Source organism: Furipterus horrens, unplaced genomic scaffold, assembly GCF_987537825.1.
Source record: "Furipterus horrens unplaced genomic scaffold, mFurHor1.1.pri manual_scaffold_6, whole genome shotgun sequence".
NCBI classification, from domain to species: Eukaryota; Metazoa; Chordata; class Mammalia; order Chiroptera; family Furipteridae; genus Furipterus; species Furipterus horrens.
In genome coordinates, this window is record NW_028327176.1 from 138,465,681 (window position 1) to 138,537,769 (window position 72,089).

Genomic DNA, 72,089 nt, shown 5'->3' on the forward strand with positions numbered 1-72,089 from the left:
CACCTATACTTACCTGGCTCCAGTGCCTGTCTCCAGTTTCTTCCTACTGTTGACATAAGAAACACCCAAACCTGTAGAGAATTTTCACGAGTTTATTTGAGCCAAACTGACAACAGTTGCTGGGAAGCAAAATCTCAGTGGGTTGAGAAAATGCTCCAGAGGATGAGAGCTTTGCAGCTGTTTTCATACATTAGAATCAAAGGAAAATATGCATAAGGGGTTACATGAACTCTTTTGGTAGTAGATTAGTGGGGCGGGGAAAACAAAGGGGAAAAAATTCTAAGATTGGGTAAAAAAGCAAAACAGATAGAGACATACTTCTTTGACATTGGTGGGTTACAGTATAGTTAATAATGAACATTTACAGCACGTAGAGATGGTATGTGGGCAACAAGACAGCAATGAGGGATTCTGTGGTCTCATGCCCTGGTGCTGGTGGTTGTGACTTCAAGTGATAGGGAAAGAAAATCACTATGATATTCCAAAGGCATGTTATCCTAGAGGCATAAGAACAATGGATAGAACTTACTTAATAAAGTGCTACCTTTACTAAGGAAGCTATAGGCCTGGGATGTGACTACCCATTATGACCTGCCCGGTTAGGAATCTGTGATCAGACCATCCCATGTCGTTACTCTTGGTCACTGGGCTTGTCAGACCTGCCATGTGGACCCCCTGAGCTTGTCAGGTTTATTGAATAGCCCCTTTTTTTGTTCACACTACAATTACCACCCTTTCCCACCCCAAGTTCAGATGGTACTAGTTCCTAAGTAACTTTAAGAAAAACATAAGGGGTGCCTTGGGATGTCTTAATAGCTAATATGCAGCAAGTTAAACTAAAAGTCTCCAATCATGTCTGACTCAGAGATGTCTTTCATGAGGAATTTAGTTAAAATTATACCTGCTAACCAAATGTTCTCAAATTACTGCTAGATTATCCTTAGTTTTATTAAATTATAAAATAGTTCAAATACATTTTTTAAAAAATGCATGGTAAATACCATCCATTTAAATTTAGTCATATTTACTTGAGACTTAGGTTTCTTTCTTGTTTCCTTGAATCGTTTTTAGTACTTCTTCTAAAACTGTCTGTGCCTAATGGGTTCTTGCTATTTCATTTGTATTGTTGCTTTTGTTGTTTGACTTTAAATTCTCTATTTTTGACATTTATAGTCCCTCTCTCTCTCTCTCTCTCTCTGTCTCTCTGTCTCTCTCTCTCTCTGTCTCTCTCTCTCTCTCTCTCTCTCTCTCTCTCTCTCTCTCTCTCTCCCTCCCCCTCTGCTACATATTAAAACCAAACAGTTTGCATTTTATCTAGCATTTCTATGTATTGATGAAGGGGGGTTATCTATTATATTGGTTAGTTCACCCAGTTATGTTCCCCAAAAGTTTTCTTTTGAAAGTTAAAGTAAGGTTGATGAAGAATTAGTGCTTTTACTTTCCTCCTAGTCCTGGCATCTCAAATTACGTTGACAGAAGAACACTTGACAAAATAGAATGTATTATGCACTAGCAACTCAGCCCTTAATTCTGGCTGCAAATTCACATGTAGAATTTTTAAAGAGGTTAAAAACACCTCTCTAAAAACCCAGATAGAAAAGTAGAAACATTCATTTATTTGCAGGGCTTCCTTCTAGAAAAGTATTTTCTGTAGCTCCACACAGAGATCCAGGACCAATGTATGGAAGGGAGAGAGAAACTCACTTTAGCTTAGTTTGAGGAAAATTTGCAGCAATTTGTCCTGGCTTTGTGAGTGTCAGTTGCCAGTTCTTGGCTGTTTCAGAGCCAAGTATTGCAATCACTTGTTCAGAGTGTTGAAGAGATTGTTCTACTAAAAGAATCGATGTCCAGCTAAACTTTACTACCCTCTGCACTGTAAAAGCCTACGAGTTGCCATAACTCCAACCACACCCCAGTAGATGTAATCAAAGGGGGAGTTAATGAGCCTAAAGCAGGTATTTGCAGTTGGTAAGCATTTTCAGACCTACAGGTTAATATTGATAGAGGGTAACATTAAACTGCCCATAGTAGGAGGGAAAATAAATCTCAGGTCTGAAGACAAAGATGCCACAGCAAAAGCTAGGAGGACAAGAATTTTCTGGGGAGCTTAAGCGTATTTACGAGGGAATCAAAATTGAAAGAGAAATTTTGGAGAAGCCAAAATATTCTATTCCTTGGTGAACCCAATTAAAATGTCCTCATCTTATCTTTTGAATGGAAAAATAACATTGATATTCACTTGTAAAATAGCTTGTAAGTGAATATTTTCTCTTTCTTTGGATATTTTTTCTATACTCTTACTGAACAAGACGTACAAAATATAACAATGTTGCAGAATAAAGATATTTCATATCTTGCAACAAATTCTAAACCTACAAAAGCAGTTAAAATGTATGTATAAAACTATTATTAATACATTTTTGGGAGCATATTATATTCTTCTAATGAATCATAAAATAGTATTGAGGGATAGTAATTAACAGAATATATATTTTTCTGCTGTGAAATCATCGATGGGAATTTGAGTTCTGTTTTTATTCTTGCATTTTTGTATTTTAAAAGATGTTTAAACACCATACTCACTTTATTTTGAAAGAAGCAAGAGCAGGAAAATGTAACTGCCATGTTATCACCCTCCCACTACCACACACACACACACACACACACACACACACAGAGTATTTTGTCCCTTATTGAAAAATAAAGAATTCATTTCTGGCCAGTAGATACATTCAATAAATCAAACATACCTGAAGATTTGCTTGATGAAATGTATGGAGCTAGGTGGTATAAAAATACACAGGTGGATGAAGAAAAGCATGCCTTACAAGAACACAAGCTCTTTTGAAAATATAGACTATACATCTATAATTGAAGTAACTCAAACAGCAGTAAGTGGATAATATAAACCACACACAGTGTATATCTGTATCTGTCTTTAGTAGATGGCAAATGTCTACAAGGCAAATTTCTGATGAATTGATGTATTTGGAGAGTAGGCACCACCTAAATATTGTGAATAAATGAATAATCAAGTAAAATAAATTGTCATAAAACTAACATATTGAGCAATATTAGTAAACCAAAACCAACCAAAACCAACCAGAATGAGATCTGGTAAATAAAAACCCCAGGCTAAATCAACGTATTGAGTTTTAACTCCGTAAATATATTTGATGGATTATGTTTCTCTCAAACCCAAAGAGAATCTATATACACATATATATGTGTATATACACATTATATACACAGCACATCCACTGTCTTACTTCTCACACACTATTTTTAAACCAACCTGAGCATCGTGTAATTCATGTAATATTTACTCAGTTTCTACTGTTCATTGCTTCATTTATTCAACACATTTACTGAACACTATATTGGAGTCCCATGGCTACTGAAACAAATTACCATAAACTTGTTAGCTTAAAAAACATATATTTTTTGAGGCTTTGAAGCTTAGAGGTCTGAAATCGGTTTTACTTGGTTGAAATCCAATTGTTGGTACAGTCACTCACCTGTGGAAGGCTTAGGGGAGAATCGGTTTCCTTGCCTTTTCCAGCTTCTAAAGCTGCATTGCTTGTATTCCTTTACTTGTGGCCCCTTCCCCAATCTTCAGCCAGCAGTACAGTATTTTGCTTCAGTGGTCACATTACCTTCTAATCTGTCAAATCTCCCTTTGTCTGCCTCTTATAAATAAGGATTCTTCTGATGATAGTCAGGGCTCATCCAGAGAATCCTCCTCTGCAAGTCCTCAATCACCTTTGCCATATAAAGTAGAATTTACAGGTTCAGGGGACTAAGACCCAGGTATCTTTGGGGGCCATTATTCATCTTTCTACAAACAGTACTATAGTACCATCTTACTACGTGCTAGAAGTAGGAAACAGGAAATCAGACCTTTCTGTTTTTGCACTCATAGAGCTTGACATTATTGGGAATAGAAAAGATGTACAAGGCATAGACCAGCTTTTAATTGGAATCTCTAACAGAGATATGTTTTAGCAGAGAATAAAGCATTATTTTCTTTCTTTTTTCTTTTAACAAGAAAAATTTCTAGCTACTTCTTGGACTAAGCAAGCACAGAAAAATCACCTCGCAGCAGATACTGTTGAGAAGAATTAACTTTGTTTTTTCTTATATAAATACAGAATAAGTTGGCTCATCTATCTTAGGGAGAAAAAGTCTTTCTTTTTTCTTTTAGTAACTTTGAAAGCTGCTCGTTTCTTTTATGTCAGAAGTGGGTGGTGTTATAGCAGAAGAAAGGTTAGGTCAATTTGGTTGAGGAATCTAAGGTATCCAGCAAAGGAAGAAACCCAAACCATAATGCTTTAGGAAATGACCTTGCAACATCTGGACTTTAAGTGGTATAGTATCTGAGGCTTGGCTGGTTAGGTTATGAAACTAATGTTTGATCACAACATAAAACTTCCTTCCTCCAAAACACTGAGAGGCTCTGTATCACCCTGTGTAGAAGTTTCCCCACTCAGGAAGTGCATCTCCTTGCTTGCCCAGATTTCAACTAAAGGCATGCATCTGTCTCACCTGCCCCCATGTCTGTGAGTGTGACAGTTCCCCTCTGGAGAGAATGCCCAGTAATTGATGCACTCATGTCTAGCAGCACCAGTCCATGAGAGGCAAAATTCTGCCAACTCTCTATGGAAAGGTAATGACACTGGCACTCTCCCCATCTCCATCACGCAGGAGTGCCATGACCTGGGCAAGTGTTTGAATCAGAGAATGAAAAGAGTTTTTGTCAAAGAAAACGGGCCTGTTTAGTTGGTGTTGTAGTCTGTTCATGGTTGCTATAACAAAGTACCATAGACCAGATGGCTTGTAAACTACAAACCTTTATTTCTCACAGTTCTGGAGTCTGGAAGTTCAAGATTAGGGTGCCAACATGGTCAAGTGAGGGCCCCCTCTGAGTCTTGAATTTCCCACATGGAAGAAAGGAGTAAGGGATCTCTCTGGAACCTCTTTTAGAAGGGTGCTAATCCCATTCATGAAATTATCACCTCCCAAAGTCCCTATCTTCTAACACCATCATCTTGGGAGTTTCTTTCAACATATGGACTTTGGAGGGACACAAACATTAGACCTTAACAGTTGGGAATCACCTACACTGAATTTAATATTTAATCCTGGGGTGTGAGTAAATCCTAGAAGAGCCTCTGCCCATGGCATTCTAGACCCTGTGGCCACTACAAAACCAGAAATTGACACAGTTCTGAGTTTGAGACATTATCTGCCATGGCCAACTTCTTCTTTGAACTGAGTCATAGTTCATGAACTTTTGTAGGATGAAATTAAACTGGACTCTTTGTTGTCAAGATGCTAGTAGGTGCTCATGATCTCAAGCTAATTATTGCCACCAATTTTTTATTTTAAAAACTAATAGACATAGAAATTCTAAAGTAATATTTCCAATATTATATAATCCTAAAAGAATGAAAGTAAGACAGTGTGTATGTCCTGAGGGCAGTATTGTCTACACAGACCTCAGTAGGACTCTGATGGCAGCTACAGAACAGGTGTGTTCTTGGGCAGAGAATGAATACATATACTATGGCCAGGTTTTCAAATGCCAGCACATGGAGTACCACCACTGCAGCCAGACAATATCTCAGATTTCCCATAAGAGAGCTAATCTGTCTAAATTTCAGACTCCAGACATGGTGGAGGGGCAGATGTACAATGACACTTGGTGTCAGACCAGGGGGGTCAGTTGTATGCTATGTTTGGAGGAAATAAGGTAACGTCACTTATTTCTTCTCCCGATCACTCTTAAAGATGAGCAGGCACACAGAGCATATCGATGGGGCATTATAGGACTACCTTGGATGCTATGCTTTTTATTGAAACTACATTGGTCCTTGTACCTATCAATGTCAAGTACAGTTTAACCAAAAGAATACTTACCACCTCTAGTGCTAAGACCAGGAGTATACTTGGATGTCCCCTCCCCCTGAATGGTATTAAGGAACTTGATGGCTTATAACTTGCACTGGGAGAAGACATCCACTGAGCATTTGTTTTACCCTTCTGAACACCTAAATACCTATGTTAGACCTATATTAACCACCATTTATATTGGAAACTGGAAGACTGATGTGTAGTAATACTGTTAAGATGCTGTCATTTCCACAGCAAAGCCTTTATGCTCTTTTATTACTTTTCTAAAAACAGGAACATCCTGCAGGAAAACTAAGCTTCAGCCATATAAGCAACATGTCTTTCAAGATCTTGGATTGGACCCAAGTATCTTGGTAAGGTCTATCTTCTCTTTCTCTACCATATTTTCTGTTGAGGTAAGTCCTATTCATTGCTTATCTAATATCGATTCTTTACTTCTTAGTAACAGAGCTCTGATTTAATTGGGGGCCAGGGAGTCGTGAGCCCAGGTGAAAAGGCATATTCCTAAGAGTCCCTTGCAGCTGGATATGGCTAAATGACTCAATTGCATTCAATCACATGAAATAATAAATTGTTGGATGGCACTTCCTAGAAAACTTCTTTAACAAGTAGCTGGAGGAGCCATCCTTGCCCTTTCCGACATTTCCTGTCACCTTCTACTTGCTGACTAGGATTCAGACAAGATGTCTAGAGCATAGCAGCCATCCTTACATATTGGACAGATAGGAGGAAGAAAGCCAGCATATTGTGCCAGGATGGAAGCCAGCAATAAGGATGGTGGAGTAAATAAATAAATGAAATGGAATGAAATGAAATGAAAAATAAAATAAAAAGAGGAGTCTGGATCTATTATAGCTGTGGAGTTATCATATAATCCCCAGAATCCTTTTCCACAAGAGAGGAACAAAGTTTTGTCTTATTTACACAACTCTTGAGTATTCTGTTTTATGTAATTAAAGCTAATCCAAATTGGCGTATCTCCTTGCACACTATATATTTTGTATATGTCTGAGGCTCATTAAAATGGAGACAGGGAAAAGAATGGCTGTAGGTATAAAATTTTGCCTAGGCCTGGGAAATAAGGAAAAGGATCTTTATTGCTAATGCCAAAAGAGAAATGAGTTCTGTTGTTACAGTAGCAAGACAAGATAAATTCCAAGGATCTTATGGGGTGGAGACTATTACAATAATAAATGGTAATTAGGAGAAACCAAAGGTTACTACTAGGTTAATGCATTAGGGTAGAATTTGATAAGCAAGAGAGAAGTCTTTAAACTTTCAAAATACGTAATTATATATAAATTAATTTTCAAAAGCAAACAAGTCAATTAAAAAATGAGTCAAAATGGAGAACAGGCATTTCACAGAAACACAAATGACCACTAAATATACGAAAAGATGCACAACCCCATTAGCAAGGAAGGAAATGCAAGTTAAAAGAGGTGATTTACAGGCAAAAGTTTTGAATGTAACCATTGCAGGTGTTATAATGATGTACCAGCTTAGACCATATGAAATGAATTTATGTATAGATGAATCTCAAAACCTCAATGTGTAGTGAAAAAAGAAGAGTATGATTCATTATATAAAATACAACACCAGAATAACTATATTTTTATGGCATCATACATATATAACTATTTTGGAAACAGAAGAAAGAAAAGCAAGGGCATGAGTAATACAAAATTCAGCCTATGTTATTTCTGAGGGGTAGGAGAGGCCTTCCTATAAGGCTTCCAAAATACTGGTATTTTTCTGCATCTTCAGCTCTATAGTACTACCTGGATATTCTTTTTATTATTATTCTTTAAAATGTGCAATTATGGGATGCACTTATATTTGTATATTTCAAGTTAAAATTTGTTAAAAATTCAGTGAGGCTTTAAGGAGAACAAATTCTAGACTGAGTCAGGATTTCCTTGTTACAGGTACTATGTAACCAAACAAAATAGAGAATTCTCTTGGCTTCTGAGGTTGATGTAAGATGGAACCTTCAGCTGTAACCTCTATTTCAAACGTTCTTGTTCTTCACACTTGCCTCACTGTTTTCAGTTATTTCTACAAGCATTTCAGTACAAAGGTGATTTTAACAATACTTTGCAAATTAAAAATGTCATCTTTGTCTACTTTGGTTTTCCAAATAACGTTTCCATTAAAAAAAATAATAATAAGGCAACACGGTTCCTTGATTTAAAAAGTTGGAAAGCAACCAGTGTACTCTAGTTAAATGAAAAATTTGAACGCCTGTTATCAAAATCAGCTGTCCGTTCTCAGTGAGAGCTTCTCAGTGGAACCTTAGCTGACCAGTTTTCAAGAGAGGGACGGGTCATCATCTATCATTGGAGAAAGAGGATAGGACTCCAGCCAGACTGTATTCCCCCCCTTTCCCCCACTGGTTAAGGACACAGAGGGAAGCTCTCGTTTTTCATCCAGTTCCCCCGCCCCCAACCTCACAAACAACAGGGGCTTTTGCCAAAGGAACCAAGCCCCGCCCACTGATAAGCCCCGCCCCTCGGGCCAGAAAGCTCTGCGAGAGTCCTTCTGAAGGAGGGGCTGACTGGGCTTGTATCCCGGAGTCCGAGAGTACTCTCCCTCCCCTCGCAACCTCAACAGCATTGGCAGAGGAGTCCCTGCTGGTGGCCGGATTCCCACAGCCTGGTGAGTGACCTGGGGGTGTCGGGGCCCCGCAGACAGGGCTGCCGCGGGCGCGGGGCCTACTGCCAGCGCCTGCGCGCTAGTCCGCCAGCCAATCTGCTCGCCGCTCCCCGCCCACGGCCTTTGACCCTGAGCCCGGTGGCCGGCCGTCGGAGCGGCAGGCTGCGATCCTCGGGACCCTGGGGCACCCGGTTCCGTCACTCTTACCCCTTATTTTTGTCCGGGTTAGTTTTAGTGCCTTCTACCTTGCTTTAGTCCAACCCCGCCGGTTTCGTCTCCGCCACTTTGGAATGGAACCTCCTCCACTCGCCTTGGTTTTTCCCTCCTCTCCCCAGCAAATTGGGAATTCCGGCAGTGACTGAAGCCTTTCAACACCTGCCTTTATCCTTAGATCTGCAGCCTGGCCTTGAGCCTTTGGGGAGAGTGGAGGTGTCTAGGCCTGCCCGGCTCGGGGTGCAGCGGGGAGGTCGCAGTCGCCTTCTCCCGGTGCCTTTAGGCGTCAGGAGCGGAGAGCAAGGATGGCGAGGCTCCGCAGAGATGGTTTTTCCATTCTCCTGTTAACACGTTCCGCACTGTCCTCGTAGACTTACCTTTTGGTAAGTCTCAATGTGCAACTGTGGACTAGTGTCTTTTTCCATTTTCCAAAGGAGCAAATTGAAATCCAGGTAGTTCTGATTGTTTTGGTTTCATTATTGCAAGACCCTATAGATAGCTGTTAAAGGGAAAATGTAGAAGTGCATTTTAAAAAAAGGGAGAATAATGTTATATGAACTTAAAAAAAGACAAATGGGACCGAAAGGGATTATGTTAACGTATTTAGACAACAGTCTGAAAGAAGAGTACAAAATAAAATTTAAAAATTGGTAATAGTAAGTCACATTGCAAATCATTTTCATGATTGTATATTACTCCATTCATATTAAGCTATATGTAAACCCTGAAAAAAGGGTGGCGTGCAGTGAATCTTGGGATTCTCAGGCTCCCCGCATAAAACATTAGTCACGTGATGCACAGTGAGTGTATGATCAGAAAATGAGCTGTCTTGAGATTAAATTTGGGCCACAACTTATGAGTAGGTAACAGATAATCACTGTTTACTAGTCCATAATGTTTAGATAAAAATATAACCAAGTGTCAGCAGTTTTCATCTATGTCACAAATATTACAGTTGTTACATTCCATAGACTTGATTTATGTAATATATTGTAGAAAGGTAGAATGGAATGAGGGCAAAAGCTTGAGTTCTAGAGCCAGAATTGTTCTGCTCTTTGCTATTTGCTTAACCTCGGGCAGGCTATTTACTGTTTGCTAGCTAAGATATTTGGATCAAGTTATCAATTATTCTTCACCTTAGTCCCATCATCTGTAAAATGTCATTAAAAATAATTTCTCCTTCATAGGTTGTTGTGAATATTAAAATGAAAGGATGAGAATTTTTGTTAACTGAACGGCACAAGTGTTGACTTAAAACAGACCTGGGCAGGAAGCCTTGCTACAGAAACTGATTTTGAAAGTTCCAGATGTGTCTTCTAGTATTAGTTTATCTCCAACGGTTTCTTAGAAAATAAAATTAGAAGAAAACAATACTAAAAAAAGGTGGGGGGGAGCAATAGATGTCTGTATAAATTATTAATGGATAATTAAGAAGTGATATCTTTTTGGCTTTTCTCAGTAACAGAATAACAGCAAATATTTCTTATTTTATTGAATAATTTCTTTATTGTATATTTTTATTTACCATTTAGTCCCCTTATACCACCCCGCACTGCCTTGCAATCACCACACTGTTGCCCATGCCCATCAGTCCTTATTTCCTTTTTGCTCAGTCGCTAATACTTTTTGAAATAATAGTTGATATGTTGCTTTTGGATCTCTTGGACCTCACTAGACCTCCAAGTCAAAAACTAGCATTTCAAAGATTAAAAGCACAAAACACAAATAGAAACCATAAAATTTCGAAGGAACCTATTATGCAATGTAAACTGCCCTCTGAAAATAACAGATTTTCAATAGCTAGTACCTGGAATAGGTTTCTGCTTTGAGAGCCTATACCTCTACAGATAACTGGCAATTTTTTTTTCTCTCAAGTGACTTCTGAAACATCTTTCTTTGGTTGAAGCCAAATAAGTATTGGGTTGGCCAAAACGTTCATTTAGTTCTGTAAGATGGCTCTAGTAGTGCTTAGTTGTCTTTAACTTCATTCAAAACAATTTTGTTAGGTTGTATTGTGACAGCTGTTGTATCAATGTGCATTTTTAAAAAAAACATCAAAATTGGTGAATTTTTGTGCAGCCATTTTAATATTGAAGATAGAAGAAAATATACATTTTTGACATATTATGTTTATTACTTCAAGAAAGGTAAAAATACAACTGAAACACAAAAAAAGATTTGTGCAGTGTATGGAGAAGGTGCTGTGACTGATCGAACGTGTCAAAAGTGGTTTGCTAAGTTTCTTGGTACTATTGACATTTTGGCCAAATAAGTCTTTGCTGTGGGGCTGTCTTACACATTGGAGGATGTTTAGCAGCACCCCTGGCCTCTACTCACTAGAAGCCAATAGTGAGAGATAGCTGACATACTCAGAATATCCAAATCAATGAAGTTATTGGTGGAAATGAAAAATGTGTCTTTTATTTTATGAAAAAACTAAATGGACTTTTTGGCCAACCCAATAGTTCCTCTCCTCCTTTCATGTGAAATCATTACACCCATTAGGTATTTCAAGGGTCTTTGTGGTTTTGCTATGTTAGACATAATAATTTTTATTAAAATGGATTTTTAAAAATTATTGGATCTATATATCTATTATTCTTCCCATATAATAAGTTCATTATATACTATAAACATCTTAAGTATATGTATAGTCAGTAGAATCTGTCTATACACATATTACCCAAATATATACCAATGTCAAAACCAAAGGGCCAGAAATTAAATGGTTTAAGCTGAACACTTAATGATCACTGACTATGTATAAGATATGTTGGGCTCTACTTGACTGTAAGGATAAGAACTTCATATCTGGACCTAAAGGTGTGATGTAATAGGGCGTATAATACATGTAAATGAATAGCATGGTGCAATATAAAAGAAAGGAATGCCAATTTAAAAAGCAGGTAATGCTTTAACAATAAGAATATATGAGAAAGTGAGTGATTTTCACTCTGGAACCATTAAAGGTATCAAGAAACAGCAGCAACATTTCAGTTTCTTCTTGAAGGATGAGTAGTAGTATTTTAAAAGTTAGCCATATAGAGAATAGGCATTTAGAGAGAATAAACTATGTTTTGGATATTATTTGTCAGACACCCATCTTTGATAGTATTCATCATGATTATAAATGTTTGCTTATATTTATTTAGTGCTGACACTAAGCCAGAATGATTCTAAAAGTTTATAACATTAATTTATTTTATCATCTCAAAAATCCTAAGAGTGAGATAATAACTTGTACAGATGAGAAAAAAGCAGGGAAAGATCAGGACACTTGTACAAGTGAAATAGCTAAAAAAGGGTACAGCTAGAATTTGAACTCAGGCATTTGACCTGCAGAGCCCATACTTTTAATCACAATGATCTGCTTGCTACCTTATGATTTAGAGAACTTACTGTTGCTTGAGACATGGAGGTTGGGATAGAAACATTGGATCATCTATAATGATGTGATAGTTGTTTTTTTTTTTTTTTTTTTTAGCTGAGTACATTAAATAATGTTAATAAAAAGGAGGGACCAGTTTTAGAAATTACATTGACAGGCAAGAAGGAAGAAAAAGGAGTCAACTTCAATAAGTGGATTTTGTGTCTGTGTGTGTGTTTTATGTTCACCTGTAGATCTGAGAAGTGTATTTATCAAATATAAAAAGTTTCAGAATATGTTTTCTATATTTCTTTAATTTTTATTTATTTTTAAATCCAGTCAGTAATTACCAATTGATTATAACATTACCCTTTTACACTTTCCTTCCCGTACACTGTGAGTCCTCCCTTATGTTTTCAATAGCTTTTGTGACTTTAAGCAAAACAATTTATAGCAAAAAAATTTTACCATAAACTAATTGATACAAGAACTAAATTCCTACATCTCATCAGCATTTTAACAAAACGACATTTAGCAAAACAGAGTTATTGGAGGACCTGCTATCTTTAGCAACAGAAACTGATCACAGTCAAATCCCATGCAGAGTAATTATAAGCAAAAAAGTTAATATACTTTGTAAACACTGAAAGAACGCTGGAGACAGGCTCACCAAATATTTGACAACTGTAACCTAATATTTAAGTTGAGATAAATAATGAGGTATGAATGAATAAGTAAATTACAAATATGAAAACTCAGAAATGAGGTAATATTAATCAGAAAATAATTATAATTGACAGAAAGATTGCTTCTTAAATTATTTTTATTAGATTTGTGCCCAGAAAAAGGGAGGAGTCAGGTCGACCAGGTCAAAGCCTTTGTTGAAGGATGTTCAAGCAGGTGGGCTGAGTCCGAACAGACTGCAGCCCCAAGGGAAGGAATAGAGGGATTTTTAAGGGCATGGAGCAGAGCGCCAGGGGGATGGGTCACCTTGCTGGTCCACTCCAGAGTCCAGGATGTAGGTGTTTGTGAAAGAACAATGTTCCCTGATTAGGGATGGCTGTCAGGAGACTTATGGTCCTTGTTTCTGGGAAATGAGCAAAGGGGAGGGGAAGGGGCAATGGGAGTGTAACTAAGTCCTCAGAAGGATGCCTTCGGCTATGCCTTAATCATCTCTGTTAATAAGGAACCTTGTGATCAGGTTCATGGCACATGATACAGACCCTCTTTGTTTCAGCATAGGAGGTGGCTCAGGTCCTTCAGGTCCCAGTACATTCTAAAAATTTTATAAATGAAAACTAGAACAACACAAAAGTTAACTCATTATGAAAAGTATGTGAAGAGAAACTTAAAAATCAAAATGAAGAGGTGAAAAAAGAAAATGCAGTTGTTAAAACTCAGCAAAAATTTAAAAAAAATAGTAGGACTTTTCATAGAAGAAAGGCAAAGCATTGAGACAGAACAAATTTACATTGAGAACAATTTGCTGACAATAGAAAAGTAGATGTCAATAGGTTATCTGATTTCTTAAGGGAGTTCCTTTTTGAATGTTTCTGTTTTCACTATGAGTTATAAGACATGGCTATTTGAAGATAGTAAGTTGATGATGTAGCAGGTTTGATTAAAAATGAGAAGAAATGAAATAATTCTTTTTAGAAAAGTGAACATACTATGGTATAGTAATAGGATTGTTAAGTAGTCTGGAATGTTGGTTTGAAACTTATGGTTATGAATTAAAAATGAAGAGTCAACATGGTTATGTGTTTTTCTCCAGTGTCATTCACTGGTTCTAGATCAAGATGATGACAGGCATTTATTTGAGGTTTTCCCATGTGACTGTTAAGAAAGGAGAAAAGTAAAGGAAGTCAAGGGTTTTGGTAAGTGAGTAATTATAGTGCTGGACTATGGGGTATAAATTACATCAAAACATGAAGACAAAGCATGAAGAAAAGGAGAAATAAGAAAAAAGTGGTAGTTACTGGGTTGGACATCTCAATCAGGTCGTGGGAATGGTAAACACAAAAGTCAAGAGGTTTCCCTTAAGAAAGGAAAAGGGATAGGGTTGGTTATTGGCAGAAGCACGAAAGGTGGAGAGGGGCTTTTAAAAGCTGGTAATTTTATTTTCAAATGTTTATATTGAATTTTATCCCTGAAAGAAATAATGCTTGCTCCTCTTAGTATTTCTTGCATGTATACATAATAGGAGCATCAGTTTGTAGAAAGTTGTGTATGACAGAAACACTTGCTTTGTAGATTAAATTTTACTTGTCTGTTCTATCATGGTTAATTTATTTTAACTTATTGCTTTAGAATAACAACATTGACTGTATTTATAAAATATGATTTTCTACTATATTCTGAACACTTTAAATTTAGAAAATTTTAGTACTATACATAGAATGTTTTTTTTTATATTCAGCATATGCAAAATCTCTCCAAATAATGAAAAATATATTTGTTTTGTTAAATAAAATTTCTAAAATGTTTATCTGACAAAATGTAATTGTAGTATTTCCAGATGAATACTGCCATTTAGTCTAGGCATGTATAGGTTCTGTTGTAGATGTCAATATTTGATACAATTAATATAACTAATGTAAAATGTTTTCAGTATAATGAACTTTATGGACTTGAGTTTTCATTTCTGAATACATTGGAAAATATCAATGCCACTTACTAATTAATGTTTTTCAATAAATTACAGCTGAACACTTATCATTTTGGAGTTTAAAGTATGTCATCATGGCAAAGTTTCGAAGAAGGACTTGCATCATTTTGTCACTTTTTATTCTATTTATTTTTTCTGTGATGATGGGTTTAAAAATGCTGAGACCAAATAAAGCTGCTTTTGGAGCTCCTTTTGGACTTGACCTTCTTCCAGAAGTTCGTCAACAAACTCTTCACTTGGGGAAAAATTTTGATTCCCAAATGAGTGACAAAATCAACAATGAAGCAAATATCAAGGATTTAAAAAGAGTTGAAATCACTGTGAAACCTTCCAAAGTCTCTGAACCTTACCTGGAAGAACTACCACCTCTGAATTATTATTTACATGTATTTTATTACAGTTGGTATGGGAATCCACAATTTGATGGTAAATACATACATTGGAACCATTCAGTTCTGAAGCATTGGGACCCTAGAATAAACAAGAATTATTCACAAGGAAAACGCAACCCCCCAGATGACATTGGCTCCAGCTTTTACCCTGAGTTGGGAACTTACAGCTCTCGGGACCCTTCTGTCATCGAAAGTCACATGAAGCAAATATACTCAGCTTCAATTGGTAATTACTTTATTTTATGTGTGTGTGTTTGGTGGGAGGTGTGCATGTAAAAATGTATAATTTTAGTAGAACATGGAATTCGAGTCTTCACATTAATTATAAATGTAAACTTACAAACTCCAAATGAAATAGTATATATGTTATTAAAGACATAGGAAACCACCTATTGACATTACTTTAAAGTATGTTTCATTTTCAAATTTTGTAGGCTTTTTGGATATATATTTTTATTGATTTCTAATTTACTATTTTAGAATCTTACTAAATTTTGATTTACATAAGAGACAATGAATTCTCCCACTTTAAGTATATAGCTGAATGATGTTTTTCAAATATATATACCTGCTTAAATACCACCAGTCATGAAGTAAAATACTCTATAGCCCAAAGTTTTGTCATGCTTCCCTTATTCAGCCCCACCCTTTACCACAGGAAACTGAATGTGATTTCTAATTTCTATCACTGTAGAGAAGTTGTGAATGTTCTGTTCTGCATAAAAATTGAATTATTCATCATGTATGTGTGTGTCTGGTCTTTCGCTGAGCCTGCTATTTTGAAATTTACTCATGTTAATATTAATAGTTCAGTCATTGTTGCTGAATAGTATTCTGTTGTAATGATTATAGCAATTTGTTTCTGTGTTCATCTTGATGGACATTTGGGCTGTTTTAAAATTTTAGGCATATAAAAAATAATTTGCTCCCATTTTTCTTTTTCTTTTTTAACTAGTCTGACAATCTCTTCTTTTTAATTTCTGTTTATTTAATTTATATTTAGGTATGGTTGATTTTAAGTGTGTTTCATTTTGCTATTTGTTTTCGATGTATCCCATCTGTTCAGTTCCTTTTCCCCTTCTCTCTGCCTTCTCTTATATTGAATATATTTATTTCATTTAATATTCTCTTCTGGCTTATTACATATATTCCTTCATTTTATTTATCTTATGATTGCTCTAAAGTTTACAATATGCATATTTAATTTAATCAGTGAGAAATTATATTTTTTATTCTTGTTCCCCCTTCAACTTTTCTTCTCCTCTAACTTATGGCACTTCAGTTATACCTATTCAGAGTCATGTTATCCCACCGGTAAATATAGGAACAATCTTTTTGGGTGCCTGAAAATTCTTCAGGTCATTAAAATATCTTTTATAAAAACCTCCCTGTTTTTGTTCCATTTGTCTTGTTAGTGTCCCTACCACAAGGACTATTAAGAAGAAATTGGGTGTTGTCACATTTTTCTAGTTCTTCAAAAGGCACAAACTCACTATCAAGCAGATATAGAGATATGTAAGGCTCTTTCATGAACAAAACAGCACAATTTTGTGAATATACATTAACTCTGCAAAAGGGCTTGTTTTTCTTCAGTGTGATTGTTTTTTTCAAATATTTAAAACAAATCTAAGTTTCTACTATATACTTACAGCTCTAGTTTCTATTTTCTATGACGTAAAATATGACAAAATTGGATTGATAAACAGCATTTAGCACTGCATGCGTATGTTATCTATATTTATAATTTACTTTTGGAAGACTTTTCAAATGACTTTTTTTCTATTTTCTACAAATAATTTGTATTACATTTAATTTTTTTTATTTCAGGGCTGACTTGTTTGTGGCCATGAAAGTTATTCTTGATTGAGAGAAGAAATTGATATTCATGTTAGTTTTAGTTTTCTTTTTTTAAAATTGTTTTTAAGTATATTTCATTGATTATACTGTTAAAATTCTCTCATTATTTTTCCCTTTGCTCCCCTCCACTTAGTAACCCCCTTCCCTCCAACAGTCCCACCCTCTTTATTTCATGGCTGTAGGTCATGCATGTAAGTTCTTTGGCTTCACTCTTTCCTATACTATTCTTAATATCCCCCTGTCTATTTTGTACCTACCAATTATGCTTCTTAATCCCTGTACCATTTCCTCATTTCTCCCCTTTCCCCTCCCAAATGATAACCCTCCAAATGATCCACATACCTATGATTCTGTTCCTATTCTGGTTGTTTGCTTTATTTTTGTTTTTATTTTTTAGATTCTGTTATTGATAGTTGTGAGTTTGTTGTCATTTTAATGTTCATAGTTTTGCTCTTCTTTTTTTCTTGAATAAGTCCCTTTAACATTTCATATAATATGGCTTGGTGATGATGAACTTCTTTAGCTTTCCCTTGTCTGGGAAGCACTTTATCTGCCCTTCCATTCTCAATGATAGCTTTGCTGGATAGAGTAATCTTGGTTATAGGTCCTTGCTTTTCATCACTTTGAATACTTCTTGCCAAGTCTCTTCTTGCCTGCAGAATTTCTTTTGAGAAGTCAGCTGATAGTTATAGGAACCTCTTTGTAGGTAACTCTCTTCTCTCTTTCTGCTTTGAAGATTCTGTCTTTATCTAGAACCTTTGGCATTTTAATTATGATGTGTCTTGGTGTGGTCCTCTTTGGGTCAAGCTTGTTTGGGACTCTCTCTGCTTCCTGGACTTATATGTTTATTTCCTTTGCCAAATTCGGGAAGTTTTCCTTCATTTTTTCACATCAGTTTTCAATTTTTTGCTCTTCTTCTTCTCCTATGATTCAGATTTGGTACATTTAAAGTTGTCCCAGAGGTTCCTAAGTCTCCTCATTTTTTTCAATTCTTGTTTCTTCATTCTGTACTAGTTGACTGTTTATTTCTTCCTTATGTTCCAAATCTTTGATTTGAATCCCAGCTTTCTTCCCTTCACCATTGGTTTTGTGTGGCTTTTCCTTTGTTTCACTTAGCATAGCCTTCACTTCTTTCCTTTTGCATTTGCCATACTCAAGCATGTCTGCCAAGTCTATGAGCATTGTTATCACCTGTGTTTGAATATCACCTGTGTTTGAACTCTGTATCTGTTAGGTTGGCTATCTCCTCGTCACTTAGTTCTCCCAGTGGAACCTTTTCTGCTCCATCTTTTCGACCATACTTCTCTGTCTCCTCAACTTGACAGGTTCCTGTGTTTGCCTCTGTGTCTTAGGTAGAGCTGTAGCACCTGTTACATTGTAAGGGGCCAAGCCTAAGGTATTTGTCAGTGGAGGGCGACCTGTCTCACCACATTGTGGTGCTGTATGTGGAGGAGGGATCTGAGAGGGAACAATGCTGCTTGCTCAACCCTCACTCTTTTTCCAGGTACTTCTCCCACTTCCCATATGCGACTGGTGCCTCTAGCTGTTGCCCTAGTTGTGGTTCCCAGAGTGGGTGAGTTTGTGTACTTTTGAGGATGGGGATGGGGGGCCTCTAAACAAATGGACTCTGCTGAGAGAACAGCAGTTTCCTCCTCCACTCCAACCCCTACTGGTTTGTACATCAGAAGCAGTGAGGCTTTATTTTCCCTGAAACTGCAACCGTGAGCTGCACGGTCTGGTCTGGGACTGGGATCGCTTCCCAGGTTTCTCTTCCAACTTTTATAATGTGTGACTGTGCTTTCCACCTGCTGGCCACAGCCACAGCCTTGCTGCTGTTGCTGCTGCCACACCGAGTCCTCTCCACCCTGGCTCTGCCCCTCCTACCTCTCTGGATGAGTATTACTTCTTTATATCTCTGTTTGTTGGACTTACATACAGTCCAGTTTTCTGGTAGTTCTGGTTGTTTTTAGTTTTGAAGAAGTTGTATTTCTTCTTATGGTTGTGGAGGTAGGCGAATTGTGTCTACCTATGCCTCCATCTTGGCCAGAAGTCTAGTTTTAGTTGTCTTAATGTGAACTAAACTGTTTACAATGAGGGGTTGTTCCCCTTAGATCAGATGTATAACTGTGTGTGTGTATAATTATATATATATATATATATATATATATATATATATATATAATATACAAGAAATATATAAATGGTATACTGCATGTTATACTTTAATTATGATTAAGAAGGTAGTTCCAGTTCATATTTAGTTTTATGCCTATCTAACATTAATGAAGATCTTTCCCCCATAAATTATTTACTGCTACATAATATATATGGACATGAATTATTTCAAAACATTGTCAGCAATACAATTATTTTAATATTAAATGTTAACAATTTCAATATTGATGCAAATATTTCTTTGGTAGGTTTTCTGCTAGAGAAAATGTTTAAAAACACATGATAATATAGAAAAGTGACATTACAGTGCATCAGTAAATAAATTATTTTCTTATTAAGTATTGAATTATACTAATTGTTTTTATTGAGATATAATTGCATTTAACATTGTGTAAGTTTGAGGTATATAGCATATTGATCTGATATAGTTCAAAATGATTGCCCTTGTTGCATTAGTTAACACCTCTTATCACATCACATAATTATTATTTATTCTACTGGTGGGAACAATTAAGATCTAGTCTTAGCAAATTTGATGTTTATAATAGTTTTGTTTATTGTCACTCTGTATTAGATATCCAGGTTGTCTTATTTATATACTAGTTGCAAGTGTTTACCTTAAACAATATAGCTCCCATTTCCCTACTTCCCATCTGCTAGTACACCATTCCACTCTGTTTCGTTTGTTTTTTTTATTTTAGATTCCACGTGTAAGCCATATCTTCCTGTATATGTCCATCTCTGACTTATCTCATTTAGCATAATGTCCTTAAGATTCATTCATGTTTCTGCAAATGGCAGGATTTTTTTTTTCTCCTGGATGAATAATATTACATTTTTGTATTTATATACCAACATTTTTATCCATTTACTCATTGATGGACACTTAGATTGTTTTTATATATTGGCTATTGTAAATAATGCATAGGAGTCATATATCTTTTTTGATTACCTATTTTCATTTACTTTGTATATATACCCAGAAGTGGGATTGCTGGGTCATATGATAGTTTGTTTTTAATTTTTGGAGAAACCTGTATACTGTTTTCCATAGTGGTTAAACCAGTTTACATTCCCTCAAAGAATGCACAAGGGTTTCTTTTTCTCCACATTCTTGCCAACAATTGTTGTCACCTGTGATCTTGACTATAGCTATTGTTAATGGGTATAAAATGGTATCAATTATGGTTTTGATTTGCATATTCTGTGATGACTAGTGACTTTGAGCACCTTTCCGTGTACCTGTTGGCCATTTGCATGTCTGGAAAAATGCCTCTTTAGTTCCTCTGCTCCCCCTTTAAAGAAAATTTTCATATTAACCCCTTATTCATTATATGGTTTGCAAATAATTTCTCCCATTTTGTAGATAGGTGCTTTTTTATTTGTTAATTTTTGCTTTTGCAGTGTAGAAGCTTTTAACTTTTATGCAGTCACACTTGTTGGATTTTTCTTCTATTATTTGTGCTTTGGGTGTTATAGCCAAAAAATCATTGCCAAGACCAATTGCAGGGATTTTTCTTTCTATGTTTTCTTCAGGAGCTTTATGCTTTCAGGTTTTATGTTTAAGTTTTTGATCCATTTTGAGGTGATTTTTTTTTTTTTTTTTTGGCATGTGTTTATCTAGTTGAAGAGACTATTCTTTCTCCGTTGGATGATGCCAGTCAACTGTATATGTGTGGGTTTAATTCTGGGCGCTCTATTCTGTTCCATTGGTGTATGCCTATTTTTATGCCAATACCATACTGTTTTAATTACTACAGCCTTATAATACTGTTTGAATTTTAAAAGTATGATGCTTCCAGTTTTATTTTTATTTTTTCCTTGGCATAGCTTTGGATATTAGAGGTCTTTTGCAGTTTCATACAATTTTGAAGATGGATTTCTTTTTTATTACTGTGAAAAATGCCATTGGATTTTGATAAAGGTTGCTCTAAATTTATAGATGGCTTTGATATAGACATTTTAACAATATTAACTCTTTCAATCCATGACATCAGATATCCTTCCATTTGTTTGTGTCTTCTTTCCTTTCAGCAGCTTCATAGTTTTCATTGTATGGAACTTTTGCTTTCTTGATTAAATTTATTCCTAGGTATTTTATTGTTTTAATCCTGTTGTGAGTGGTATAATGTTTTGTGTTTTATTTTTTTGTATAAAAAGGCATTTTTATATAAAAATAATTTCTGTGTATTGACTTTATATGCCACAACTTTATTGTATTCATTGATTAGATCCAACTGTTTTTTGAGTCTTTGGGATTTTCAATATATATGGTTATATCATCTGCAAATAGTGACAATTTACTTCTTCCGCTCCTATTCGGATGTTTTTTCTTTGACTTGCTTTGTTGTCATAGGTAGGACTTTCAGAGCAAGCACACTTGTCTTATTTCTGATTTTAGAGGAAAAGCTTTCAGTTTTTCTCCATTGAGTGTGATGTTAGCTGTGGGTTTGTCATTTATTGCCTTTTTTATGTTGGGGTCGTATTCTTACTATACCCAACCTATTGAAGGATTTTTATTCTGAAAGAATTTTGTATTTTTTCAAATGCTTTTTCTGCATCTTTTGAAGATGATGCAATTTTTATCTTTCATTTATTAATGTGGTTTATATAAACATTTACTAAACTGTATGTGTTCAGTCATCCTTGAATTTCAGGGATAAATCCCACTTAGTCATGGTGTTGACCTTTTTAGTAAGTTCTGGAACTGAATTTGCTAATATTTTGTTGAGAATTTTTTGCAACTGTATTCATCAGGGATATTGGTCTATATTTTTCTATGGTTCTTATCTAGCCTTGGTCAAGGTAATGCTGGCTTCCTAGAATAAGTTTAAAAATGTTTCCACCTGTGAAATTATCTGGTCCTGGGATTTCTGTTACCAGAGGTTTTTGGTATGATTCAATCTTCTTAAATGTTATTGGTGGTATTCCTGATTCAGGGTTGGGAGGTTATATGATCCTAGAAGATTATCTGTTTTTTCTAGGTTATGATCCTATTTATTTATGTAGTATTAGTTTTAATTTCTTCCCTTTCATTTCTGATTTTATTTGAGTCTTCGTTCTTATTTACTTAATAGTCTGGCTAAAGGTTCATCAGTTTTGTTTCTTTCTGAAAAACCAGCTCTTAGTTTCACTGATATTTTCTGTTGTTTTCTTGGTCTCTCTTTCTTTTATCTTTTTCTGATCTTTATTATTTACTTCCTTTTACTAACTTTGGGTCGTTTGCTCCTCTATTATAATTTTTGTAGATGTAAAATTAGGTTGTTTACATGTGATCTTTTTTATTTTTTAATATATGTATTTATAGCTATATACTTTTCTCTCAGACTTGATTTTGCACATCCTGTGGGTATTGGTATATTCTGTTTCTATTTTTATTCATTTTGATATATTCTTTGATTCCTGTTTTGAGCTCTCCATGGCTCAATGGATTGCTCAGGAATTTAGTTTCCACATATTTGCATATTTTTCAGCTACTTTGATTGATACAAGTATAGCTACCCTGCAAGGATTATCTTTATATTCTGTCATTTTAAGTGTTTGTGTGTCCTTAAACCTGAGGTGGACCTATTGTTGACAGCACATAGTTGGGTAGTGTTTTATACATCCAGCCACTGTGTGCTTTTTGATTGGTGAATTTGTTCTTTTACATTTAGAGTAATAATGATATGCAAAGACTTAGAACTATCATCTTATTAGTCGCTTTCTGGTTTTGTATTTTTATTTTTTTCCTCTCTTTCTTCCTACCTTATAAATTGTTTTTTCCATGGTGTTATGCCCTATTCCCTCTTCTTTGCCTTTTGTGGATCATCTGTAGATTTTCGCTTTGTGATTACCGTGAGATTTACATAATATATCTTATGGATAAAGCAGTCCATTTTGGCTTATAGCAACTTGTCTTTGATCACATATAAAGGCTCTGACATTTTTACTCCCTTTTGTATTACTCATATCCAATTTACCTCTCTTATTGTATATTTATTAACAACTTATAATAGCTATATTTTCCTACTCTTTTCTGTTGACTTTTATATTATAGTTTGAGCAGTTAATGCAACATCCTAATGTAGAGTTACAGTTTTCTAAGTCTGTATATTTTTCACCTTTACCAGTGTGTTATATACTTGAGTATGTTTTCATGTGCCCGATTAGCCTGTTTTCACTTTTAAAAATTTAATCTTCATTGTATTTTTTTTCATTATCATTTAGTCCCCTTAAAACCCCTTCCCCCAGCAATCACCACACTGTTGTCCATGGCTATGAGTCCTTTTTCCTTTTTTTTGAATTCCCTCCATCTCTAATCTCCCCGTCCCGCACTGGCTGTCATCTGCTCTCCATCTATTATTAGTCTGTCTCTATAGCTTTGAACTCCCTTTTAGCATTTTGAGCAAGACAGGTCTAGTGGTGAACTCCTTCAGATTTTGTTTGACTGGGAAAGCCTTTACTTCTCCTTCATAACTGAAGGATAAGTTTGTTGGATAAAGTATTATTGGCTGGCCATTTCATTTTTCAACTCTGAATATGTCATTCTGCTCTTCCCTGGCCTGTAGAGTTTCTGCTGTGAAATCTGTTAATCGTCTAGTGGGGGTTCCTTTGTAGGTTATATTCTTTTTTCTCCCATGGCTGTTTTAAGATTCTTTATCATTGATTTGTGATAGTTTAATATATGTCTCGGAGAAGGTCTTTTTGCATAAGATGATCTGTTAGCTTTGTAGATTTATGTGTCCGAGTCTTTTCTTACCTTTTGGAATTTTTCAGCTATTGTTTTTAAAATAAACTCTCTGCCCCCTTCTCCCTTACTTCTCCTTCTGGAATCCTGCCTTTTCTGATATTTATCTTTTTGATAGATAGACATAGCTCACATAGGGCTTTCTTCATTCTTTTTAAATCTAAATTCTGTTTTTGTTATTTCAAAATTTTTATCTTCTTTTCTCTGTTGCATACTTTATTAAATTTATTGCATTTTTAGCTCCAGAATTTTTGTTTGGTTCTTTTTCATAATTTTCTTCTCTTTGGTCAAGACCTCATTTTGTTTATATATTTTATTCCTGATTTCATTGAATTGTTTTTCTGAGTTTTCTTGTTATTTGTTGGGTTTTCTCATAACAACTGTTTTGAGTTCTTAATCAATCAGTTTGCAATATTCTGTACCTTTGACCTCAATTGTTGGAGAACATAAGTTCCTTTTTGTGATGCAGTCCTTGCTTGAGTTTTCATATTCCTTGTCGTTATGTGTTGGTGCCTTTGCATTTTAAGTAGTATATACATCCTTAAATTTTGCTTGCTGCCTTCAGCAGATGAAATATTTATGGTGGTGTATTATTGTCTTAAGTTTTTTGGGGGGGAGGATGGATTTCTGCAGGTTCCTTCTTCTGAGTGAGTGCCTGCCTCGGTCAGCACTGAACTTGATTTTTGCCAAACTGCGGTGTGAGGGGTCTCGGCAGTTTTGCTGGCTTTGCTTGTTCTGCAGGGAGTTTTGTGTTTCTTACCTGTTGGGTCCCTTGGAGTAAGTTGCTAGGTCCCATAGTACCCCAAAAGGTGATTTGTTAGTATGTAGATGCCTAATTCATTGATTAAACAGGGTGATATGAAGGAGGGATGTCTTATCCCTCCATGTTACTAATGTCACCTCCTGTTATTAGGTGAAGAATAATTTAATGGAAAAATGCTAATGTAAAAACACTGCTTCATGGAGTTGGTTGTATGCTCTTTGACTTATTTAATATTCATATTTTTCCTTTGTTATAAATGGTCTTTTTCTTCTTCTTAAATTGAACTGCTGCATGAAATAATTACGCTGTTATATCACAGAGTACAAGTTGGTTAATTGGTTAGTATTTTGCTTTTAAAATTATAGGTATTATGTGTATAAATCCTAATGACCCAACTGTTTTCCTAAAACAATAAAAATGTTGAAATAAAAATGAAGTATTAACTCCAACTATTATTAGCAGATAGTAGCCACTGATAGAATTGTATCCTTTTTAAGTCTTTTAAGGATCACATATATGTTCTGTCCCTTATATTGATATCTATCCCTTATATTGATATTTTATAATTTTAAAGATACCAGTTAGGTACCTTTTTTTTTTTTTAAATAAAATTTTCCAAAAGCAGAGTGGAATATTCAGAATAATGGCCCCCAAGATGTACACATTCTAATCCCCAGAATCTCTGAATATGTTTTCTTATATGGCAAAAGGAATTCTGGTTGCAGATGCGATTAAGGTTGCTAATCAGACCTTGAGATGGGATTTTCCTGGATTATTTGGGTGGGACACATCTAAACAACTGAGTTTTTAAAAGTAGAAGAGAGAAAAGAAAATCATGATATGTTATTTGAAAAGGACTGGGCTTGCTGTTTCTGCATTTGAAAACAGGGTTAGAGAGTCATGAACCAAAGAATGTGGGGTTCTCAACCTGTTCAGATCAGAGTCTTCCTTGGAACCTCAAGAAAGTATTGTGGCCCTGGCTGGTCTGGCGCAATGGACTGAGTGCTGGCCTGTAAACCAAAGGGTCACTGGTTTGCTTCCCAGTCAGGGCACATGCCTGGGTTGCTGGCCGGGTCTCCGGATAGGGGCAGAGAGAGGCAACCACATATTGATGTTTCTTCCCCTCTCTTCCTCCCTTCCCCTCTCTCTAAAAATAAATAAATAAATAAATAAAATCTTTTTAAAGAAGTATTGTAGATAAGTTCAACACCTGGAATTTTAGCCTGGTGAGATCCCTGTTACAGCCATCCTATGAAACTATTGGTAGGAGATAATAAATTCACATTATTTTAAATCACTGAATTTGTGATAAATTGTTATGATAGCAATAGAAAACGAATACACATAGCAAAACATAATTCACTCTTTGTCTTTAAAATTATCTTGCTTCTCCTTCAGTTTGGCACTAAATGTTGAGATTTACCATGTTCCAACCTTGTGCTAGATTTTGTGAACATAAAGATAAACAAGTCACATCTCCTAGTCTTCCCTTTGTTACTTTATCTTTGTTACTTCAAAAGCAGGAACAATGGCAGTGTTACATAATTTTCTGAAGGTAGGAAATATGTTTTCATAAAGCCACAATTCTTATTTCTGCAACTCCTGCCTTTAAAATTTGTACATAAAAGTGTGGGAAATAGAACTTAATGATGAATTAGATTTTTGATGTTCAAATGCACCTATTACCATCTCACAAAATTTCATAAATTTTTTTTTCTACTGTGTTAGTATTAAATTTAAATTTTTATCTATAATTATAGATTGGTGACAGTTTCATATCACTGGTGATACCTGAGTCTAGTTCTAGTGATTGCTTTGTCCCTTGGGAGTGTGTTGGGATTTTTCATATATATATATATTTTCTTGTATGCCTCATATTTTTCATGAAAGCATGTCACCTTTTGTAGGACTGTAGAGACTGAGGTAAGTAGTTTCTATACATGGAAAATGGGTATTCCTCTCTTTCTGCTAAGCCTGTAGTGTGGGCATGTAGTTTTTCTACCTTTATTTGTTGAGAAGACTGTCCTCTCTCCATTGAGGTGTTTTCTACTTTTGTCAAAAATCAGATGACTATATTTATTTGGATTTATTTAAGGAATCTATTCTAACCTGTTGATTTATGTCATCACTACTACCCTGTCTTGATTACTCTAGCTTTGTAATAGGTCTTAAAGTCAGGTAGTGTGATTCCTTTTGGTTCTCTTTCAAAATCGCTTAGCTATAATAATTTCTTTGCCCATCCATATCAATTAGTCCATATATTCAAAATATTCTGGTGGAATTTTGAATAGGACTGTCCTGAATACATAGATCAATATGGGGAAGTTAATATTTTAAAAACAATGAGTCGAATTAGCAATATTGAACAATAACAGATTAGCATTTCATTTCATGAATATGCTGTATCTCTATTTATATAGGGTTTTAAGATTTTTTTCTTTTACTTTTTTACGATTTTTGTAATTTGCAGTATACAAATCTTGTACATATTTTGTTAATTTATTTCTGAGTATTTCTTTTTTAGTGGGGTGCTACTGTAAATGATATTGTTTCTTATATTTTGATTTTGTTTTCCACAGTAGTGCATAGAAATACAAATCTGGTATCTCTTGATTCTGAGAAGCCCACTTATTAACTTTAGGGTCATTTTGTGGATTCTTTGTTTATACAGAGATCACATGCAGATAAATTCATATTTATGTCTTTCTTTTCGGTCTCTATAACTTGGACTTTCAGTGCTTTGTGGACAAGAGTAGAGAAGAGATCCTTGATTTTTTCCTGATCTAATGGGAAGGAAGTCTTTCATCATACAAATATTAGGTTAGCTATAGGGTTTTTGTAGATGCTATTTTTCAAGTCAGAGAAGTTTGCTTCTATTACTGATACTGAGAGTTTTATCATGTTGAATTTTATCCAGTGCTTTTTCTGCATCTGTTGACTTGATCTTTTTTTTTTTCAGTACTTTATTGAATATTTTATTGTTCTATTACAGTTGTCCCTATCTTTCCTCCATTGATCTCCATTGTCCGGCCCACTCCCCTCTCCCACAGTCAATCCCTACCTTGTTGTCCATGCCCATGGGTCATTCATACATGTTCCTTGACTAGTCCCTTCCCCTTCTCTCCATCCTTTCTTAAAAAAAAATAAAATAAATATTTGGGTAAAATACACATAACATAAAATTTACCATTTTGACCACATTTAAGTGTACATTCAGTGATATTAAATATATATAACCATCACCACTATCCATCTCCATAACTCTTCATCTTGCAAAACTGAAACTACCCATTAAACAATAATACCCTATTCCTGCCTGCCTTCAGCTCCTGGCAACCACCATTCTACTTTTTGTCTATTGTTTTTGTCTTTAAGTACCTCATATAAGTAGACCCATACAGTATTTGCTTTTTCTAACTGGTTTATTTCACTTAGTATAATGTGGGCTTATCTGTGTTGCAGCATATTACAGAATTTCATTCTTTTTAAAGACTGAATAATACTCCATTATATGTATACACATTTCGCTTATGGACACTTGGGTTGTTTCCACGCTTTTGCAGTTGTGAATTATGCTGCTGTGAACATGCATGTACTGATACATCTTTGATAGTCTTTCAGTTCTTTTCATCTTATGCCCAGAAGTAGAATTTCTGGATCATGTGGTAATTCCCATTTTCATTTTGTGAGGAACTGCCATACTGTTTTCCACATTGGCTGTACCGTTTTACATTTCCACCAACAATGCACAAGGATTCCACTCTCTCCACATCCTTGCCAATAATTTTTTTTTTTTTAATAACTATCCTAGTGGGTGTGAGATGGTATCTCCTAGTTTTGACCTACATTTCCCCAATTATGAGTGATGTTGAGCATATTTTCATGTGTTTATGGGCCATTTGTGTATATATTTTTGAAGACAGTTTTTTAAAGCCCTTTGTTCATTTTTAATCTGATGGTTTGTATTTTTGTTGTTGAGTTTCAGGAATTCTTTCTGTATTCTGGATAGTGATCCTTTTTTTGGATATTTGATTTGCAAATATTTTCTCCCAGTCTATGGGTTGCATTTTTACTTTGTTGATAATATATTTTTATGCATATAATGTTTACATTTTTATGAAGTTCTATTTATCTATTGTTTATTTTGTTACCTGTGCCTTTGGTGTTGCATCCAAATAATACTTTCCAAATCCAATGTCATACAGCTTTGCCCCTAGTATTTTTCCTAAGAGTTTTACTGTTTTAGGTCTTACATTTATTTAGATCTATGATCCATTTTGAGTTAATTTTTGTATATGATGTTAGAAAAGGGTCCACCTTCATTCTTTTGCATGTGCATAGCCAGATTTCCCAACATAATTTGTTGAAAAGACTATGCTTGCCCCATTGAGTGGAGTTGGTACCTTTGCCAGAATGATTTGAACCTATATTCAAGGGTTTATTTCTGGTCTCTACAATCCATTCCATTGGTCTATATGTCTGTCTTTATACCAGTACTATACTGTGTTTATTAAGTCCTCCAGTTCTGTTCTTATTTTTCAAGATTAAGATAGTTTTGACTCTTCAGAGTCCATTGAAATTCCATATGAATTTCAGGATGGATATTTTTACTTTGCAAGAATGTGACTGGGCTTTTGACAGGGTTTGCATTGATCACTTGGAGCACTGTTGACATTTTAACAAGATTCTTTCAATCTGTTAACATGGGATGTGTTTGCATTTATTTGTTATTTTTAATTGCTTTCAGCAGTGTTTTGTAGTTCTCATTGTACAAGTCTTTCACCTCTTTGGTTAATTTAATTACTAAGTATACTATAGTTAAAAAAAATTCCTTTATATTTTCATTTTCCTGTATGTATTTGTCTTTGATTTCAAGATTTTTTTTTAGTAGTTTAAATATGTCTTGTTTGTATTTATCCTTAGTATTCTCTGAATGTCTTAAATTTGTTGCTTGTGTCTGTCTTAAACTTTTCAAAAAGTTCTTAACAGTTATTTCTTCAACTCATTCTTCTACATCTGAGTTTCCAATTACATGTGGGTTAGAACTTTGACACAAGAGCTCTTGGATGTGTTGTTTTATATGTGTGGGTTTTTTTACCCCCAATCTTTTTCCTCATTATCTTTCATTTTGGTAATTTTTCATGACTTGCCAGAAATTACCTGACTGACTCCTCATCTTGTTGAATCAGTTCATGAATCTGTTGAAGGCATTCTTCAATTTTTAAATGTGTTTTTCATTTCCAGCATATCTATTTGATTCTTATAGTTTTTATCTCTGTTTTCCACCTTATTTTTACCTATAGGTTATCTTTCCCATTAGAGTGTTTGTAATTGTAATCATAGTGATTTTACACTCCTTGTTTAATGACTTCAGCATTTGCTTTATATCTGAATCTGGTTCTATTGATTGCTTTCTCTGACAGTGAGTTGTTCTTTTTTTTTTAATGTGCCTTGTAATTTTTCATGTCATTCTGTATAGTGATATTTCTGTCTAGGAATGGGCTTGGCTTTCTTTCTGATAAATCTTTAGTTTGAAAGAAAGAGATATTTTAAAGAGGCACTAAGTTCCCTATATGAAAGAGAAACTATCACAAACTGTGGAGCTAAAGATAATCCAAGTTCATTTACTGTTTTCTTGTTAATTGTTTTATGTAATTATTCTTGGGGGGACTCTTATTTTTTGTAATGCATTCTTTCATTTATACTTTTGAAACAGACTTTTAGGTTATGAACTGAATTTACCCCCATTTTACACATGTGAAAACTTAAGTAAAATGACGTATATAAAGATAAACACCTATCAAATGACATAATTGGGACTTGATTCTCCAGATCTGTCTCATTTTATATCTTCTGTTCTTAACTATTATCCTGTTTCAATGCATTATTTAACTTAACAGAAAAAAATTATGTATCAGTCATATTAAGGTCCTACGATAAGTTCTATGGAGGGATGACACCATCAATATGACATGATCTTCATTTAATATACTAATATTCTAAGAAGGGATTTCAAAGAGGATCACTTTTCATTAAGCAACTGGAATGGTAGAAATACATAGTAATAGGACTTATAAATGATACTTGGTTGATACACTTTAGAGGAATCTTTCTGGATACTCTGAAGGATTCATTACCATTGTAAATGGCCCAGCCCTTTTCAGGTTAGAACGATCATTGGCTTGGTTCCCAGGATGTTATTTTTGTAGAGCTCATAAGTGACACAGTCATTTGCACTATACAGCAGGTCCTCAAATAATGTCATTTTGTTTGGTGTCTTTTCATTATAACATTGATGAGATGCCATAGTGTTGCCAATGGAAATAGGATTCTTCAGTAGTGTCGTGAGAAAGCATTTTGAGGACTTACTTATAGGAGGATGTGAGCCATAGAGGCAAGATTTATTAGAGTAGAAACAAAGGAATGCCTCCAGGTGCCCAATGTCTCATCCAAAACCAGGTGGCTCCGTTCCATCTTGCTGCAGACGTGCAGGGCCTGGTGAGCACAAGTGCGCATCACGAGTGTCAGAATCCAGAACTGTAATGCCGTCACCCTGGGCTCTGGTAGTCCAGCATAGCCTCTGCTCCCAGCTGCATCCAGCCCAGTCTGTCCTGCACTTTAGCCCAAGTGACTGCTGCAAGGAGAAAACGGGTGAATGAAGGAGCCCTGAGCCTTTGTTAAGCTTTGATTATATTACCTTTGGCTTTCTTTCAAACTAGTTAATCATCTTTCTAATCCTTTATGGGCTGTGCTGGGCCTTCCCCCTACCCAATCCCTTTCCTGGATCTTTCATGGTTCATGGCATTTCCTCTTTACTGGTTCTCCCTCCCTTTAGTAATCTGTGGGATGGTGCCTGGGGAGACCAGAAACTCAGTCCTGCCTCCCTGCTTGTGGGAGGGAGGGATGTTAATCCCGTTGGCAGGGCAGTGTGGCTGTCCCCTTGAATCAGGCTCAGTCTCTTAATTTCATTTGCTCCCTTCCGTTGTTAATAACTACTACTGTAACAATAAGACCTCAATGGTATGGTAAAATTAGTTTCAGTATACGTCATCCTAGTTGAAGTCTCAGAACCTATTTGCGTTAAATGAAGACTTACGGTACAAAGATAAAATCAGGAGCACAGTATGGGATAATTTTAAGCATATGGAAGTGATAATTGATGCAATAAAGAAACTGAAACACAGTAACATGATAAGGAAGAAGAAAGAACATTGTCCCCAAGCCTGAGAGTACATCTTCAGTGAAGATCAGGAGGAAGAAAACTCAGAAGGCAAGAATGAGTTGGTTAGCGTGTTAGGAGAATCAGAATTGTATAGCAAAGCTGTCCAATAGAACTTTCCACAGTAATGAAAATGTTCAATAACCGTCCCGTCCAATACAAAAGAAAACACTAGTTAGAAGATGTCCTAAGCATTGGCAACCTGGGAGTTAATTCACTGATTTAATGGCTGATTTACTCTGCCAATTGTACTTTGGGAAAACTGACTTCCTTGCTCACTTCTCTAACCTCACATTTTCACTTTAATTTGGACAGGTAATTCCTTACTCTCTTCAGTTCTTTGGCTTTAAGAAGCTTTTTTGTGCTTCATATTTCATCTAGTAATTTGTTTTCTTTGGGAATGTTGTTCTAAGTTATCTAATCTATTAGTAGAACCAGGAATCTTGTTTTTAATTTCATGGAAGAATGCTTGTTCATAATTTTCTTAAACTTCATGGCATAATCTTTCTTTGGTGTGTTTTTCCTTAATTTTTCTCATGTCCTTTAGCTCCTTTTATTTTTTCAGAATTTTTTTGTTTTTATAGGTCCTGTGTTAAAGTTTTTATTGTCACTCTTTTTCATTTTGGTGTTCTTCCTACTGGCTCCTTAGTAGGCAGCTTGAATGTTTGATCAATTGTCTCTAGACACATTTCTCACCAACGTTTTTCTCTAGATATGACTGCCTTCTTGGCTAACCAAAAAGCTTCTTTGAAGCCCTGTATATTGTCGAATTTTTTTCTACCTCTTCTGGTCTTGTTACTATTCTTATTTTCAGATTAGATAGGGTACATAGACTTTATTTTTTTATGTTAACTTTAATGACAGTTCTGTGTTGTTCCTGTAGATGGGACTGCTCTATACATGGAGTGCTTACTACAAAGTTTAAGTCTTATCACGTAGTTCTCTGCCAGCTTCTAACCTTGCATTTCTTGTATTTCCATATGCTTTTCTTCTGGTACCATTGTATGTGCCTTAAGAGTCAGTTGTTGGTTTAGAAATTAGTACCATCTTTCTAATGGTCTCTCATTTCTATATATATGTAATGAGGGTTTGAATTAATTGATTTCAAATATTTCCTCTTCAGTTAGTTTTTATTTTTTGTTTTTTTGCAGAGTTGTGTTTCTAAACTTATTTTGTAATTTATCAATTTAAAAGTAGTTAGGTACTACAGTGTGAAACTAACTTTTTAAAATTGCTTTGAATTTTTTGTTAAAAGATATTGATCCTCACAAAAGTCTGCACATGAATGTTTATAGTACCTTCATTCATAATTGCCCCAAACTAGAAGCAACCAAGATATTCTTCAGCAGTAAATGAATGAATGAAGTGTGGTACATTTATACAATGGGATATTAGCAGCAATAAAAAGAATAAGCCATAAAAACACATGAATAAACCTTAAATGCATATTGCTTAGTGTGAGAAGCCAGTCTGAAAAACGTTACTTTGATTTCCACCTATATGGTATTCTGGAAAAAGCAAAACTGTAAAAAGATCAATTATCGTCCAGGGAATTGAGGCAGATAGTGAGGAGGGACAAATAGGTGAACACACAGTTTTGAGAGCAGTAAAACCAGTCTATATGATACTGTAATAATGGGCAAATAACATTATGCATTTGTCAAAAGCCATAGAACTATACTACACAAGAGTGAACTCTGATGTGATCTCTGGACTTTAGTTAATAATATATCAATATTAGTTCATCGTTCATCAGTTGTAACAAATATACCACACTAATGCAAGATGTTAATAATAGAAACTTCATGTGGGATGGAGAGGAATTGGGTAGAAGGGAAGTATATGGGAACTCTCTGTGCAGTTTTTCTGTAAACCTAAAACTTGTTTTAGAAAGTAAAAACCTATTAATTAAAAGTTACTGATGCCTGATAAAGAGTGCATAAAATTGGCTATACAGAGTAATCTAATAACCATGTACCTAATGTAACAACAACATTAAGTGAAGATGTTTCTTTTTTGTTAAAAGTTTAATTCTCATTCTGTTCTTCCCCCTACCGTTTTTTAAAAAGAATACCTGCAGTCATTCCTGTTTCTGTATTCATTTTTTTTTTTTTTTTTTTCTTTTTGGTCTTTTCTGTTAGGTGTATTAGCTCTATCTTGGTACCCACCTGGTTCACATGATGAGAATGGAGTACCTACTGATGACTTGGTACCAACTATTTTGGATAAAGCTCATAAATATAATCTAAAGGTATTTTATTTTATGTATTTTAAATTATTTAATTGAGATATAATTGATATGTCACCGTATAAGCTTCAGCTGTTCAGTATAATAATTAATATATGTATATATTATAACATGATCATCACAAGTCTAGTTAATACCCATTACCATACATAGTAACACTCTTTTTTGTCTCATGAGGATTTATAAGATCTGTTCTCTTAGCAACTTTGCAGTGTGGTATTATTAATTGTCACGATGTTGTAATATACATCCCAGGATTTATTAATTTTATGACTGAAGTTTGTACCTTTTACCATCTTTACACATTTTACTCTACCCCCAGCTCAGGTAACCGTAATCTGTTCTCTGCAGCTATGAGTTGTTGGTTTTGTGTGTGTATATTTTTAAGACTCCACATTTAAGTGGGATCGTGCAGTATTTTTTCCTTTTTTATCGCTGAATAATATTCCCTTGTATACATGTGCCACATTTTCTTCATTCATTCATTAATGGGCACTTAACATTATTCCCATTTCTTGGCTATTATAAATAATGATGCAGTGAGTGTCAGATATAATGTTTCTGTTTCCTTCAGATAAATATCCAAAGTGGAATTGCTAGGTCATACAGTAGTTCTACTTTTAATTTTCTGGCTGCAACAATTTATATTCCCACTAACAGTTCACAAGGGTTACCTTTTCTCCAAATCTTTGCAAACACTTATTATTTATTTCCTTTTAGATAGTAGTCATTTTAACAGGTGTGAGGTGAGATCTCTCTGTGGCTTTGATTTGCATTTCTCTGATGATTAGTGATGCTTATAAGCACCTTCTCATTTACTCGTCCATATGGATGTCTTTGGGGGGAAAAACAGTGTTTAGAACCTATACCCATTTTTAAATCAGATCAGTTTTTTGTTTGTTTGTTTTCACTTCTTTGTTTGTTATTGAGTTGTATAAGTTCTTTATATATTTTGGATATTAACCTCTTATCAGATATAGGGTATGTTTACAAATATTTTCTCCCATTCAGTAGGTTGCCTTTCATCTTGTTGATGGTTTCCTTTGTTGTGTAGAAGGTTTTTAGGTTGATGTAGTTCCATTTTATTTTATTTTTCTCAAGATACTTTTGATTTTTCTTCTGGTTATTTTTCTAACTAATTGATTGTATAGTAGCATGTTGTTTACACATATGAGTATTTGTGAGTTTTCCAGTTTTCTTCTTGTAGTTGATTGCTAGTTTTATACCATTGTAGCCCCCAAACATGCTTGATATCATTTCAGTCTTCTTAAAATTTTTGAGATTTGTTTTGTGGCCTGGAGATTGTTCCATGTGCACTTGAGAAGAATGTGTATTTTGATTCTTTTGGATAGAATGTTCTGTATGTGTCTATTAACTGCATCTGGTATAATGTGTCATTTAAGATAAGTTTCATCAATTGATGAAAGTGGGGAATTAAAGTCTCCTACTATCATTTTAGTTCTGCTTATTTTACCTTTCAAGTTTATTAATGTTTGCTTTTTATATGTAGGTGTCCCTATATTGGTTGGATTAATATTGAGAAGTGTTCATTCTCTTGTTGGATTGACACCTTTATATATTGGTCTTCTTTGTCTCTTGATTACAGACTTTTCTTATTTATTTTGTCTGATATAAATATAAAAACTCATAGTTTCTTTTGGTTTCCATTTGAATGGAATTTTTTTTTTTTATCCCCTCATTTTCAGATTATGCATGTCTTCACATCTGAAGTGAGACATTTATAGTTAGCATATAGATGGGGTTATTTTTTAATTCATTCAGAATTTAGCCTATTTATACTTAATTATTGATAGGTATGGAGTTTTGCTGATTTAATTGTTTATAGCTTTTTGTAATTTCATTATTTCTTGCTTTTCTTGCTCTCTTTATGATTTGATGATTTTCTATAGTGGAAGGCTTATATTCCTTTCTCTGTATTTTTTTGTGTATCTACTACAGGTTTTTACATTTTGGTTATCTTGAGGCTTCCATAAAACAACTTATATTTGCAATATGTATTTCGTTGATAACAAATTAAATTTGAATGCATTCTAAATTTGTATATTTTATACCCCTGTTTACATCTTTTAATCTTATTTCCAGTAACAAATTATTGCAGTTATTTGTCCTTTAATTGTAGCTTTATAAATTATTAAATAATCACTTTTACAACATTGGATTTTTTTGAATTGTAATATGTATTTATTTTACCCCTTTGTTTAAGCTAATGAAGGCCCTTTAACATTTCTTTTACGGCTGGTCTATTAATCATGAACTTTTCTAGCTTTTACTTATATGGAAAAACCATTATTTTTCATTTAGTTCTAAAGGATAACTTTGCTGGGTATTCTAGGTTGGAAGTTTTCTTATAAAAGTGCTTTAAATATGTTTTGCCACTTCTGTTTATATTATAGGGGTCCCCTTGTACATAGAATACTGTTTTTTCCTTTTGTTTCTTTTAAGATTCTCTCTTTTAACTTCTGACTATTTATAACATATCTTATTGTGGGTCTCTTTCAGTATATTTTATTTGGAACTCTGGGATTTCTGGACCTGGGTACCTTTTCTTTTCCCGTATTAGGGAAGTTTTCAGCTAATCAGAGAAGGAAAACTCTGACTCCAAAAAACCTCCGCTGCCTTGCGGCATACCTCTTCAGGGGAAAGGCTAAGGGAGTAAACCCCGACAGAAAATCCGGAGCCGGAGTCCCTAAGGCGGTTTGACATTGTAGTCAACACCGGCAACTCCTGCGGCGCACCTGAAGCCAAGCTGTATTGACTTTGTCTTTCCCTTGGACCCTTCAGCTGCGAAGAGAGGGGGGGTCTGCTGCATGGGCAACAGCAGACCCTCCATATCACCCTGCCCAGGCTCTGTAGCTTCAGTTTTACTTGAGAGGACACTCCAGCGTCATCACAAGATGTCGACTCAACACGGGAGGAGACAGATACCGGTTATAAGCTCATCCGATTGGCGAAGGAAACGAGCGCCAGGGGTCTCCTCTGACAGTGGGAGAGGTCATCGCACCTCACTGGACAGCTACCGTCTCGCCATGGCTCGCCTGCCCCACTGGGTGCGTGGGGATCAGAGAGGCGCCTCTCGAAAAGTGGGCCACAAAACACCCGCACCAGTTAATTCCAAGCAAACAACAAGAAAGAAGCCTCCGGCTCTTCGCCTCACTAGCTGGAACATCAGGACCATGTGCCCCGGACTTACTGCAGACCTTCCGTGGATCAAGGGTGCCAGGAAAACCGCTGTCATCGATAGGGAACTGGCACGACTAAACATCGACATTGCGGCTCTACAGGAGACCCGGTTGGCCGACAACGGAACTATCAGAGAAACCAACTATACCTTCTACTGGCAAGGGAAGTCTCCGGACCAACCAAGACAGCACGGTGTTGGGTTCGCTGTGAAGAACACGCTTGTTAACTCCATAGAGCCACCCACAGGAGGCACAGAGAGATTACTTACCCTCCGATTGTCAACAACTTTCGGCCCAGTCAGCATTCTTAGCGCGTATGCCCCAACCCTCTGCGCCACTACCGAAGAGAAAGAACAGTTCTACCATGCACTGGACGAAGCGTTATCCAAGATTCCCAGAAGTAACGCTCTCTATCTCCTTGGAGACTTCAACGCAAGAGTAGGAGCCGACCACATGGCCTGGCCCACCTGCCTTGGAAACTTTGGGAGAGGAAAGATCAATGAGAATGGTCAGCGACTGCTTGAGCTCTTGTGTCACCACGGCCTGTGCGTGACAAACACATTCTTCAAGTGCAAAGAGATCCACCAGGTGTCATGGAGGCACCCCCGCTCCCGCCATTGGCACCAGCTTGACCTCGTCATCACCAGAAGAACGGATATTGGCAGCACCCTCCTCACCCGCAGCTACCACAGTGCAGACTGTGACACGGACCATGCCCTCGTGGTAAGCAAGGTGCGCATAATGCCGAAGAGGTTGCACCACTCCAAGATGAAGGGTCGCCCACGCATCAACACCAGTTGTGCCAGCAACCCAGTTAAGACCCAGCAATTCATCAACAAGATGGAAGATGCACTCGGCGAGGGAGTGGCGGCAGATGACATTATCGAATCCAATTGGCCACGTCTCCGCGACGCCATATACAACTCCGCCATTATTGCTTACGGGAAGAAAGAGCGGAAGAACGCTGACTGGTACGAGGCTCACTGGGAAGAAATGGAACCCGTGATCGAGGCTAAGAGGAAGGCCCTACTGGCTTACAAGGTCACGCCCACTCCCAGTACACTTCAAGCTCTACGGGCTGCCAGGAACAAAGTCCAGAAGACCGCCCGCCACTGTGCCAACACCTATTGGCTAAACCTGTGCAGAAGCATTCAGGAAGCCGCCGATATAGGCAACACACGAGGAATGTATGAGGGTATCAAGAAGGCAACAGGCCCAATCCCCTCCAAGATCGCCCCCCTTAAGTCCAAGACAGGTGAGGTCATCACTGACCAGGAACAGCAAATGCGGCGGTGGACCGAGCACTACCTCGAGCTGTACGCAACGAGGAACACCGTAACAGACACTGCTCTTAACGCCATCCCAGACCTACCAGTCATGGAGGAGCTAGACACCCCACCTACTGCGGCAGAGCTCGGCAAAGCCATCGACCGCCTCGCTTGCGGGAAAGCACCAGGAAGCGACGGAATCCCTCCAGAAATCCTAAAGAGCGGGAAACCAGTCCTGCTACAGCCGCTCCACCATCTACTCTGTCTCTGCTGGAAGGAGGGTTACATCCCCCAGGATATGAGAGACGCCAACATTATCACCATGTACAAGAACAAAGGAGACCGCAGCGACTGCAACAACTACCGGGGCATCTCTCTCCTCAGCGTCGTCGGCAAAGTATTCGCCCGGGTCGCTCTTGCCCGCCTGCAGACCCTTGCTTCCCGCGTCTACCCAGAGTCCCAGTGTGGCTTCAGAGCTGGCCGATCAACAGTGGACATGATCTTCTCCCTACGCCAGCTGCAGGAGAAGTGTCACGAGCAGCATAAACCACTCTACCTCGCCTTTATTGACCTCACGAAGGCGTTTGATCTGGTCAGTCGAAGCGGACTCTTCAGCTTGCTACGGAAGATTGGCTGTCCACCACATCTGCTTGCTGTGGTCATGTCCTTTCACGACAACATGCACAGCACGGTGTCCTACAACGGCGCAACCTCTGAGGCCTTCCCAGTCAGCAGCGGAGTAAAGCAGGGCTGCGTCCTCGCGCCTAGGCTGTTCGGAATCTTCTTCTCCATGCTCCTCCAATACGCCTTTAAGGACTGCAGCGAGGGTGTCTTCATTCACACCAGATCCGATGGCAAGCTCTACAACCTGGCCCGTCTACGAGCCAAGACCAAAGTCAAAGAGGTGCTCATCCGTGAGATGCTCTTCGCCGACAACGCAGCTTTGACATCACACTCCGAAGAGGGACTCCAGCAGCTAGTCACTTGCCTTTCCCACGCATGCAAGGAGTTCGGACTAGCCATCAGCCTGACGAAGACGAATGTTATGGCTCAAGGCACGGGGACTCCCCCATGCATCACCATCGACGGATACACCCTGGAGGTTGTCAACGACTTCACTTACCTCGGGTCCACCATCTCGAGCTCTCTGTCAGTCGACTTGGAGGTCAACCGGAGAATCGCCAGGGCAGCCACAGTTATGGCCAGACTGAACCGGCGAGTATGGAACAATTCCAGCCTCACTGAGAAAACCAGACTGCGCATCTACCAAGCCTGCGTACTCAGCACTCTCCTCTATGGCAGCGAGACGTGGACCACCTACGCAAGGCACGAAAGGAAACTCAACAGCTTCCACATGAGGTGCCTGCGACGCGTCCTGCATGTCGCCTGGCAGGATAAGGTCCCCAACACCGAGGTGCTGAAGCGAGCCAATATGAGCAGTTTGCATGCAGTTCTTAGCGAGAGACGCCTCAGGTGGCTCGGCCATGTCAAAAGAATGGATGCAGGCCGTATCCCCAAAGACCTCCTCTATGGCGAGCTAGCAGAAGGCAAGAGGATGACAGGGCGCCCAAAACTGCGGTTCAAAGACATCTGCAAAAAAGGACATGACACAGTGCTCGATCAATCTCAACACATGGGAAGTTCAAGCAGACGACCGCCTAGCCTGGAGGCTCGCGGTCAGGCAATGTACGTCACGTGCAGAGGCTGCGCGCAACGAGGAGGCGGTCCAGAAAAGATCGAGGCGGAAGCAGCGTCAACAGCAGCAACAACGGCCATCTGCCTTCACCTGTACCAAGTGCGGCAGGGATTGTCACTCCCGAATCGGACTGCACAGCCATTCTCGGCGGTGCAGATAGACTCTCAAGAAGCTACGCCATCGTCTCTCGAGACGGACGGCTGACGACGACGACGACGACGACGACGACGATTAGGGAAGTTTTCAGCTATTTTTTCAGTTAAGTTTTTTTGCTGCTTTCACCCAGGGATCGCTATATTGCAAATATTGGGCCTTTTTGATATTGTTCCACAAGTCCCTTAAGTTATCTTCTCTCTTTTTTATTCCTTTTTTTTTTTTTTTTTTTTTTTTTGCTGCTCTGATTGGATGAGTACCACTGGCCTGTCTTTGAGGTCATTGATTCTTTCTCCTGCTTTTTCTAGTCTGCTACTAAATTCCCTCTCTATTGTATATTTTTAGTATAGTCATTTTATTCTTCAGCTCTGTCATTTGTGTTTGGTACTTTCTTATATTTTCTCTTTGTTGACATTCTCACTTTGTTCATGAATTGTTCTGACCTTGGTGAGTATCTTTATTACAGTTGTTTTGGACTATTTATCATGTGAAAAACTTGACTCATTTTCTATTGCTGCATTACAAATTGCCCCAAAACTTGGCAGCCTAAAACACATTTATCGTATATAATTTCTAAAGGTCAGGACCTGGAAGTAGCTTAAACTGATAGGTATGGTTCAGGATCTCTCATGAGATCTCAGTCAAGCTGTTGTCAGATGCTACAGTCATCCAACTTTCTCATGTGGTAGTTGACAGGCCTCACTTTCTTCCAGCTGTCGAAATGAGAGTTTTAGTCCTTCACCACATAAGCCTCTTCGTAGGGCTACCTGTGTCTTCTTATGACATGGGAGCTGGATTCTTCAAACTAAATAATGAGAGAGAGAAAGAGAGAGAGAGAGAGAGGGAGAGAGTCTGATTTAGACACTGGAGTCTTTTTTGGAGCTAATCTTAGAATTAATATCACTTCTTCCCTGCTCTATTGGTTTACCAGGTTGATAAACCAACCCTGGTACAATGCAGGTGGCAAATGCATGTGTCATGACTATCTGAAAGGGGGGATCATCAGTGGTTAGTTTGAATACTGGCTACTACAGAAAACTTGAAAGTCTATTCTATAATGATAGCACAGTTCTGATTCAAAAATAAACGATAGCACAAGAAAGAGATATATAGGCTGATCTCACTGATGAAAATATATGCAAAATTCCTAAAGAAAAATTAGATAAGAAGTGTTTATTAGAAAAAAAATATTAAGAAAGCTTTCAGAGTATGAAATTTGAATCCAACTAAATCTTTATTCAGTCCTGCTCATCTGCTTACTAGCTATGTATATTACTCTTGTGCCTCAGTTTCGTCATTTCTCAAATGGAAAAAAGTAAAATCTGCCTTACACAGTGCTTACAATAATAAGACTCAGTGAAAGCTTTTCAACTTGATAAAGTCTATCTATCATAAGTATTATTTAATATTGTTACAGAGATTTTAAATAAAGCAGTTTAGAAATATAAAACAATGTTCTAAGTCAAATGATTTTTTTTTTGAAAATAGAAAATACCTACAAAACCCATGAAAAGAACCTAAAAATTATTAGATATAATGAATGCAGTAATATGACTGAATAAAATATTCAAGTCAGGATTCGTATCTTACATGGAGTAAATGAGAAAATGTACTTTGAAAACAGCATAACAATAGGTATACAGAGAAATCTGTGGCATTTTAATAAAAGATATGAAAGGCATACAAAAGTAGAGAAACATGAATTTGATGGGAAGGTTCAAAATCATAAAAATTGCCATTCTCAAACATTTGTATTTTATTTTAAAATATAATTTATAATACTCTAATATGTGTAAATTTAATGCAACCTTAATTTAAAATTCCAACAAGATTTTACATATGGAATTTGACAGGCTAATTTTAAATTTTACTAATGTATTAGAAAGTGTTTGTTAAGGTGGGGAAAAGCGTATAGCATTAGCATCAGCATACAGAAAGAAGAAAACTGAAACACTGTCTTAAAAATATCAGGTAAATACAATGTTTATATATGGTCTTATCTTCATGACACTAGTTTAGTGTTTTTCAATTGTCGAATCTGCCCTTATGCTTCCTTGGACAATAATTTTTATTTCTAATAATTCTACTTTCCATTTTGCTAATTTTCTTAGTTTATTCTTGCTTTTCATTGCAATGTATTTGCAAATTTTTTTAAATTAAATTTATTGGAGCGATATTGGTTCATATATGTTTCAAGTGTACAATTCTACAATACATGTTTATACTATACAGTAGTCCTGTTCTGTATCGCGGTTCACTTATCGTGGCCTCACTGTATTGCGGGATTATAAAAAGTATTATATTTAATTATATATCACAGATTTTTCACTATATTGCGGGATTTTGCAGTACTGTATACATTTGTTAAAGTTACGTAGATTTAAGAGGGTAGTATATGTTTAAGAACATAAGTAGTGTTATAAAATTGTGGAAAAGGTTAAGGGACTGAGAATGGTTTATAAGTGTGTGGGAAGGGTTTATAAAGTCTTAAAATATATATAAATACTAAAATAAATATAAGATTCCTACTTTGCAGATTTTCACCTATCGCAGGGGGGTCTAGAACATAATACCTGCTATAAGTGAGGGAATACTGTACTGCATACACTCTAAATGTTTATAGTATACTGCATATACTAATAATGTTTATAGTATATTGCATTCTGTGCTTACCACCCAAAATCTAGTCTCCTTTTGTCACTATGTATTTTACCCCCTTTATCCTCTTTATCCTCCTTCCATACCTCTTCCAGTCTGGTTATGACTTAGTTCACTTAGCAAGATGCTCTCCAGATCCATCAATGTTGTCGCAAATGGCAGTATTTCATTATTTCATATGGTTGAGCTATATTCCATTGTACATTTGACAATATGGATTGTCATCATCCATCAGAAAACACTTGTGTTGCTTCTATATTTTGGCTATTGTAAATAATGCTGCTATGAACATAGGGCTGCATATATCTTTTTTTTTCCCTGTTAACATGGAAGTATTTATTGTGTTTTGGAATTCATGGTTTAGTTCAGATAGTTGGTTTAGAAAGAGCTTTTTTCTTCTTTTCATTGACTTCATTGGTGTGACATTGGTTAACAGAATTATACAGGTTTCAGGTGCATAATTCTACAATACATCATCTGTAAACTGTATTGTATGTTCACCACCCCAAGTCATAAATTTTCAAATTAGTGTGTTGGCTTACTTTGGATAAATATCCAGAAGTAGAATTGCTAGATCATGTGGTAGTTTGCTATTTTTAGTTTCTTGAGAAACCTTTTACTAGATGTACTGATTTGCAGTCTTCACCAACATCTGTTTTTTTGTTGATTTATTGATCATGGCCTTTCTGACAGGTGTAAGGAGATATCTCATTATGATTTTAATTTGTATTTCTCTGATGATTGGTGATGTTGAGCATCTTTCGTTATGCCTGTTGGCCATCTGTATGTCCTTATAGGAGAAATGTCTATTCAAGATCTCTGCTGATTTTGTAATAGGATTGTTTGATTTTTTTTTTTTTTTTTTTTTTGGTATTAAGTATTGCGTTTGTTATATATTTTGGATATTAAACCCTTATCAGCTGTGTTATTGGTGAATGTCTTATTCCATTCAGTAACTTGTATTTTTGTTTTGTTGATTTTCTTTGCTGTGCAAAAAATTTTTAGTTCGATGTAGTTGCATGTGTTTATTTATTGAGTTAGTTAGTTTTGTTTTCCTTGCCCAAAGAGACATAGCCAAAAAAGTATTACTAAAAGCAATGTCAAAGAGTTTGTTGCCTATTTTCTTCTGTTAGTTTTATCACTTCAGGACTAACATTTTAATCTTTAATCTATTTTGAGTTCATCATATGTGGAGTAAGAAAGTTGTCCAGTTTCATTTTTTTATATATCTGTTCAGTTTTTTCTGCACCATTTATTGAAGAGACTGTCTTTATCTCATTGCATATTTTTGCCTCTTTTGTCATAGATTAATTGACCTTTTGGTAAGAGTTTAATTCTGGGCTCTCTGTTCTGTTCCATTGGTCTTTGTGTCTGTTTTTAAGCCAGTACCATGTTATTGTGATTGATATAGCTTTATACTATACTTAGACATCAGATAGTATGACACCTTCAACTTTGTTCTTCTTTCTCTAGATTGCTTTGGCTAGTCAGGGTCTTTTGTGCTTCCATATAGATTTTAAGATTCTTTGTTATATTTTTGTGAAAAATGCCCCTGGTATTTTGACAGACATGCTGCTGAATATACAAATTGCCGTGGGTAGTATAGACGTTTTAATGATGTTAATTGTTCCTATCCATGAGCATGGTATGTGGTTCCATCTATTTGTATCTTCAGTTTTTTTTCTTAAGTATCTTATAATTTTTTGAGTACAACCTTTTTTACCTCCTTGGATAAATTTATTTCTAGGTATTTTATTTGTTAATGCAATTTGTGAATGAGATGATTATGTTAATTTGTCTTTCTAATAGTTTGTTCTTGGTCTATAAAAATATAACTGATTTCTGAATATTAATTTGTATTCTGCCACTATAATAAATTCATTTATTTATTCTAATAGTTATTTGGTAGAATCCTTAGCATTCTGTCCATATAGTATCATGTCATAAGCAAATAATAACAGTTTTAGTACTTCCCTTCCAATTGCATGCCTTTTCTTTTTCTTGTCTAATTGCTGTGGCTAGAACTTCCACTAACTACTATTTGAATTAAAGTGATGAAAGTGGACATAATCTTAAAGGGTGCTAGATTTTGTCAAATGTGTTTTCTTCATCTATTGATATGATCATATGACTTTTATTTTTCATTTTGTTTGTGGTATATCACATACATTGATTTGCAGATATTGAACCAACCTGCATCCAATGAATAAATTTCATATTTTCTTGAGTATTTTTATATCTATCTTCATTGGAGATACTGGCCTATAGTTTTCTTTTCTTATGGCATCCTTGTCAGATTTTGATATCAGGGTTATGGTGGCTTCAGAAATGAGTTGGGAAGTGTTCCCTCCTCTCCTCTTTTAAAAGCTGCGAGAAAGATTGGTGTTAAATCTTTGATTGTTAGAATTCACCAGTGAATCTGTCTGGTCTGAAACTTCTTTGTTGAGGTTTTTGATTACATACTCAATCTCCTTAATGATAATCAGTCTGTTCAGATTCTCTATTTTTTCATGATTCAGTCTTGGAAGATGTACGTTTCTAGGAATTTATCCATTTCTTTTAGTTTGTGCAATTTGCTGAAGTATAAATGTTTATAGTAATTTCTTTTGATCCTTTGTATTTCTGTAGTTCAGTTGTAAGATTTCTTTCATTTCTGAGTTTACTTATCAGAGTCCTCTTTATTTCATTGTGAGTCTGACTAAAGGTTTGTCACTTTTGTTTATCTTTTCGAAAAAAAAAAAAACTTTTCTTGGTTTTCTTCGTCTTTCCTATTGCTTTTTATCTCTAATTCTTTAATTTCTGCTTTAATCTTTGTCTTTTCCTTCCTTCTAGTAACTATGAGCTTCATTCATTCTTTTTCTAATTCTTTGAGGTGTTGTTATGTTTTTTATTTGCAACTTTTCTTGTTTTTTGAGGTATACATTTATCACTGTGAACTTTCCTCTTAGAACTCATTTTTTTGCTGCATCCATGTTTTTGTATGTTATATTTTCCTTTTCATTTCGATGTATTTTTTATTTCTCTTTTGTCAACCTTTATGGAGGGATTGTTCAGTAGCATGTTTTTAATTTTCACATATTTGTGAGTTTTTCAGTTTTTATCTTGTGATTGATTTCTTTCATACCGTGTGATCCAAAAGATGCTTGCTATGATTTCAGTCTTCTTAAATTCATTAAGAGTTTTGTTGTGGCCTAACATATGATCTATATTGGAGGATGTTCCATGTTCCATGTTCACTTGAGAATAATATGTATTTTGTTTCTTTTGGATGAAACATTCATCAGATAACTGTAACGTCTCCGTGATCTAATGTCGGTTCAAGCTGCTGTTTCCTTATTAATTTTCTGTCTGGATAATATATCCATTGATGTAAATAGGGTATTAATTTGACACTATTATTGTATTGCTGTCTATTTGATCCTTATGGTCTGTTAACATTTACTTTATATTAGGTGCTCTTATGTTGGGTGCATAAATACTTAACAAATGTTATATCCTTCTTTTTCATTATTAAACTCTTTTTTGCCTCTTACGATAATCTTTGTTTTAAAAGTTTATTTTTGTATGATATAATTCTAGTTACCTCAGTTTCTTCTGCTTCATTTGTGTGAAATATATTTTGTCATTCCTTCACTTTCAGATTGTTACTGTCTTTACATATGAAATGAGACTCTTGTTTGAATATAGATTGGCATTGATTTTTAACCAAGTTAACCTCTCTTTTGATGAGAGAATTTATTCCATTTACATTACAAGTAATTGTTCTTAGGTAACTACTTATTGCCATTTTGTTTCTGACTGTTTTGTAATGCCTTCATTCCTTTCTTCTTTTGCTCTCTTCCTGTGTGCTTTGATAATTTTCTTTAGGGGTATAATCTTTTCCCGTTATCTGTTGTGTATTTACTATAGGTTTTTGCTTTGTTTATTGTGTGGCTTACATATAACAACTTTGTATTTATAACAGTCTAATTTAGGATTATAAAATAAGTTTGAACACATTCTAAAACTATATTTTTACTCTCCCCAGTCACATTTAATACTTTGGTTGTCATATTTTACATATTTTTATCTTGTGTACCCTTAACTAGTTATTTTACTTATTTTTTTTAGTACTTTTGTCTTTTAATCTTCTTACCAGCATTATTATAAATGATTAATCAATTACCTTTACCATGTATTTACCTTTCCCAGTGATATTTATACTTTCAAATGTATTCGTTACAATTCATATCCTTTTCTTTGCAGCTTAAAGTCTCTCTAACATTTCTTGTAAGGCTGGTTTTGTGGTGATGAAGTGCTTTAGCTTTTGCTTGTCTTTTATTTGTCCTTCAATTCTGAATATCTCTGCTGGGCAAAATATTCTTGGTTGGAAGGTTTTTTTCCCTTTCAGCACTTTGAATATGTTATGTCATTCTATTCCACCCTGCAAAGTTTCTGCTGAAAAAAATATGTTTGTCTTATGGAGATTCCATTGTATGTAACAAGTTTTTGTTATTTGTTTTGCTGCTTTTAAGATTCTCTCCTTGTCTTTAACTTTTGACATTTTAATTGTAATATGTCTTTCTCTGGGTCTATTTGTGTTGAATTCTCTGGGAATTTTTGATCTGGACATGTTTTCTTAGGGAAGATTTTTGTTATTTCTTCAAATAAGTTTTCTGCTGCACTTCTTTTTATTCTTGTTTCTTGTTGCTACTTTTATTGGGTGAGTTTTTCTGTTCTGTCTTCTATTTCATCTAGTCTTCTGTTGAACCCTCTAGTACATTTCTCATTTACTTATTGTATTCTTTAGTGCTCTAAATTCTGTTTGATACTTTCTTTTATTTTTCACCACTTTATTGAAGTTCTCACTTGTTCACCCATCCTTCTTTCAAGCCTTGTAAACAACTTTTTGATCATTAATTTGAATTCTCTATCACATAAGTTACCTACCTCTATTATTACCTGAGGTTGTATCTTGTTCTTTCATTGGGAACATATTTCTGTATTTCTTTATTTTGTTTGACTCTGTGTTTGTGTCTATGTATAAGATGAAACAGCTACCTCTCCCGGTCTTGAATGTTTGACTTCTGTGTGTGAGATGAACCTTATCACTCTCCCTACCCTAGCTCTTCATTGTCTCTAAAACCTTTTTTTTTTTTTAGATTTTTATTGTCCAACCTATTTTTAATGACCCCCAGTAGTCCAGGGTGTGCCAAGACTAGTTAATTTCCCATAGAAATTTCCCATATAGAGTTTCAGTCAGCACTAGATTCAGACTTTTTGTAAAGCAAATCCCTGGGCAGCATGTTTTATAGAATGTGAATGTATCAGTCTTGTGGAACCAAAAGTGTAAGTCCCGCTGGCCACCAGAGCCTGGCTACATAGAGGTGTCCTCTGAGTGGCAGTCATGACAATTGCTGTTGTAGTCAAGTATAAGCTCCTTTCTGGGAGACACCAGTGAGCTGTAGTGAGGTAGAGGGAGAGCACACTGGTGGCATTCCCTGGCCCACATCCCCTGAGAGCGTTGCCATGGCCCCTAAAAGTGTGCCAGGCTTGCTCCAGGTCAGGCAAGGGTGCCTTTTTCATGGAAAGGCTGGGGGTAAGTTTCATTCTTCTGTCTCTGTAGTGCCTGGTGGTGGTAGCCAGCCAAGAAGTGTCTCTCTGATTTGTATATTCCCTTTGTACCCAGGAACACAAGCCAAACCAGTATCTGCCCTTCAGGCCAAAGCTTCTGGACAAGCAAATAGGTCTCTTTCTCAGGAACACTGGAGATGTGTCTTATTCATCTATCTGTTCCGGTGCCCTGGGAGTAGGTCCTCTAACAAAAACTGTCTCTTTGATTGCTGTGGCCCCAGGGACCCAAGAATAACCACTCTGGCCTCCAGAGCCAGGTGATCAAGGGATGTCCCCTGGGTGGTAGCCACAGAAAACAAACAGGTCACCAGACATGTGTAGAAGATCCTTGTCTGGGGGATATGTCACTTTGGATCACTACTGTGGGAAAGCACAAAGGTGTCATCTAGCGGCTGGATTGAGTGCAAAGACAGTACCCACCTAAAAAGGAAGAAAGGAAGAAGAATAAAAAAAGATAGCATCCACAAGCTTTAGCAAGACAGATGGCATGCAGGAAGATGGTGCCCACCAGCTTCCTTTCCCCAAAAGCATCCCAACAGGACACACTCACAGAGCAATGCTTTAAAAGTAGCAAATGAGTCTCTTTTTTATAAAGCCTGGGTGCTTTTTGCAAGGATTGCTTCCGTACTGGGCACCAGGGCAGGAGACTCTGTGCATAAGCCATTTTAAGAGCTGTTTCTCAGTTCACCACAGTTCCTTGGGTGTCCTGGGCACAAGCCCCATTCGTCGTTAAAGATAGTACATTTTAGGGGCTTGTCTCTCAGATGATGGTTTTAAAAGTTAGGATGCCCAATGTGGGATATGAACCCTTTGCTTCTCAGGGTAAAGCTCCAGGTTTCAAATTTCCTTCCAATTGTGGGTCACTGTGCGATGTGGGAGGAGTTTAATATGAGATTATGTCTTGGTCTTTCCTACCTGCTTATTTGGATTTCCTCTTGTTTGCCAGATATGAAAGAGTTGCTTCATCAGTTTTTACATTTTCTTTTTCCTGTCAAGGAAATTGTTCCATATGTAGCTATAGATTTGGTATGTCTATTGGGAGAGGCAAGTTCAGGATCTTCCTATGTCTTGAATCCTTTTTTTTCCAACAGAATATATGTGTGTGTGTGTGTGTGTGTATGCATATATATATATATGTTTCAATAGAGATATATTTATTCCAACAAAATTATAAAATAAATATACAAAAAATATTAGACACTGAGAAACAGTTTTGTAAAAAGTTAAATGTAATCAGCATAAATAGAGTCAATAATAAAGAACTGTTGATACTTAATTGAGAAAAAAAGTAAGTAGGAGAAAAAAATACCTTTAAAATACACAATCATTGTCACAGCACATGAAAACATTTTCATAAAAAGTTAACAATTTCCACTTCGACATTTAATTTTTCTGCTCTTTTTGAATTTATATTCTGATATCTGATATTCTACTGCAGTTTTCATGGAATGTTTTTTCCATCCCTTAAATCTGGAGTGCTTCTCTTGTTTTCAATAAGGTGTCACTGTAGCTCAGCTCTGCGTTTCCTGAGGGCGCCCCCTGTCTCCTGAAGCTTGCTCTTGCAGTAGCTCTTGGCCCACACAGGGCACTGGCTTAGAGTGGGGGCAGCTGCACGTTTAGCACTGAGGGCGTGGGGGCTGGCTGCAGATGCAGCAGGGCGCTCCCAGCAGCTCCAGTTTAGACTTTCTGCTGAACATAATCCTTCCAACACCTTTTGAAATTCTTATCTGCATTTTCCCAATATTTCCTCCCACCAGTTATAGAACTTTCACCATAGTATTCCAAGTGCTGGTAGGGAGAATGGATTTCTCCAGCTGAGTCTGATCTAGCTGGGATAACTGGGCATTCACTGCTTTCCTGTTCCTGTCCAGGTCTGTACTCACCCAGTTTTTGCCCAGCAGAGACAAGAGGCGACTAGGCAGTTTGGCTGTTCCTCTGGTTTCCCAGCCCACAGAGAGGTCTGTCTATCTCACAGGCTGCACTGGTGGGCGAGACTCCTCCCCAGTTTCTTGGAGTTAGGCACTAGTTTACAAAACACCCAGAGAGGTGCTTTTGTTCCTGTATGAATGTCTGATCCTTTGATTAAAAAGGGGGATTAATGTCAGGAATGTTTTATACTTCCCTGTTGTTGAAGTCACACTTCAGGATCACTTTCACATTAGAAAGTACACTTTTGCTGCAGAGTAGAGACTGACAAGGTCAAAACTATAAGCATGAAATAAGAGAATATTTATATGACTCTTATTCCCTAATCTAGAGATAAGGCAGAATCTTATTTTATATATATAGTTGACCCTTGAGGAATCTTTCAACTGCATGGGTCCAATTATACACAGGTATTTGTCAATAGATACTTGTACCATTTTTTATCTGCAGCTGTGAATCCAAAGATACAGAAGGCCAACTGTATGCATTGATCTGTCACTTTATGTAGGGCACTTGAATATCCACAAATTTTGGTATCTGTGGGGTGTCCTGGAACCAATCACCCATGGGCCCCAAAGGACAGGTAGGTTTGGCGAAATCAGAAGATATGTAGATTTTTGAAAGCATAGGGGGTAGCACCCTTAACCTGCATGTTATTCAATGGTCAGCCATAGTATTCTGTCGCATTAAAGTTTATTTTAGTATTGGTCTAATACATTTTGCCAAATGGGAGAGAGAAATAATGACTAGATCACATTATTAATTAAATCTACAAAGTAATTTTATTACAATTAAGAACTTTGAAATATATGAGTGAAAATTTTAAATGTTATGTGCTTATTAATCTTAGCTTTTTAAATTCCTATAATATATTGAACTGCCATTTATGGTTTGCAACATTAAAAGCAAATTAACTTTGACACATCTGCTTAGATATGGTGTCATTTATATATAAACTAGAAACATACTTAAAACAATGTTGCATCTAGAAAGAATTACTCAAGATAATATGAGTATAAAAATACGTCCTTGCCAATCTTTGTTCAATTGAAGTTAAAAAAAAAAACAGCAGAGCTACTGTACAATGCAGCAATAAATTTAACTTTACTATTAAAAACTTACTTTATATGATGTTAAGAAAATCAATTTTATCAAGGTTTGTCTGACTTTAAAATTAGTAATACAAATTAATGTAACATTCATTTTACTTTAATGGTAGTTAAAACCAAAGGCATTATATATTGTAGTATCATAGAAGCCCATACACACTTTCTAAAGACCAGTCATTAAATTTAAAATAGTATCAATAAATTTATTAGATTGCTAGAAAGATTTTTAATAGCTACTGGTAAATCATTAAAATCAACAATAAAAATGAAAAATCTTATTTGTCTTATAGATCTTAAACAAATAATAAAGATGAGACAGGCCTTAAATGACAATCTATACTATTGGTTAGAAGGGGCTTAAAAAATGTTTTTTCTTGCTGTAATTAGTTTTTGTTGATTTATATATAACTAACTTGTTTAGTGAAAAAAAAGTAGTGTTTGAGCATCATGGCAGAGTGAGACAACCTTTTTTATCTCTCCTTTGATCTATAAATAGTCAATCATCTACAATCCAAAAAAGGTTCCTATGCTCAGCACACTAGGAAACCTGAGAGACCTGTACATGGGTAGAAGCATGGAGCTTGTAGGAGTGGCAGAATGAGGGAGAGGACAGGGGTGGCTCCACCCAAGTTCCCCAGTTGCTGTGGCTGCACCCACAGCCGCAGTGAACACAGAAGTGGTAGAGGAGCAGCCCCACACCACAGCACCATGAAAGGTAAGAGAGGCAGTGGCAGTGTTGGCACTTGAGAATCCTGCTCCATCCTCAGTTGTGACTGTGCTTGTACCTCTGGAGAGCCTTGTAGCAGCAGAGACATGTCTGTGGCCTCCCAGCAATAGCGCATGAGCTCGTGAGCCCTACTCCACCCTCACCCACTACATCCCTCTGCCACAGTGGTGGTGCTGGAGGACCCAGATGTCCCAGACCCGGCTGTCGCACCCACCACTCTGGCTACAAATTCCATGACCACAGTAGCACCGCCCCCCCCACTGCAGAGACACAAGCATCCTGGCACTAGCAACCCCAAAGGCATCCACATTGGAAAAGGACATAAAACTTTCACTATTTGCAGATGACAAAATTTTATATAGAGAGAATCTTAAAGTCTCCACCTCAAAAAATCTATTTGAAATAGTAAATAAATAAATAATATAACAAGGTACAAATGAATATATATAAGTCTGTTGCATTTCCATATATTAAAAATGAAGTATCAGAAAGAGAAAGAAGAAAACCATCCCATTGACAATTGCAACAATAAACTTAACACAGGTTGTGAAAGACCTGCATACTGAAAACTACAAGCCATTGTTGAAAATGAAAAAGCCACAAAAATGGAAAGATATTCTGTGTTCATGGATTGAAAGAATTGACATTGTCAAAATGCTCATATTACCTAAAGCAATCTACAGATTCAGTGCAGTCCCTATCAAAATCCCAATGGCATTTTTCACAGAAACAGAACAAAATATTTAAAAATGTTATAGAACTATGAAAGACCCAAAGAGCCAAAGCAATCAGGAAAAAGAACAAAGTTGGAGGTATCACACTCTCCAATTTCAAACTATACTACAAAGCTATAGTAATTTAAACGGTATGGTATTGGCAGGAAAACAGACCTGCAAACTGATGGAAAAGAGTTGAGAGCCCAGATTTGAACCCACAAATACAAGGACAACTGATTTGCAACAAAGGAGCCAAGAATATACAATGGAGAAAGTTTTTTTCAAGAAGTGGTGCCAGGAAAACTGGACAACTATGTGCAAAAGAATGACACTAGATCACTATCTTTCACCACACAAAAAAATTTATCTCAAAATGGATTAAAGACTTGAATGTAAGATGTGAAACAGTAAAATACATAAAAGAAAAATAGGTAAATAAATTTAGTGGACATCAATGTTAGTGATGTTTTTGTGAATTTGACTCCAAAGACAAGGGAAACAAAAACAAATAGGACTACATCAAACAAAAACTTTTTACATTGCAAAGAAAACCATCAAGAAAACAAAAAGGCAACCAACTGCTGGAAGATGATATATGCAGTTATTATCAATAAGGGGTTAATGTCTAATATAAAAAGAATCATCCCATGACTACCACCACAACAAAACTTGATTAAAAAATGGGCAGAGTACCTGTATAGACATTTTTCCAGGGAAGACATACAGATGGCAACAGGCACATGAAAAGATGTGCAACTTTACTAATTATTAGGGAAATGCAAATCAGAACTGCACTGAGATGTCACCTAACACATGTTAGAATGGCTGTTATTAAAGTGACAAGAAATGAACATTGGCAAGGATGTGGAGAAACGGGAGCCCTGTATACTGTGGGTGGTAATGAAAGTTGGGCAGCCACTATGGCCAGCGGTATGAAGGTTCCTCAGAATATGAAGAATGGAATTATCAAATAATCCAACAATTCCTCTTTTGGGTATTTATCTGAAGAATATGAAAACTAACTTGTAAGGATATACATATGTACTCCTGTGTTCACTGCAGCATTATTTACAGTAGCCAAGATATGGAAACAAGCATTCATCGACAGATGAATGGATAAAGATGTGGTACATATACACAAAGGAATACTAAGCCACAAAAAGATGAAATATTGCTGCTTGCGACAACCAAGGATGAATCTCCAGAGTTTGATGCTGAAAGTCAAATGGAAAAAAAGACAAAGAATATGATTTCAGTCATGTGGAATATAAAACATTTTTAAAAAGCAACTAATTGATACAGACAACAGATTGATGGGTACCAGAGGGGAAAGGGGTGGGGATAGAGCAAAATGGGTAAAGGGAATCAAAGGTACAGTGAAACTGGAAACTAGACTATCTGGGGAGCACATGATGGAGGTTGAATTACAATGTTGAACACCTGGAATTTTTATAGTGTTATTAAACAGTGTCACCTCAATGTAAAAAAAATGAGTATTCTATGCATAGTATTTTTAAAATATTTTTGGTTACTGCTTTCTACTATTACAGTAGAGAAATATAAATTGTGTCAATAATAACAAGCATTTTGAAAATTATTGCCATTTATAGTACTAGTACAAATTAAACATGTTATTTTGTAAAGTGATATTTTAGTTTTACAGAAGAATTTGTCATTTAAAAGTATTCGATATTGACTCCATTTACGTGTAAACTTAATGATCACACCTGACAAAAGAACCAGATTTTTCTGGACCATGTTTTTTTAGGACAAAAAAATAAAAAGATATGTTCAAATATAGAAATATCTGTATTTATTCTTTATAAGGAATACAGGAAGAAGTATCTCATGTGGCTGAACATTTGAGCTGTGGCTCAAATGACCTATGTTGCCCCCAGCTGGCTGGGTGTGACAAGCTGCAGCACCTATCTTAACTCTGATTGTCTCCTTTAGAAAAGGAAGATAGTACTAGTAGCCACCTCACAGCATTGCCAGAATTAACTGAGATAAAATGTATAAAACACTTAACGTATTATTTAATAGAGATAGCTCTTAGTGTTATTACTATTAAAATTCTCTGGTAACTTCTATGATCAGTAAGTATTCATTTTAAATTAAGGTTATTAAGTCATGAGATTAATTTAAAATATGGGATATACTTTTACATTTAATAAATTTTTTCTCTAATCAATATTTTTGTTTTAGGTCACTTTTCACATCGAACCATATAGCAATCGAGATGATCAAAACATGTACGAAAATGTCAAATATATTATAGACAAGTGAGTTTCTTCTGTGTCTGTAAACTAATTTTGTAATGAACATTACAGCCATTTTGAGGAACATTTCTGAAGTTCCTTAAAGGTTCCTTTCTGTATGAATAAAACCTACCATATTATTTTACCTGTTTATTAGACTATTTATGTTTTCTTCATACTGACATTTTAAATTGATATTATTTTTTAAGTTTTATGATTATAGAGTTTTGTCTTTTTAAAAGAAGTCTCAGATAATGAAATGCGAACTGCTTTTATAGCGATGGGCCCAGTGGGCCCACATCTAATATTTTATTTATACATAGTCTGAATACAAATAAAGAATCTATTAATAGTTTCGTTTTGTTCAAGGGTATGCCTGATAATCTGTGATAGATGCCATTCTCTCACAAAGAAACTTGTCAGCAACAGTGGGCCATTTATCATTGATATGAAAAAAAGCAGTTTATATATTCATGCAGAAAATGGGCTTTTCATGGTGTTAGCCAACATTTGTAGACCTAAGTATAAGAGAATCAATTTCTTGTTTGGTAATGCCTTACTGTATTCATTATTCCATTTCCTAATGTAAAATTGAAATGCATTTTTAATAATTACACTTCTACAATCTGACTTCCTAAGAAGGGTAAACAGTGTGTATAAACTGTGATTACCTTCATTTTCAATACATAATTATTGTCTATGGCAAATGAATTGTTAATATTCATTCACTTTTACCTATGTTTATATTCTAGATATGGAAATCATCCAGCCTTTTACCGGTACAAGACTAAGAACGGCAATTCTCTTCCTATGTTTTACATCTATGATTCTTATATTACAAAGCCTGAACAGTGGGCCAATCTGTTAACCACATCAGGGGCTTGGAGCGTTCGCAATTCTCCTTATGATGCATTGTTTATTGCACTTCTAGTAGAAGATAAACATAAATATGATATCCTGCAAAGTGGTTTTAATGGAATTTACACATATTTTGCCACAAATGGCTTTACTTACGGCTCATCATATGAGAATTGGGCTAGACTAAAGTTATTTTGTGATCACTTCCAACTACTGTTTATCCCAAGCGTGGGCCCAGGATACATAGATACCAGCATCCGTCCGTGGAACACTCAGAACACGCGGAACCGAATCAATGGGAAGTATTACGAAACCGCTCTAAACGTTGCACTCCAAGCCCACCCCAGTGTGATTTCTATCACTTCTTTTAACGAGTGGCATGAAGGGACTCAGATTGAAAAGGCTATTCCCAAAAGAACCAGTAATACAGTGTACCTGGATTACCAGCCTCATAAGCCGAGCCATTATCTAGAACTAACTCGAAAGTGGTCTGAAAAATACAGTAAGGAAAGAGCAACCTACGCGTTAGATAACCAGCGGCCTCTTTCTTAATGCATTAACGTTTAATAATTGTAGAAATCACCTTATTTCAGTGAATGCCTTTTGTTTTGAATTGCAGAAAGAAAACTGTCAAAGTCAGTACGCATTGTTTCTGATATCTTTTATAAAAGTAATTTGTACTTTTTAAAAGGTAGTAATTTATCATTGCCATCCTTCACAATGTTTCATTGAGAAGATACCTGATAGAAATTGTGAAAAAGCATTACCTGCGCCATTATCTGCTAATTTTTTGACAAACATTGAAATCCTGCTCTCGTAGCAATTTAATTTTTATTTCACAATAGATAAGCACTTGTTACATAAAGTAGTTAGCACACAGTTAAATCCTACTTGTATTCTGGCCCAAAGAAATAGAATTGTGTGTTCTCTATGTTTTCTGTCCTGCTCCTATTGAAGAAAAATTACCTAAAAGACAGTGTACATGTTTTATCGCTCAGTTTTTTCAGTGAATCAATCAACTTTATTATATTAGGGCTTGGATTCTGGATAACTCTTTAATAATAATTCTTAAAAGTAAAATCATATACCTTAAACCTTACTGAGAACCATGCTGTGTTAGGAAGGCCTGCTTTTGGCAGTACTACATATATCATAACTTGCAGATTTTTGGTTACCTATAGCATGCTAGAGGTTTTGGATGTCTAGTGTTTCTGCTTCGCAATGCTGAATCCCAGATTTTAGAAGCTACAGAAAGTTCTTTTATAAAAGTTAATGATAGCATCTTATTTAAGGAAACAGTTGTTTCACACTTATTATGAAGATATAATGCCCAAAATGCTATCATCTTTAGAGTACCTTGTCAATCTTTAACTTATTATTCTATTATTCATATTTTTCAGTTTAATCAGAGACCAACTTTAGAGCAGAAAAAAGTTGATGCTATGTTTGGATTGCCTTCATTTAATATTTTAAGCTACTTAAAAAAATAGAGAACATTTACTTAGCTTTTTTATAGGTTTTTAGGGACACAGAAATGAACATTCCTTTATATCATAAATTCATTCCTGAAGTTTGGCATTTGAATAAGTTTAACACTTAATGATAGTGTTTTCTTTTCAATAGAATATTATTTTTAAGTTATTATATGTAATAATATTCTAATTTTAAAGCATACTTATATGGTTCCTATTAGGTTAAATATTTGTGGTCAGTTATTTATCATATTGTGGCAAATTAATCACCTGTATGCTAAAAATGAATCTCTTTGAAAACTAGAGAATAGAATACATTCTATTATTATAGTTAATATTTTTAGCTAGAACTGCAGTAAAACATTAATATATATTATTACGTGAATACTGTTATTTATTAAAGAGAAGCAATAGGGTAATAGTAAACCATAATACATATAAATCTTCAGAGTATAAAGACATTCTGAAACAAATTAGCAATGGAATATATCATAAAATAATCCACTGGAGGATGTCATTTATTTTTAAGCAGTGGTTTTGGTAAAATTACATGCTTATAACTTAATTTGCCATTTGTCAGAGAATGATCAGGCCTCAGGAAGTTAGTACTATAGTAATAATCTACTTTCTATAGGAAATTACAAGAAAAAAAAAAAGCACTGTACTGATTAATATAACCAAGCATCTTCATAGGAACACTCATAGATATAACCTGTGGATTTTTTTTTCTTATATGCCACTATATATTATCACAGGGATAACTCTAAATATGTCACACCTAATAATGTTTTATAGCATACCATATTTTGTTAAAGTTTAGTTAGAGAAATACTATGGAGGAATTTTTATCATTGCTTATGTTATATTTTTGAACCCATTATGATAGAAAATTCATTTTATGAAACAGTCCTAAGATTAAGGAAGAGTGTATAAGAAGGTTGGCAAATTCTCAGCATGGATACTACCCCTTCCTGTCCTGATCCTATTACAGAAATAGATAATCTACTACAGCACAGTTTACCTGTGACCTTCGTTGTGGTTCCAATGCATTACCCCAGATAGCCAGGAACAATCAGACCTAAAGGTAACATAAAATAGATTTTGTCTTCATTGCAGACAGCTGTCATCAAGGGATGTTTGGAATCTGGTTGCATAATGGTTTACTAATTTATAATTATATAAATAATATATTTCTTTTCTCTTTTTAAAAAAAGTTATTAGGAAGAACTGTATCTAATAGTTTTGTTATTCTTATGGAGGAATGCTTTCAAACTCTTCCTCAGGTATTTGTTACAGTTGCCTTTACTACTTGACTAGTAACAGTTTAGATCATTATGATCAAAAGTAAATAAGAGCAAAGAATAATTTCCTTAAAACCATATGTTTTAATTCAATAAGCTAAAATAAGTGTTAAAAGAAAAAGCAGTGTAATATATGCAGTTCATGAATTATAATGAATTATTTTGTGGCTTAATCAGTCCAATTGTATTGACTGTGTAGAGACCAAATCTTTCCTTTTTTGCTCCCCTTAAGGACTAGTGCTGTCAAAACCGGTTGTTACTAATGTTTATGTCAGTTATATGTTAACATTTTTGTTTTAAGAATAACTATTTTGTTATATGGATTAGTGAACTTTCATCTAATAAAAGCATACATGAAATATATTGTATCTTAGATACAAAAATGTTTTCCTTTATGAAATGTTTTATTTCATTTCTCGTCAACAGATGAAAAGTAGTATTCAGTCACACTCTATATAATTTGTCTATTTGGGATATGCAGCATTTACAAAGTAGAGGCAGCACTTTAAAAGTAGCTATCTTTAATTGTACATGCTTTTTAAATCTATGAATCTTGAGTTACACACACACAAATGTTTCTTTTTTTAATTTGGGAGGTGTTGTATTACTTTATCCATTAGGTATAATCATATATTAGCTCTGACATCCTTTAGGAAATTGATATTTCCCAAAAACAGCAGCAACAACAAGCCACCTGAAAAACTTCCTAAGTTCATAACCTTGTGCTTTTTCAAACTAATCAATTATTCAGTTTAAATCCTGTGACTGATCTTAAACTCTCTAGTACTTAGAGAAACAATGCTTGAAAATCTGCATCTAAATTTTGAATTAAGGTTAACACTCTCATGTCCCATTGTACAGACCTATATACTTTATTTGTGACTAGCAGATTGTTATTTTTATAAATATTTACAGTTTCAAAATAAAAAATTGATGCAGCCACAAGCAAAAGAGTTTTTTTGGCTCAGATATTCATTTTTAAAAATGTACTTGAAATTATATTTTATACTGATTTTGTTATATAGCCACATAAAAACTAAATATTATTGTATGCTTAATGTAAGGTTATTATTTTTGAAAATTCAAGTACTACTATGGCTTTATTATGGAGACTAATTTATTCTTAGTCAAATCAAAAATCTTAGCAGTTGTGCTTTTCTATTCCAGCTGTCAGTGAAAGGAGGAGCATTTTTCAATGTGATTAGATTTTGTTATTATAGAATTACTATTTAAATCATGGCATCAAAAGATAATTTGAGACTTAATAAGCAAATAGTCATAGATCTAAAAACTTAACACATAGTGACACTTTTTCTACTGAATGTTCTAGACTTCATTTAAAAACATCAGATGTATTGAATTTCAAGTTTCTCAATTTATATACAAAATTACCAATAAAGATAAAAAATATTTTAGAAACTACTACATTGAAGTAACTATTTTATGACACAAAGCAATGATGTACCATGTAAGATAATTCTACATATAATTCAATTTATTGTATATGATTATATCATCATGATTTTGTGTTTTTGTTTTTGACTTTTTTAAAGAATAGGGTAGAAATCTGAGCAAAGATCATTGTAAACACCACAAAATAAAGTGACAACCTTTGGCTTCTCATAACATTAAAAAAATAAATACATTAATTATAAATATGTTTATGCATAAATTATTTTTAAGTCAGTTTTACAAAAGCCATTATCAAACCACTATATCACTATGTTAACTTGATAATTCTAATATGGTCTTGACCATGACCTTGAAAATATGACATGCAAAATAGAAAAATATTTAGAAGATATTCACTTATAATGCATGCAGTAAACTTTAGAAATTTATATGTTTGAACACAGTCACCTAGGAGTAGCCAGCCACCACTTTTTTGTTTGTACATATTAAATATATACTTAATGAATCCTGCTCGTCTATATATAGTTTTTTAAATTACCCAGATTTATATTAGCCATGTTGCACACCATTAAAATGGAGCAGTCTAATATCTGACAACATGTAAAAAGTCAACTGCAAATTTGATTACTATATTCTTGAAAATTTTCTGCATTATTTATTTAGTTAAAGTGAATTCTTGAAAAGTATGCCCTTCACTTTTAGGTATTTTGTAAAAGTATTTAATGATAATGATATGAACAGGAGCTTAGGACGAATTCTATTTTATTTTTCTTCATATGAGTATTACGTGTTTGTAGTTAAAGACAATATAATCTCCAAATAAAATATTTTGTTAATATACATTATTTTCTCATTTCATTTCTTAATTTGAGTCATTCTTAAATAGTGTTCAGTAATGTTTTCTCTTATTAGATGATCTGTACTCTCCCTAATGTAAAAAAGTACTTGAAATATTTTTCTACCAAAAATTACAAAATTAATATATAAATAATGAATGATGGAATTTTTAAAATGCACATACAGTACTAGCACATATGATTCGCTACACATTTGATATTGAGCTTCTGAGTAGTTAATGCAAGATATTACAGTGGTACCTCGGTGCTGGAACTTGTGACAAGTGCCAAAACTGACGAGTACTGAACAATGAAGCATTTTCTCTTGCAGGATGACATCATGACTCATACAAGTTCTATTTTATAGTTAGAGAAACTGTATGTAAGGACATTGCCAATGCCCCACAGCTGAGTAGAGTTAGACCTGAATAAACTCATTTTTACTGTAGGGTCAACTTATCTACAAGTATATTCCTGCACCCAGCCCTTTCCCTACACTCACACAGATACACAGATTAGACACACTGAATACACTTCCAGTGCTTGCTACTTTTTGTTGAGATAAGCTTTTATACATGAGTGTCTTTTTCTCTGCTGTAAGCACTTTAGGGTAAGACATATCTTTGTTAACACTTTTTAAAGAATATCAAATGTATCATGCATAGAAGAAAATAGGTATGTAATTTTTTTTAAAGCCTGTCATGTACCCAACACTAAATTTAATGAAATGTAGCATTTCTTGTATCTTTGAAGCCTGGTCCAATTAGTGAGTGTGTCTTTTCCACCTTTCTGTCCCCAGTGCCTATAACAGAGTAGGTGTAAATTAGTTGCTTGTTGAACTGAACATAGATTCACATGAAGCATTGCATATACAAAAAGAATGTGTTACCCAGAGGTTTCTATTCATATTATTTCTTAATGTTATTCTGTTCTTCTTGGACACTTACAAGAAGATTGTAGATATGTTCCATGATTTTATGGTTGTAACCAAATAATATTGGCCTATATAGATGTAGATATGATTTCCTTTTATATTTATTAACTACATTAAAAATAAAATTGTAGTTCTATTTCATAAGTTGTTTTTTGGTTAATGAGCCTTTCACACAAAGTCAATTTCAGGGAACTTCTGTAAAGCAAACAAACAAACCAAAAAACTACTAAGACCTAAAAGGCTATGGGTGTTGATTTAATATTAGTGGTAGAAATTCTGAAATTGTTCCAGTTAAACAGACTTTTAATCAGTCATTTAACAAGTATAAAGTTTGAGATAGTCATAGCTTCTGAACTATTTGCATAATCCCTGTACTCTTTACATTAAACATTTTGCTAAATTTAACACTTCTATTAAAACAGAACATGCACCAGAAATTTCTAAAAACTATTAACATGCTTTTCAAACAATATTAAGATTTAGAAAACCATGTGCTGAATTAACATCATTTCTCCATTCATAATTCCTCGTAGATCAGTTAAATCTTAAAGGCAGTAGAATCAATTCGTTCTTACTATTTAAGACCAAGTCCCACAAATACCTTCCAGAATATTTAGTAATTGATTAAAATATGAGGATTGGGTTGGATTTTCAGTTATCTTAGGAAATCACATGCTGGAGGAGCCCTACAATGTTATTTTTTTTTTTTTTGGTTTTTTTTTTTTTTTTTTTTTTTATTCTCAATCAGGGATATGCTTATTAATTTTAGAGAGAGGGGAAGAGAAACATTGATGTGAGAAGCATCAATCAGTTGCCTCCTGCACGCATTCCAACAGGACAGAACTCACAACCTAGGCATGTGCCTTGACCAGGAATCAAACCCATGATCTTTCCAATGTAACGACACCTCAACTAACTGAACCATACTGGCCAGGGCTGAAGTCCTGCAAATCTTGAAGAGATTGTTTAAAGTCAAAGAGTATACTCATTCTTGGATATATTTCATTCTTTTTTTCATTTCCTCAAATCTCCACTTCTTTCTCCTCTGTCTAGACAATTTGTGATCTTGCTTCCTACCTAAGTAAAAAAATACAAGCAACTGAAGATGATGCCCAATGAGCCCTTACATAATCTCTGCCGCTGAAGTGTGGGCAGGATTTATAACTTCTAACAGAATATGACAGAGGTGAAGGGACTTTTTGGTTGTAATTGAGATTCCTAATCAGTTGACTAAATTAACCAAAAGGTTGATAATTCTCATCCTCAAAGAACTGACTTCACCAGGTGAGCCATATAAAAGAAGTCCAGAGATTAGAGACAAAGACATTGGAGACACCCTTGCAGGCCTGAAAAAGCAAACCACCGTGAGTCTAGAGCTTGAAAGAAATTAACCCCCCTAACAAATGAGCTGAGAAGAGGATTCTGTGCTTTCCCTGTGTCCTCAGCACTTGCTGACACCTTAATCACAGCCCTGTGAGAACCTGAGCAGAGAATCCAGTTAAGCCACAGCAGGTATCCTGACTCATGGAAGCTGAAATAATAAAATACGTTTTAAGCTGCTACATTTGTGATAATTTGTTACACAGCAATAGAAAACTAATACACAATCAAAAGAAAACGTGCATCAGCTTCCACGACCACACACGCTCTTCTGAAAGCATCGTCTGTGCTTATAAGCACTGTCAGCCCTTCTTTCAACTATGAATAAACTGTCCTTGTTTTCATCTAAGGCCAACCTTTCCCCCTGGGTTCCAAATCCTATTTGCTCTTGTCCTCTCAACAGCATTACCCTAACAATGCTCTCTCCCACATCATTAAGGCTCCCCTTTTCTAATGAGTCATTCCCATCAACAAACAAAATATTTTCTTCTGACTTCCAAAAACATGTTCCCTCTGTGGTATTCTGTCTTTAAAAAACAAAACAAAACAAAATGCAACGAAAAAAAAATCAACCCCAGTCTAGACATGAGATAAAAACATCAGATACCCTCAAATTCAGAGGCCTAACCAGTACTCCATAAAACCGGAGAGGTCATGGAACAAGGAAAGACTGAGAAACTGTCATAGACCAGAGGAGATTACAGAGGAGATTACCTGGGACTGGATCCTGGAACAGTAAGTAAAAGGACATTAAGGGAACAACTGCTGAAATCTGAGTAAAGTAACATAACTGATGTTAGTTTCATAGTTTTGAAAAATACAGAATGCTGGTCTCTCACCGTGTTCAGGTCTTTGCTTGAATATCATCTCAGTGAGGCCTGCTTTGACCATTCTATTTTATTTTAGATTACTGTACACCCCTACTTCCATTTAACAACATAGTGTTACTTTTAGATGATGAAATAGAATGAATGCACTATTTCCATGCCCAAAGAGTTCACAATTTAAAAGCAAAAACTCATTTCTTTACATGATATCTGTTTTTTTCTGCTTGCCCAGTGTCCCTTATCTCATTCTGATAAAAATCCTATCCTTTGTATTTGAGGAACAACCACCCTTCCCTACTCTATGTGGTCCCGGTGGTATTATTAATCCCTGTATTTCGGGATTGGGCATATGACACAGATTCCCATTTCTCCAGGGCTAGGATGTGAACCAAGCTCAGCTAAGCTCTAAAAATTAAGCTTGGAGCACTCTGTAGATGCATTTTGTCCCATGTGGAAAGCTTCCGTCTGAGGAAAAAAGCCAACACAGAGGGAAGCCAAAGCAAGAGGTGGAGACCCAGAGTCATGACGGCATTTTGAACTCTCAATTCTGCATTGAATGATGCCTTTTGGTTCCATTCTGTTAGGCACTAAAGCCTTCTTTTTCATTAAGCTAATTTAGTTAGGTTTATGTCATGAAATTGAAAGTTATAAGTCTCAAAATAGAAGCAGATGTGGAGAAGGCGTTAGGAGAGAGTCCTCTCTGAAGGGTTAAGGAAATGTTCAAAGAGCAGTCATTCACAAGTTTTAAAGTCTAAGATCTGATACATGGGCAAACAAGGAAAATATTATACTGAATATCTAAGTTCTTACTATGTGCCAAGTGCTGTCTTAAATACGTTACATGCATTTTGAAACAGATTCAATTAGTTTCCTGAGGGAAACAACAATTAATATCTTGCCCACATTTATATCTGATCATTGAATCTTCATCAGCTGAATTCCACAGTATGCTCCTTTGTTAAAACAGATTCCATGATAATTAATCTGTGAAACGTTTGACATGTTCTGGAAACTCATTAAATACACAAGAACTTTTAATTATAGATTGAATTTCTATAAATGGTTATAATTTGAGGCCTGAAACTATCTAAGTTTTGTTTAATTATGGGTGCACAACATATTAAAGACCAATGGATAAAACAGAAATGTGGGTTAAGAAGAGAAAAATAACATAAGTTTGTAAACCAGTGGTGTGCCACCTGTGGGCTGCTGACCCTTGAGCAGAACCATTATTCCTGCATATGTACAGTTATGAACACGTTCTTATGGGAATCAAACATTTCTAGTGTGGCTGGAACTCAGTCAGGTATCGCTGGTGACAGCTGCTTGTATGGGTCAGGGGAAGAGTTCTTTGCAGGGGTACTGCTTGTTACACAAAGAAAAGAGTTTGAGATGCTTTAGTGTGATTCTTTTTAGATGCTCTCTTTCTGAGTAGTAACAGGATATTTCTGGAAAATAATGGTAATTTCTATGAGAAAGGGTGACAAATGTATCTGAGGGTGTATGGATAGTTCTATAAGCTGACAGTTTTGAGAGAACTTCAGATTTATTTTCTCACAAAATCCAGTAACATCTAACACCAATTAATGCAGATTTTTCCTATATGCTGTGCCTTCTTAAACTTCCTCTCATAAATATTTCTCATAAAATAAGCATTCATCTTATTAAAATAATATCTGATTATTTTTGCAGATGTGACTATAATACCATGTTGATCAATCTCAGTCACCTCTTTATCATACATGAAACACCCAAAACTTTTCTTTAATTAAATTAGTGTTTTACACTAATTGATAAGTTCCTTTTGTTGGTCAACATTATGACATCATATTGAGATAGCTGAGAAAATACAGATTTTCTTTAATGATGTCCTACAAATTTTCAGTCTTTTTACATTTTTATCTTTTGTAGACATTAATCCAAGAATTCACAAGCTGAAATATTTCTTCCTCATTGTACAATTTCCAAAACCTCTAGGAAAAGATATTTTTATTCACCATTTAGAGTCATCATGCCTTCTTAATGGAATTGCTGTGCTCTAAGAAATAAAATATTCTCAGATATAAATTTGACAAACCTATTTTAGCTTCAAGTGAGCTAACAATTTATTATTGCCACTTTCACTAAAAATTAATAAGCACCTTGTAAATAAATTTAAATTGCTTCATTTTCAAATTAAAAAAAAAAACATTCTCTAGGGCCTCTATTTCTTTTTTTCTTTTTTTTGGTTTTCTTTCTCCTCATTTCTCCCTTACTTTCTTTCTTTTCCACTTCACCTCCCTCTTTTCTCCTTTCTCCCTCCCTTCCTTCCTTCTTTTTCCTTCCTTTTCTATCTATTAAAAAGTTTAGCAGTTCAAAAGACATATTTTCAAATCAGATTTTTTATAGGCCAACTATTATGTTACAAAGTAGCATGCCATATCTATTTAAATGTTCTTTTTAATTCTGTAACCTAAATACCAAAATAATTTTATATGTTATAATCTACATCGAATGTTGTCGTCTTTGCAACTAAATTTTAGTTGAGATTATCTAGCATATATTTTTATAAATTATAAACTCTAAATTAGATAAACTTGAAATTACATTATTCCTTACATATGTTTTGATTAGAACATGTTGATTCAAGATAGATGAGGATGATATTTGTGGTTAATATTTTTGAGTATCTTCTGACTGTGCTTTAACTTTGTTGTCTTGTTAACCTTTAAAACATCCCTGTTGGGTCAAGGAGCTATCTTTAGCTTCATTTTTAGTTTTCTCCACTATAAAATGCAAAAAGTAGTAGCACTGACCTCCTGGAGTTATCTGCCATTAATAGTGGCAAATGATACAAGCAGCATACATGAGGTAGCAGAGCAAGCCAGTGATAGGATCAAGATTTAAACCTCGACCTGTTTAACTCTGTGTGTGCTTCCTTGTGCTACAATGACATACTGAATGAAAGCTAACTGCTGCTGGAAAGAACCCCTTCTCCTAGCCCCTGCTCTCCTCCACACTGAATTGTGCGGAAAAGTGACAAAGCCTGGCTCACTTTCACTACGACCATGATTTCTTATCTGCCAATCATCCCAACCTTATCTTGAACAAAACGCCAAGGATCTACAACATGTAATCATCTATCTTCATAAAATGCCATCTGTATGCATACCACTGTGTCTGTCCTATATTCCTCTTTATCTTGGTCTCCCTGACAGGAAGTCCAGATCTCTTACTGTTTCTCAATTTAGCTCCACATAGCACTGAATATTTCTTTGTTTGATTCAAACTTCCTTTCTTTCTTGCAGCTGACAAATTCTAAGATAACCTCAGTTAACACAGCCTCTGATACTCAAGTTTTGTGTAATCTCTTCCCCTTGAATGTAGGCAGGGCCTGCAAATTTCTAACCAACTGTATACTGCAAAGGTGCCTAAATGTCACATCTCTAATTATGATATATAAGATTTTAATGTCTTGATTTTCATTACTTTGAATATTTCTCGCCAGTCTCTTCTTGCCTGCAGGGTCTCCCTTGAGAAGTCAGCTGATAGTCTAATTGGGACCCCTATTATATGAGATGTTAAAGGGACTGGTTTAGAAAAAAGAGGATCAAAACTATGAACATTAAAATGAAAACTGCATCACAAGAACCAACAACAGAAGCTAGGGAATCGAAACAAAGGCAAACTAAATATGCAATGAGAGTGGAAAAAGAACTATAGGCATGGGGAACATACTGGGGAGAGGTCATCAGGGAGGGGGAAGGGGGAGAGGGAGGGAGATAGTATAGGAATTAAGCATAGTAGGAGGGAGTGGAATAGACAGGAAGAGGTTGAGAATAACTATATGCACAACCAATGGACATGGACTAAAAGTGGGGGACAGCTGGAGGGAGGGGGGCCACCAAGTGGAGGGGTGCAGAGGGAAGGGAAATTGGGACAACTGTAACAGCATAATCAATAAAACGTAAATAAATAAATAAATAATTTTTTAAAGATTGTAATGTCTGTTGGGCTGGAAAACTGTTTTCCTTCCTGGTTTTGATGATGCAAGCACTTTATTTGAAAGGTCTACGTGGCAGAGAACTGAGGTCAACCAGACAATAGCCAGCAAGAAACTAAGGCCCTTCAGTCCATCATTCTGCAAGTACCTGAATCCTGCCAACAACCACGAGTTTGGAAGTGAGTCCTTCCCTAGTCAAGGCTTGAGAACATAGTTTTGGCTGAGACCCTTACTGCAGTTTTTCAGAGGACCACATAAACCATGCTTAGACTTCTGACCCAAAATATAAGGAGAAGATAAATCTGCATTGTTTTAAGCTACTGAATTTGTGACATTTTGTTACACAGCAATATGCAACTAATATACCCCTGAACTGCCAAAACTCTTTGTCTCTGCTCTCTGGGATTCACTGAGGAAACAGAGGCTATCAGAAGACAATTTCTATGTTCACCTGCAAGTATTCCAATCTGCCTACATGTTTTTTCTTGGTTATTCAACTGTCCCTTCTGTTACACTATATGCACTTCCCGTGCTCCTACGGCCACCATCTGAATTGTGCGTTTGTATCAATTTCCTCTCTCCATCTCAAAGACTTTACTCCTAGAATTATTTTTTCTCTTACCATCATCAAAATTTTCCTGTCTATTGAGTAGTTCTCATGTGCCCAGAAGTGTGTAGAATACCCCCATCATAAAATGGCACCAAAACCTTCCCCTGACTTCAATTCCCACCAGTCACAGCCTTCTGGTTCCCTTATATAACATATATCTCTGAAGAGTTGGTTTTACTCCCTTCTCTACTTCCATGTGATTCTCTTTTGTGTCCAGTTAGTCTTTTTCTCCTACCACTCCTCTGAAATTATTGGGTTGACCAAAAAGTGCATATGTTTGTTTGTTTTTTTTCTGTAAAATAAAAGACACCTTTTTACTTTCACCAGTAACTTTATTGATTTGGATATTTGGAGTATGCTGGCTATGTCCCGCATGGTATAATGTTGATTGTTCTCAATGTCTCAATTTGATTGCTATCAACCTCAAGTAGTCTACTCAACTGTGAAGCATCGTCCAGCCAGAGATCTCCAGCACAAAACTTCTCAAAGAACTTCTGACATGTTTGATCAGTCACAGCACCTTCTCTTCCTTTTGGGGACATCACCCATCTCATTCTGCTGCTTCTGCCTTTCTTATTCACTGAAGGTCACAATGCTCTGGACTCTGTCTTGTATCTCTTCTCTTCCCTATCCATATTCTCCTCCTAGACAACCTTGTGGACATGGCTTTGAATCTCATGGACATGCATGTAACTTCTAAAACAATATCTGTAGCACAGAACTACCAAACTGTACTTATCGCCCTGACTTTTAATCTGAGCTCTAGGCTCATATCAAATTGGCACTTGGATTTCTACTAAAAGTTTAACTTTTTCAAAATTGAACATGATTTTTTGCGTTCCACAAACATTTGCTTTCTGAAAAAGTGGCATCACCATACTTTCTGTTCCTCATGCCCAAACCCTTGGAATCAATCTTTATTTCAGATGTCACATCCATTAATTTGTTGAGAAACTGCCAGTTCTACCTTCAAAGTACATTCTCGGTATCAACCTTTCTCCCTCCATTTGCTAGGACCACTTTGTTTCTAGCCACCATCTTTTCTTCCCTGGCTGTAGCCTCTCACCTGGCTTCTATTTTTGGAAACTTACTATCTATCCCTTTGTTAGTAAAGTGAGTGATTCTTTTTAATATGCCAAGTTACATCATGATAATTCATTTTCTAAAACCACCCAGTGACTCCTCTCCACACTAAGAAGAAAATGCAAAGCACTTACAGTACACAGGTAAGCCTGCATGATCTAGCCCTTGCTCCTGCCCTGTGTCTCCTTCATTCTTCCCTTGCTCACTCCACCCCAGCCACACAGGCCTCTCTGCTGTCTCTACAGCACCCCATGCATGCAGGTGACTTCCTCAGGTTTCTCCTTCCCTTTTCCTTGCAGTTTCCTCTTCCCCGAATGCCCTTTCCCAAGCTATTCACAAAGCTCACTGCTACCCTCATTTCATTTATGTCTTGGCCAAGTCTCAAAACTCCTTTGCCAGTATACTACTTAAATAGTAGCGCACTCTCTCTCTCTCTCTTTCTCTCTCTTTCTCTCTCTCCCTCTCTCTCTCTCTCCCTCTCTCCCTCTCTCTCTCTCTCTCCCTCTCTCCCTCTCTCCCTCTCTCCCTCTCTCTTTCTTTGCACTACTTCACTTTTCTTCAGGGCTATTTTAGCAGAAGATGACAGTGTATCTGTTTTTGTGGTCTGTTATCCCTTCTGGCATGTAAGCTCCTTGTCGTGGGGGGGGGGTGGTCCTTTGTTCAGTCACTGCTCTGTCAAAATGCAGACACATTGCAGGGGGTAGTGAAGCAGGGGCTGAACAGCAAATTATGAAACTGGAAAAACCAGAATATCACCATTTGCTGAGTTATAGAAAAGACAGTGTTTTATTAATTTTTTTTATTTTGATGAAGAATTTGCTCTTATGCAATAGATCCATCACCTCTGTCTGAGAATTTGTTTGTAGCTGTTTATGTACTTTTGATGATCTTATCACATTTCTAATAGGCTAATTTTTTTCTTCCTGGAAATAGGGAATCTTGTCTTTCTGGTCCTTTTCCCTAATCACTATGATTCACATAAAATAACCCTAATTTTAACTCAGTAAACTATCATAGTGGTATTTATGTGGACTTTTAAGAAATGTTCACCAATAGATCCTTTTCTGCTCCAACACTTTCACAGAAGAAAAATAATGAGTTAGGACATTTTGTAAGATTCATTACTTAATTAGTAACCCTCTAGTTAGCTCTGATCTTCTCCAGATGGTGAGAACATTAAAAAGATCTTTCAAAACTTTTTAAAGACCTTTTCTTTGTCCTACCTAGCAATATCTTTTACTTCCTTCCACCTGACTCTTTAAATGTGCCCAAGTACCCATGAATGTCTTTGAGACTATCACAAAGCTTTTCTCCCCTTTTTTCATTACAAACATGAATACAAAAGAGTCTTGCTGATTTATTTTGAGTCTTTATTTGTCTCACATGCCTTTCACACACCTGCACATCCTCTAAATTTTTAACACACAACCCATTTCTCATTTAGTGCCTAACAATGGTGTTAAAAGCTTCTGCAAAGATGAGTCTATGCCAAACTTGCATAAACCCATTGTGCATAATCACAGAATCAGCTCTTTCCAGTGCTTTTCCTTTTAAATGGCTTTCTCAAATTCTTGCTAAAAAATGAAAATGGGAGTCTTCTACTAAAAATGCTTCATTTTCAATGTGCTTGGACCTCTGACAAAGTCCAACTTGATCATACTGTTGGTAAACTATATACATAGAAGAAGTATAGCTTTAAGATGGGGTTTTAAATTGACAGAAAACAATCACTCTCTGCCTTCAAATTAGCATTTCTTCCATTACTTCATTCCTCTTCTCCATTTAGAATGTGTAGTTCTGTGCTTCTTGCATTTGAGATTAAAATCTGCCTCTAAGTTTTTTCTTAAAACTGCAAGTAGTTTCCATGGAA

At 35.7% G+C, this 72,089-nt stretch overlaps 1 protein-coding gene across 1 annotated transcript; it reads left to right on the forward strand.

Moving 5' to 3' along the window:
• Positions 1–8,441: 8,441 nt before the first annotated feature.
• MANEA (mannosidase endo-alpha) lies at positions 8,442–59,522 on the forward strand. Its single transcript, XM_090280554.1, has 5 exons — positions 8,442–8,571; positions 14,853–15,434; positions 34,093–34,202; positions 55,471–55,547; positions 56,276–59,522. Exons 2-5 carry the CDS (start codon positions 14,891–14,893, stop codon positions 56,931–56,933), a joined length of 1,389 nt encoding a protein of 462 aa, XP_090136680.1. The 5' UTR covers positions 8,442–8,571; positions 14,853–14,890; the 3' UTR covers positions 56,934–59,522.
• The last annotated feature ends 12,567 nt before the right edge of the window (positions 59,523–72,089 follow it).

Coding starts and splice junctions, on each gene's coding strand:
- MANEA (XM_090280554.1), top strand. CDS start 14,891: ATGGCAAAGTTTCGAAGAAGGACTTGCATCATTTTGTCACTTTTTATT. Junction 34,203..55,470: donor CTCATAAATATAATCTAAAG/GTATTTTATTTT, acceptor TTTTTGTTTTAG/GTCACTTTTCACATCGAACC. Junction 55,548..56,275: donor GTCAAATATATTATAGACAA/GTGAGTTTCTTC, acceptor TTTATATTCTAG/ATATGGAAATCATCCAGCCT.